The 72,089-nt window shown below is 41.5% G+C and overlaps 1 protein-coding gene across 5 annotated transcripts; it reads right to left on the bottom strand.

The window, feature by feature from the left end:
- Positions 1-11,583: 11,583 nt before the first annotated feature.
- KCNJ16 (potassium inwardly rectifying channel subfamily J member 16) lies at positions 11,584-68,075 on the bottom strand. 5 transcript variants are annotated; one of them, XM_045986592.1, is made up of 4 exons: positions 67,940-68,075; positions 59,449-59,547; positions 15,983-16,126; positions 11,584-15,172 (listed from the first exon to the last, which is right to left on the bottom strand). In XM_045986592.1, exon 4 carries the CDS (start codon positions 15,082-15,084, stop codon positions 13,825-13,827), a length of 1,260 nt encoding a protein of 419 aa, XP_045842548.1. In that variant the 5' UTR covers positions 15,085-15,172; positions 15,983-16,126; positions 59,449-59,547; positions 67,940-68,075; the 3' UTR covers positions 11,584-13,824. The 5 variants fall into 5 exon arrangements, 4 of the variants coding, with proteins under 4 accessions (XP_045842548.1, XP_045842549.1, XP_045842550.1 ...); XM_045986593.1 differs by lacking the exon at positions 15,983-16,126; XM_045986594.1 differs by lacking the exons at positions 59,449-59,547; positions 67,940-68,075 and adding an exon at positions 36,954-37,165.
- Between the last annotated feature and the right edge of the window lie 4,014 nt (positions 68,076-72,089).

The following is a 72,089-nucleotide window of genomic DNA, read 5'->3' as shown; positions in this document are numbered from 1 at the left end:
GAAATAGTATACAGACCCACGGGCCAGGATGGAGTCCCAACACACTTTACACGTTTGCTTTCGACAGTTGGTTGTAATCGAGGACCAAACAGAGACAGAGGGAGCTCGAGCATGTTGAGTCAGAGGCTTATTTTTTTCTCTTTGGTACATTTACGTGGTCAGATGTTCTTGCTGAGCCCAAATGGTCATCAAGCCACGGCTTTCTGCGTCTTCCCGGTGAATGCTTCCATGGCAGATAAAATTACTTCTCTCTTTTGTTGGGTTGTGTGAGCCTCTGTGCTACTCACAAATATGAGATGTGTTCATTTCGAAAGCTGGGGTTCTTTGGGGTTTGGGGTTCTTTGTTTTTGAAACTGTTGTTGTTGTTGTTTTAAATTGGTAAATTCTTGGGCATTCAATTTTATGTCAAGTATGATGTGACTTTCAACATGGTCACAGGCCTCCAAGGGGCTTCAGGAGTGCCTGATGGCCCCATTCTATTTTCCTGGTCCATCCACCCTCCCAGGCTCCGAGAGGGGTCCCGGAGCCGTTTCCAACTCCTCTCAATCCTGGAACATATGCCTCCCTCTCAGCGGATTCGCTTGCTTCTCATCAAGACATGGAAGCAGAGAGAAGGGTACCTCTTTCACCTCCCGGTCCCTGCACGCACCCCTGTCTTCATCCAGACCTGGTCACACTGTTCTTCCTCCGTGTCCATAGCTAGAAGGTCCCCCTCCTTCCTCTCGAAGACCGGGTGCTGTCCCTTCTCATCTATTCAAGGCCTCTTCTTTATTTATCCCCTCTCTCCTACATTGTCTATTTTTTCCTTTCTATGGGATCGTTCCCATCTGCTCATAAGCATGCTGAACTACCTCCCACTAACAAAAGAAAGAAAAATACAAAGAATTAAATTAAAAAAAAAAAGAAAGTAAAGAAAGCTTCCCTTGACCCTGTACCTTTCTCCAGCTGCTACTTCATTGATCTCCTCCCCTTTTTATCAAAACTTTTCAAAAGATGTCCCTGTCTTCTCGACCCAAATTCTCCATCCAGGCTCCTTGAGTCAGGCACCCCCCCCCACCAGGCATTCTTACATGCCCCCGCCCCCATCCGCCCCTATCAACTCTGTTTCCTCACACTTGGCCTCTAAGCACTATTTGACAGTCAATCACTTGCTCACTTTTTTTACTCTGCTAAGTAACCCCTCATCTGTCTTTTCTCCTACCTTATAGGACAACTCCTTCTTGCTTCCTTTAATGACTTTATTTGCTTCACTCTCCCCGTGTTGCAACGTCCTTGGCTCCCCCACACCCCCCCCCCCCCCGTCCCCATGTCTCCACTCAGTTCCTGGGGGATCTCATGCAAGCCTGAGCCTTTATAGACCTATGTATGCAGAGGGCTTCCAAATTTCCTTTCTCAGGTCTGACCTCCCACAGTGCCTCGGAATCCACGTATACAGTCTCGTACTGATGCTTCTACGTGGGGACATCCAGTAAGGCATTTGAAACACGGCCTGGTCCAAACTGAACTCTGAAGTTTTGCTTCTCCACCAGGCTCTCAAACTTGTTTTTTTGCTCCAAGCCCTCTGTCCTGGCTTGGAACTCTGTTTCCGCAGCTAGCCACACGGTTTGCTTTTTCTCTTCTACATTTCTGAGCAAATGTTACCTTCCCTCAGGGGCCTTCTCTTACCGTTCTGCCTAAAATGGCATCCATATCTCTCTGCACAGGTGGAGTCCTTTCCTTTATTTGTTTTTTTTTTTTTCATTCCAATTCAACTGTGCCTGGCATTAAATGATGTTTGGTTTCTTGGTTTGTTCATTTGTTTGTTTTACCTCTCCTACTAGATTGCGAGTTCCTAGAAAGATCATTTATTCTGTTTAGTTCATTAGTACTTTCACAATGTCTGTGAATGACCAGACATGATGTAGATGTCCAATATATGAATACTGGAATTAGTGAATATTAGAAAAATGAAGCTTTGCAATGGAAAATTTTTGTCTCACTGGCTGCATTAATTCTAGTCCTGGCAAATAAATATAAGATAGATAGATAGATGGATGATAGATAGATAATAAATAATAGATAGAAAGTTAGTAGAGAGATAATGATAGCTGCTAAATAAATAATAATAGATAAATAGATAAATAATGATAGATAGACAATATAGATAGATGATAGATCATTGATAATCATAGATGCTAGATAATGATAGATGATAGATAAATAGATAAATAATGATAAGTAGATGATAGACATACAATGATAGATGACAGATAATCGATAATGATAAATGCTAGATACTGATAGATAGATAGATAAACAATGATAGATAAGAACCAGGGAAAGGGAGGCAAGGAGAAAGGAAAAAAGTAAAACTAACCAAAAAAAGAAAGCCATGGTTTAGAATGAGGATTGTTGTTCATTGCAACCAACTCTGGGTAAGGATGTACAAAGAGGAGACAAGGATCATGCTTGGGTTCTGTTACTTAATTACACGACTGTAGGCAAGATGTTCTCTGATTCTTAGCATCTCACTGATAAAGTTGTGAGAAGAGGCACATGGGAGGTATTTCTGTTACAGAATTCTGTGAGCCGCATCTCTAATTGACGGTGACATCATACCTCAAAGGGAGGCAGTGCTGGAACATGTTGACATGGATCTGAGTATTAAGAATGGGTACTTTTTTCCCAGACAATAAAAATAGAGATGGGCACCACGCACTGGCCATGTACTCTGTGCTAAGTGTTGTCTTACACGCTTTTGTGTGCTGTGAGTCATTCAGTTGTCACAACAGTTGTGGGTGTTACATCCTTGTCCTCCTATGTAACACACAGGGAAACGGAGTTTGAGAACACTGTGTGCGGGCACGCCACTAGAAACCCACAGAGCTGGGACTCCAATCTAGAGCAGGAGACCTCCGGGATTTCAGTCTAAATTAAATGAGAGAGTGTAGGGTGCCTGGGTGGCTCAGTCATTAGGCATCTGCCTTCGACTCAGGTCATGATCCTGGGGTCCTGGGATCGAGGAGCTCCTCCTCGGGCTCCCTGCTCCTCGGGAAGCCTGTTCTCCCTCTCCCACTCCCCCTGCTTGTGTTCCCTCTCTTGCTGTCTGTCTCTCCCTGTCAAATAAATAAAATATTTTTTAAAAATTAAAAAAAAATCAATGAGAGAGTGTAACAGAGAAAGAGAGAAGCAGAGAGACTACCGTGTAGCCTGCCATGTAGCACGTTAGCATGGCAATGCCTTTGTGAGAATTTGTTAAACTCTCTGGTTCTCTCTCTCTCTCTCTCTCTCTTTTTCTGTCTCATTCTCTACACACACATACTACTTATAATGAGAGAGTTTTGGAACTTCATTCTTTTGTACTAGCTTCATCCTTGATAAAAGTTATAGCCTTGATCAAACAAGCCTTGATAATATACATCAGTGGCCATTAAATTTCTGAATTTGGTACAAAATATATAATTTAGTCCCAAGCTCACAAGTAACTCTGGGGGAAGGTAGACCGGTCCTGTCTTTCTCTGTTCTTTACATCAGGATGCTGACATAGTGGAATTTAGAGATTAAAAAAAAAATCATTTAAACAAATATCACGACTCTTAGAAAAGCATAAAACTTATGAGATGATAACATATTTACAAAGCAAATCTTTACTCATGATAAAAATTGTGTTTATTAAGCTATTTCTATATATGCATTAATGTGGTTATTCTAATGTAGTATTGGGGATGGATACTTAAATTCTGGTTGCTTTCTCTTACTATAGATTACTGGATTAATAGATTCTCGATGGACATGATTCAGATTTCCATGTCTATATATGGAGATCAAGAATGACAGCCTAAATGAACTTTAGTGTCTTCTTCTAAATACTTAATGCACATTGAGATAACAGAGGTAAAATCTAGTACCTGGAATCCATACCTAGACCAATGTTGTGCTAGTTTCTGATTTGAGTGGTGCCCATCATATTTTATTTATAGCCCTTATTGGCAATGTGCTTCCCAAAGTATTCTTCCAAATATCCTCCCAGAGTAGCAGGGAGAAGATAAAAATTTAATCGATTTACTTCATGGAAAAAAAACATGTGTTCCCTTGTGACCACAAGGTGGCACAATGGTGACCAAGAATATTCAACCTCCTAATAGAATAGCAATTACCAGAGGCTTTTACATAATTGTTATTATTAATACTGTGTCTTATTATCATTAGAATATTTCAAAAGATCCACATATCACCTTAGCCTTCGGGGGAAAGATAAAGTGCTTTTATTTATTTTTTATCATCTTCCTTCTGCCTGCAGAGTCATTAATATTTTGTTTTCCCCAGTCCCCCACCCCAGGAACAACAAGTAGGTGTGTAGAGCCTTGGTTTAATAATTGCCCAAAGCTTTAAACTGAAGAGTAATGTCGCAAATAATAAGTGACGTATCTGGAGAAGGATAAACAAAACTTTATATTGTTTGATGTACATGACGTTGTTTTCAATTTAGTTTTCATCATCCTATGACCATTCTAATATTTATTTGTAATATAAGAATACAGAAGCCATCCTAGAAACTTTAGTTTACAGTAAAAGTTCAAGTTTGTTATTTGCAAATTGCTCTTTTTTTGGTCCAACACCAGACATGATCTTCGGAAGAGCACCCAGGAGATTCCAATGAGCTGTCCAGTTCTTTTGTGATTGTTTGGTATTGAGATTGGACTGTCTCTCCTCATGCTCAGGGACCACTAGAGCCTGGGAAGCAAGGTGCTACAATCATAAACAGTTGTAGTTATTGGGAGAGTATAAAACAGTAGCCACTTTTTCCCAACTGGAAACATAACACAGGCAGGCCGGATACAGTTGTTCAGTTGTTCACTGCATAAATCACCAATCAAAAGAAGCACCTTTTAGTAGGAATACAAAGGGCTAGTAACATCCTTCACTGAAATTTTTTTCCTCAACTTCCATAGATCAAGTGTTCTGGCATTTCACAAAATTTAGTTTTGTATTTGGTGCCCTTTGTGAGTTTGTCGTAAATTTAGGTGGCCCTCATGAGAATTCTATATTTTTCATGCCAGTACTTGCTTCCTGCCAGTGTAATTTAAAAGTCACATTTTACCCTTAAAAAAAAATCAGGCTTGTATCATTTTTAAATTCCTTGAATGTTGTTGTTTACAATAGATCTTATCTCAGAAAAAGACTGTAGTATCAGACCTGAAAACTAAGTTCAACAAGTATTATTGTAGCTGCATTGTCGATATATTATCATGGAAAGTAAAAAGACACATCACAGTTACACATTAAAGAAGGATTTTATAGGGGCGCCTCAGTGGGTCAGTGAGTAAATGGTCCAACTCTTGATTTCAGCTTAGGTTATGATCTCAGAGTTGTGAGATTGATCCCTGCATCAGGCTCTGTGTTGGGCTCCATACTGGGCATGGAAGCTGCCTGAGATTCTCTCTCTTCCTCTCCCTCTACCCCTCCCCCCTACCAAAAAGAAGAATTTTTGTAAGAAGCAGGAAATAACATGAAATAGGCCTTTCCTATAAAATTCAGTTAGTACAGTAATCATGAGAACAGGAAGATTGTGGGAAATTACATACACTAATGAAGAAAAGCATAAAAAGTCAACAAGAAAAAGAAAGAATCAAGGAAAGAAGTAGAGGGAGGGAAAATCATCACATTTTGAGGCTGCAAAGAATTATGGGATAACATAAAACAACGTCCCAGCCATAAGTGTTCAGAAACAGTGGAACAGAAGGGTTGAGTAATTCCCCCAAATCCCACAGCTGATTAGTGGCTGTGCTGGGACTAAATCAAGTTCTCCTGGGAGCAGGCAGAGAATACATCTAGAACATTGATTTTAGACATCAAGATGAAAACATGGTTAATTAGAAAAAAAAATAATTCTGTGATAATACAGCATTATTATCCTAAAGCTGATGATGTGTTTGCTCGCAAATCCCTTTGAAAGATGCTACTACTGAAGCACCCAGCTGGCTCGGTCCGTTAAGCATCCAGCTCTTGACTTCTGCTCCGGTCATGATCTCAAGGTGGTGAGATCAAGGCCCACATCAGGCTCTGTGTTGGGTGTGGAACCTGCTTAAGATTCTCTTTCTCCCTTTGCCTCTGCCCCCTCCCTCTCTCTCAAAAAAGAAAGGAAGGAAGGAAGGGAAGGAGGAAAGGAGGAAGGGAAAGAGGGAGGGAGGCAAGGAAGGAGAGAGGGGGAAAGGAAGAAGAGAGGGAGGGAGGAAGAAAAAGAAGGAAAGGAAAGGAAAGGAAGAAAAAGGAAGAAAGATGCTATTACTGATGTATATGAAGGAAAAGAGGGAATATTAGTTTTATCGAGCAAATCCCAAGTACCAGATAGTTACATATATGCTTGTATATACATATATATGTATGTGTGTGTGTGTGTGTGTGTGTGTGAATATTCTGGTACACGCTTCACGATTGATCCACAAGGCAAATACTATTATCTGCATTTATGCTCATACAGGAACACAGGCTCAGTGACACTAAGAAATTGCTCAAGTTCACATAGCTGTCAAGGAGCACACATGGCATTTGAACCCACTTCTGTCTGATTTCAAGACCACAATCATCGTACTACCATAGGTCATACCTTAGAGAACACAGATTGTTCTTTCTTCATCCCAGATGACTTTGCCACTCATTCGGACACATGCAGTGTGACTCTCAGTCTTCTGGGTGCTTTGCAGACTCATGGGGCCCCGCACATCGCAAGCCAGCAAAGGTTTTCCAAGTTCAGTTAGCCATGGCTTGACAGGGCTATGATGGGTCGTTTCTGGATGATAAGCCTTCTTCTTCCAGAACCCCCTTAATTTGCTGTAACATGTTGAGAAGTTTGAATATGATGCGTGATATGATGACATGAAATAGTTAAACAGTTTTTGAAGGGGCTTAAAATGCAAGGCCCAGTTGGCAATTTACACAGCAGAGTATCCTATAGGATCTGCAATCTGATTTTTTTTCTTGGGTTGGTACTATTCACGAAGCCTTCTTGGTAGATGAGTAGAGTAATATTTTTATTCTCGAAGCACCATTTTACTGAGTCCTGAGCCTCAATGGAGAGGAAGTGTGGCTTACATAATCCAACGTGGTTTTGGTAAGAGGATACATATCATTTACCTTTGGATGAGAATAATTTATATCCTTCTACTAAATACTCCTTTTAATAACTTTTGTTTCCTTTTTCTTCTTTTTTTGGTTGGTGGGGGTGCTTAAATCAATGTCAAGTGTCAAGGAATGTGAACTAATTGACAAAACCCTACAAGAGATGAGGAGTTTGCCTCTGACAATAGCTTACACTTTATTAGCCCTCATTACGAGCATTTTACAAATGTTACTGCACTCTATCCCTGCAACAACTGTGAGGTGGGGGCTTTTAGTTTCCTCACTTCATAGCTGAGAAAACTGGGGCACAGAGAGATGAAGTAAATTGCCCAAAGTCACACAGCAAGAATATGGTAGAAATGAGTTCTAAACCTAGGCCATCTGGTTCTTAAGCCTGCACTCTTAACGATGGCTTACTTCAACAAGAACTCTAGGGTAGGGAACTAAGAATCAGAAATGCAACCCAGGTTGTTCAAAGTTGCACAGGTAATAAGATGACTGAATGCTGTGAGCTCAGATCTATATAAACTCTCTCAGCTGGCCCCCTTCCCTTGGAGGTCCGACCTCAAAAAACTCTGTGCCCGTTTCCTCGATGAAAAAATCCCACTCCACATCGTGTTTATTTATTCCCTAAAGGCCAGCCCAGCTAGAGGACTAAAGGTTCCTGCTTCCAAGGCAGAAAGCCCGGTGACAGTGGATTAGTACACAGCGGTATGTCCCACTGGGCATGGGCATGGCCCTGGAAAGGAGGGGAGGGGTCCTTTTTTAATACAACTATTTTTGTTTACATCTTGGAGAAGATTGTCCTCACTCATCCTGATTCTTACTGGCTGTTTATCACATTTTTTTTTTCCTTGCTTACTCTCCAGTCTCTCTAAATAATCAATGACCATATAACAGTTCAGTTCAGAAAAAAAACACTTCTAGAAAATAACGGGCCTCTATTTGACAAAGGGTCTTGGAATGATCGCTTTTTCCATTGCATGATTACAGAATGAAAATAGCCCAACCTCAGGCAGCAGCAGAACAGCTCAGTGCCCTGGGCCCTGAGAGTTTTTTCCTCGGTCGCTTCTGCATGGCTGTGTCTGTGTGGCCAGATAACCTCTCTAAAGTGGGACGTTTCTGCGTTCATAAAATAGAATCTGATTAAATGAACTAATACGTCTCTGATGTCTGAAAAGTCTTTGGTTCTGGAACTGGCAGCTGGCAGAGGCTAGCTCTGTTCTTAACATGTCCCCTATAGCTAGCCTCCCTTTCCCACGCAAACTGGTATCGAATAGAATCAACAAGTAGCAAAATACATAATTGATCTCCGATATGTGCTCCTAATTCAGATAAAGAGCCTTCCCTACCCACAGTGCACAGTGCATGTGACCGATGCATTTTATGGGCAAATTTGTAGGTTTCCGATAACTTTCTGTAAAGACGTTTTCACAGGGTCTAAACCTCTTGGGGCTCTTTCCGTCTCAAGTTCAAGTTACTTAGATAGTGATTAAGGATGTTTTATAGGCTCTTGTGGTAAATGATAGCATAGAGAAAAAGCATTCCTTGGCCGTGTAATTTAGCAAGACTTAAGCTGTTTGGGTTTTCATCCACTGGGCTTGCTGAAAACTTTAAATGATTAACCTATTTCTCTGCAGCCTGCAGAGGCTCCAACATTTGCATCAAGGGCCCGAGTTCAGTGATTACCCAGCTCAGGTTGCTTTTTTTTTTTTTTTTTTTTTAAATTTAGAGAACCCTTCATCTCAGTCCAGCTGCTTTTTCCTGGGACGACAGACTCTAGATACAGTATCCTTTTACTCTGCAGTATTTATAAAATAGTAGAAATCAATGAGACCAAACAGCAAAATCTGTTGTTTATTTAACTTAGTTTATTTGAAATTTTTCCCTGCTCCGTATTTAGCGACGAAGAGTCTATTGAACTTCGAAATGCCCGGCCGTGTCACCTGAAATCTCCAGACTCTGTGCAAAAGACCCCAAACCACAGCCTGGCCGCTCCCGGGGGAAGGAGCACCGGGTGACCTGAAGGGACAGATGCGGGCTGCCTTCAGTCAAACGTCACCCCCCAGCCACACAGTCCTAAGAGGATTGTGTTCAGTCGCTTTAGAAATGTAGGCTCTGTGCAAGAGGAACTTGGGAATCCCCCAGGTCCTACAGTTTTGTTACCGAAACAAAGCTCCAAAGCAAGGCAGACAGATGGAAGACGGTTTCCGGGCAACGTTCTGATTTTGCCTTTTCAGGAAAATGGAGGCCTTGCCTGCTCTCTCTGCCCACAGAGTCATCGGAACAGAGTCTCCACTAGGAGCTTTCATTTTCGAAGAGCTCCTATCCCGGAGAAACTCCTGAGGTGTTTGCCAAGCCCCTCCCTGGTGCTGCATCTCCCTCTGTGTCTGTGTCACCATCCGTCCTCGCCTTCTGTCTGTGGCACCCAAAGCTCTTTTTTTTTTTTTTTTTTTTTTCCTGAATGTAGGTCAGGCTGCTTATTTAAAAATGAAAGTGAGCGAGCCAGAGAGGCCACGCCAGATTTGGAATTGAGGGAGGGTTTTGTGTTTTCTAAGGTACCCCAGGGTGGATAGGGGTGGTTTCTGGGAGTCCACAGTGGCACAGTGGAAGTTTACCTGAAAAAAAAGAAAAAAAAAGAAAAGAAAGAAAGAAAAAAGAGGGGCTTATAGATAGATATGCCTTACAGAGCATTAGAACTCACAATCAATGCTTGTAATGAATGGAACTCATGAAATATTCTAAACCAAGTAGAATTTAGTGCCTCATCATTGAGGCCCAGAGAATCAATTTCACACATCTCCTGGCCAAGTCAGAAGTCATTCAGCACCAGCCTCTAAAGAGATGATCTAGAGAGGTGCCTGGGTGGCTCAGTGGTTAAGCCGCTGCCTTCCGCTCAGGGTCCTGGGATCCAGCCCCGCATCAGGCTCTCTGCTCAGCAGGGAGCCTGCTTCCTTCCCCTCTCTCTGCCTGCCTCTCTGCCTACTTGTGATCTCTCTCTGTCAAATAAATAAAAAAAAACTTAAAAAAAAAAAAAAGACGATCTAGATTTCTTGGTACATATTTAGTGTCCTTTTGAGTCCCTGGAGGCCATTGGGTCTCACTGGGGGGGCTGAACCGAGTATTAGCAGAATTTTGTTTTTCTCCCAAGCTGCGCAGTACTTGCTTGCCCGAGTCTCTGAGGGTTTGGGTCACTTGTCCTAGTGAAAGTCCTGTTGATGTAATTCCAGGGGAGGGAAAGGAAGGAGATAAAGGGCAGCCCCACAGCAGGCCTCCTCAATCTTCTTATCAGGGTCACTCAGCCGTCCGTGTCTCAGAGGGATTTCCAGGCCCAAAGTAATTCTTTCATGTTTGTTTTACAATATAGTGGCATTTCCTCAAGTCCCCAGAAAATATGTGCTTTCCACAGAGACCAGCTCCGTCCAGTACCAAGTACAAGTACGAGCTGGACCCAGCCAGCCCATCTTTTTTTTTTTCCTCCTTACCACTGCCTGTTCGGTGAGAAATCATTTCTTTTCGCTCATGCAGAAGAAGTCTGGAGATAGGCCATCCAGGGCTGCCTGCTTTCCTACTTTTCTGATGTCCCTTGTAAGGGCTGTCCTCGATTGCCTCTCTCTCTGGATGGTTGCAGGGCCTTCGACTACAGAGTGTGAGGTCTAGGGCGGAAGATGGATACAGGCAGTCAAAGGGCATATGCCCCTAACTCAGACCCAGGGAATGGGTTTTCTTAAAGGTCACACCCGGAGACCTCTGCGGTCATCTCGTGGGCCAGATCCACACCATTTAAGTCACCAGCCCCAATCCCACCTCCCACCTCCCAGACGCAAGGGAGAAGCTTAGTTATATTAGTTGGTTACACACACACACACATTTTCTTTCCTGGCACATTGTTGCCCCAGTTGGGAATTGGCTAGTTAGGAAGAAGCAAAAAATGAGATATTTGATGATATGGAAATTAAAAATATCCACCCCACTATTTTGTTGTGAGGACAAAGGGTATGTGTGCAATGCACCCAAGCGTGCTTGATGAACCAGGGTGACGTGAAATGGCATTTCCTTCTCTCTCCTGGCACTCCGTCCTCTTCGGGGGCCCTGTTCCAAGGGGAGCACTCAATGGAGAATGCCTTGATGCCACAGTGTGGTTCCCATCTAATTACATCCACTGAATAATTTCATCTTTAGGGACAAAAATAACTGCCACCAGAAAAAAAAGGAAAAAAAATCAGCCTCCCTCTCATCAAGGACTGAGCGTCTGAAACTAGAAATGGAATTTTCTGGGGAGCCTTCTTGCAGAGCTTACAGAAACAACAACTATTAATTCAGATAGAGCTGTTAAAAACCCATAAAAAATGCTTTATGATTCTGCCTACGTTCTAATTCTGTGAGGCAGCACTCTCATTTTTGGGTGCCCTGTACCTGATGCTGACCACGTCGACAAGAGTTTACACTAACCTGAAATATAGGCAAACGCACACAATTTCTGCATCACTTTAAGATCTTTATTATTAAGTAACTCATCAGGGATGTCAAAGTGTGTTATGAGTCTAAACAGAAAATTGAGATGAATGTGACAAGGGAACATGGATTTTACATTCTCTCAGGGTAAGAGGATTTAACCGGTGGAAGCGCATAGCACAGGGAAATGTAATTATTGGATATCGACAGTTCTATTCTGATACTAACAAAACGCGAATCCTGGTTTGGCAGAGTCCAGGAAGCAAAGCGAAATGAAATGAAACTAGAGGTGTGTGAAACAAACTTGGAAAGTCGGGCTGGGGGTGGGGGAGGGCCTCTGGGTTTGTCGCAGTGGCGGTAGATTTCTACTTGGTAGATGGTGGCCTTCTAATTTAGCTGAGTAATTGTTGCTACAAAATCTGAATCTACAAGGCATGTGTAATTTTAAAAATGGGTTTTGCATTTCTGAAGCAGGACAGAAAAAAAAATGCATTCTTTAGATCTCCGATATTAAGCTTCAGGACAGTTTTACAACCTGGGACCTGAACGAATCTCTTATCCATAAAACAACAGGAATAAAAGATTTGCACACATGCATTTTAAAAAGTTACTTCAGTGCTCATGGTCAAAAGAAAGAAAGAGGGAAAGGAAAGGACGATGGAAAAAGAAAAAATAGGAGAAAAACTCTTTACATACCTACATATTTTACTTTGATTGGTAATCGCAGATTCTATGATTCAGTTCAATTTACTTGTAAGCTTTCATTTAAATTGGGGGAGGGGGGCGTTTCCAGAACCAGCAAAAACAATTTATGTGTACATATATTTAAATAAAATAAGCAAAGGAAAAACTGTGGCATATGCTTATTGTCCAACTCAGCAACAGTGTAAAAAAAAAAAAAAAGAAAAAGAAAAAAGAAAGCAAGTAAAGAAACACATTAATTCTGAATGAAGATAACAACTGTTCAATTTATAAAGCTGAAAGTGAGTTAACTAATAGGGAATTGGGCTTAAAGTAATCATGATTAACATCTTTTAACACAGAAATAGAGCATACAAATTTACTTCCCCCAATTTAAGCAATTCCATAACACCTAGCTTTATCTGTTTGATAAGGTGCCTAAAAATCACCTTCATTATATTTCACAAAATCTTCCATTTAAATGATCGTTCCAAGTCAATGGGAGAGTTGCTGAAAAATCTAGAATTCAAGTCATTTATGTCTTATAGAGTGACCAAGACAGAAGACATACTTAACTGCTTCTGGGCACAAATAAATTTCTTTCCCGTTGTTGTCCCCCTGCAGGGGGCAGGTCTCCTCCTGCCCATTCCCCAAAATAATGGCTCCATCCCTTATGTAGCCAGCAAAAGCAGCTGCAGTCCTTCAGGACACAGCACAGTGGCCTGAGAATGTTTCCCACTGCCATCCCTTCACTCATCCCATCTCTGTGATCCCATCTTCGTGCTGTCTTTGGAGAAGACGGGGTTGGGCAGAGGAAGCCCCCTTGCTGGAGGAGCTGGAAATGTCACCGTTGCCTTATTTCTGCTCTTCCACATAAAGGCATCTGCTGCCGTCACTCAGGGTGTTTGAGAGAGAACTACTGTTCTGAATAATGTCAACTTTTCTTCTGCCGTACGACTTAGAAAAAAAACAAAACAGCTTCTAGCGCTCTTCAACCATGAACCTGCCGGAGTGGCAGGTGTCTCTGTCTCACAGTCACTACCTCTTTCTGCCAATACCAAGACACTATGAGGGGCAAACGCCGAGCCTGCCAGGTGATTTCAGTGAAAAATCTCAATGTTAACAATCTACTGGATGCATTTCTTGCCTATCTTGGTTAGAAAGACGTGACGTTTTTCCAGGAAACTACTATCCATGTTGATACATTTAAAAATTAGTTATTCATGCTGGCTGCCTGTCTACCTTATGCCAGCATCCTTCCTTTGTTCTCCTTTACCAAATAGGACACCTGTCACTAAAGATGCAAGTGTGTGATATAAGAAAAGGAGGTGAAATTTAAATTAATCAATGAGGCTCTGAATAGCATCCCTAATACCAAATTTGCTAACACAAAAAAAAAGTTTAAACGATGGGATACTATGTAATTTTTTGATGATCTGTCACCAGATTTAACCTGCTCTTCTTTTCCCCCTATGTCCCTCAAACGTAGCTGTACCATTCCTTAAAAGCCCTGCTTATAACTACTTGCCTTAAAGTGAAGGGCTACAGAGTAAAATGATGGAGTGGTAGCCCTGGTCATCACAATTTGAACTACATTTGGGATTCTACAGAGATTCTATTTAAAGTCAAGACAGCTTTCTGATAAGGTGCTTCCTTACACTCATCCACAGCGGAGGTGATGGTCTCCTCTGGGTTCTCACCACTGCTGACAATGGCAATGGCACTAAACGACCTTCTTCTGACCGTGGTGTCCGACGTGCCAGATCCTCGGACCGGGGGGGCTTTGTCCATGTTGTGGAGCTGCTGGTCTTTCCAGTCCAGCTGTTTGGCGCTACAAAAGGGAGCGTATACCTCAACGCTCCCCTCAAACTGTAAGCAGTTCACTTTGTAGTACTTTCTCTTAACTTCCAGGACGTCATTAAACCTATGGCCCCAGAGAATTTCTCGGGGAACGTAGGAACTTCTGGATTGGTGGGACGTGCCCGTGGAATCACCAGTATAGATAAATGTCACCAAAATCTCAAAGTTATCTTTGGCCACTGCTTTGCGGTCAAGGGCATACAGAGGGCTCTCGTGGTCAATTTCATGAACAATAGTTACCGGTGTGACAAGAATGATCTGGTCGTTGACCAACTTTAGGTCTTTGAATGCCATGGTCATTCGCCCTTCACTGTCTTCTGTGTAGCGGAGAAGTTGGGCTCTCACTGTGCCTTCTACCACATGGTTTGGCCGGAAATCACCAATGCGCCACATGAGGCAAAGCTTCCCATCCCTCATGCCTATGAGGGCAAAATAGCTAAACCGAATGGTTTGGGCTCTCTTTCGAGCGGTTGCCATTTTGGCCAAGGCGGCTCCGATGATGAAGGTGTTTATGATGCAGCTCAGGATGGATTGAAGGATCACCATGAGCACTGCCATGGAGCATTCTTCGGTGACACAGCGGTAACCGTAACCTATGGTGGTCTGGGTCTCAAGGGAGAATAAAAACGCTCCCGTAAAGGAATGGACATTGTCAACACAAGGCGTGATGTCTGGATCATTTAACAGATCGCCATGATGAAAGGCAATTAGCCAAAAGATAGAGCCAAATATCAACCAGGAGAGAATATAAGATAAAGAAAATATTACAAACATATGGCGCCACTTGGTGTCTACAAGAGTAGTGAAAATGTCAACCACATAGCTCCCCCATTCTCCAAAAATGTGCTTGAAGTACACGTTGCAGCTACCATCTTTGTGGAGCAGACGTCTTCTGGCTCTTTTCTTCTCAGCTAGGATGTGCTCTTGGGGGTACCCTGGGTATTTGGGGTCCACGTTTACAATCGGGTAGCTGCTGCTGTAATAGCTCATCCTTTCCTCTGTCCTTCCGGCATCCAGGTGGATTTTGTACAAAGAATAGTTCTGTTGCTATTTGTTGATTTAAGTTTTCAGTTAAAATCTGAAAAAAAGAAAATTAAATACGCCTTAGCTTTAGCTTTTAATTTCCATCTTTAGAGCAATTTGCCAAAGTTGAAGCAATTTCATGCCATCCGAAATGGCGAAGACTTCATTTGAACGACAGAGACACTCAGTATTGATTACTCATTTCAGCGTAGAATTCAACTCAGTCATTATAGGAGCAAAATATGCAATTAGAGAAAATAACATTTTTTATATGCAAAAGCCTTGGGCAAACACTATGATTATCCCAAATGAAGCCTCACTACCTTTCCTGACCTGACATAAACAAAAGTCTTGTTTGTTTTTTTAAGATTTTATTTATTTATTTATTTGACAAATAAATAAATTTATTTATTTATTTATAAATAAATTTTTTATTTATAAATAAATAAATATTTATAAATAAATAAATTTAGTTATTTATTTGACAAACATAAATTTAGTTATTTATTTGACAAACAGAGATCACAAGTAGGCAGACAGGCAGGCAGAGAGAGAGAGGTGGAAGCGGGCTCCCTGCTGAGCAGAGAGTTGGATGTGGGGCTCGATCCCAGGACCCTGAGATCAGGGCCTGAAGGCAGAGGCTTAACCCACTGAGCCACCCAGGCGCCCCCAAAAGTCTTGTTTTTATAGACTCTTCTGGCATGAGGGCGCTTAGAACACAAAGCAATCTTTAATGTTGAAAGGCAAAATAGAATTCAGATATTTGTCTAGCAGGGTTAGAACCCTTCTAACTGTTGAAGTCAGATGGATTTTCTAAGAAGGATGCTAGGAAGGGGTGCCACCTTCACACTGACATGTAACTTACATACTGAATGCCGCAGACCCTCCCCTTCAGCGCCGGTCGTGTCCTCTCTTTCTTCCCAGGAGGTTTCTCTTCCTCGTGTACTTCCCAGGAGAGAACAGAACTGACAGCAACACTCTCTCGGATTCAAGTCCTTTCCCCTAGCTCCTTTAGTTTTAAGAGGGCAAAAAAATGTTCTTAACCCCAGAGGAGTTTTTTTTAAAAAGCAAAAAAACCCAAAAACACACCCAGGTAAGCTTTCAATAAGGTATAAAATTGCTTTTGCTTTTGTCTCATGACAGCACCCTTTTTCTTTCGTTTTTTTTTTTTTTTTTTTTTTTTTTTTTTGGACACTGCCATCTCTTCTCTTTCCCTCTGAATAGAAGCCGAAAATTTGCCAAAGTTCTAATCTCGTTTCCCTCTTAAAGGGAGCATACTACAATTGGACCCTTCTCTCTAGCTCTGCAGTATTCCTGATGCTTTCACAGCCATCCATAGGCAAAATCTTTTTTTTTCCCCTCCAAATTCAATCTTTTAAAAGATCAAGGCAGAACATACAGTTCCTAGTGCTTTTATCATCCCTAGAATAGGTCCGGTGTTTTCCCAGCTCAAGTCTGAAAGTAAGTTTTAAAAATTCAATATTAAGTGGTCTTGAGTTATTTCTATGCAAAAAAAAAAAAAAAAAGTCACTGTAGCCCAATGGTTTAGTAATTATTAGAATATGCTTTCCACACACCCTGCCTGTGCTAGATGAGGGAAGGAAGGATAAGGGGGAGAAAAGAGGTCCCCCTAAAGGATCCAGCCCACGCTGCAGAGAAACTAGTCAGAGTCAATACTGCTGCTGACAGTGAGATCCACCCCCCTTGGAAACTGACTGAGGAAGTTAATCACAAAGCTCTTATCCCACACCTTCCCTAAAAAGGGGAGGAATGGGTTAATTTCCTTCCAGTCAATAGGAATCACTTTTCTTCTTCTCCAGGGATCAGGCCCACTTGACAATAAATACTTTGTTTGATGGACCACTGCAAGGATGAAGTCTGCTTTCAGCCAAAAATCCCGTAAGGCGTGCGCAAGTTTCTGTCTGTCCATCCGCACGCCCCCGCCACTCTGCCCACTCGACCGTTGGATTTGCTTTGAGTAGTTATATCTCTGCCTTTGTCCTCAGCCAGGTTTTGGAGGAGATGGTTGTATAGTTTCAGGATGTGACCCAGGGCTGACAAAATGCTTACCGGAATGTCGGATGTTAAATGGTTCCACAAATTTGGCCCACAACATGTATCATTCTTGTAGGTTCCTGTCCCATTTGTCATCCTATGACCCTTGACAACAACAAGAAGCGGCTCAAGGTTTCTGGGTCTTCATTCTCTCACCCGACCATTGGAGGTATGAGAATGGGACCTATTACAATCAAAGGCCCAGATGATTTCAAATTTAAAAGTAGATTTCGAGATAGAATTGTTTCCTTGTTAAATGCTCCCAACCTTGTTCCTTAAAGGGAACGGCACACACTGTGGGAGTCTGAGAATAAGAAAGTGCAGTTCATAAATCAAGAGCTACGGTGTGACTCTGCTCTTTTCTGCTGCCAGAAGAAAAAAAGAAAGGTTTTTATTTGAAATGGCATGCAGTGTCAATTCTGGTGGTGCCAACAACTGTTATAAACAAACCATTTTAAAAACACCTTCAGCGTGGGCGCCTGGGTGGCTCAGTGGGTTAAAGCCTCTGCCTTCGGCTCAGGTCATGATCCGGGGGTCCTGGGATCGAGCCCCACATCGGGCTCTCTGCTCCGCGGGGAGCCTGCTTCCTCCTCTCTCTCTGCCTGCCTCTCTGCCTAGTTGTGATTTCTCTCTGTCAAATAAATAAAATATTTTTTTAAAAAAGATATGATTGGTCCTAACACTTCATAGTTTCCTTGTTAAAAAAACAAACAAAAAACACCTTCAACGTTATGCTAATTGGGGAACCGATTTTCAATTAATACAAGCCGTAACTGAGCAAATTTGAGAATCTGGAAAGTTTATTTCTGAATAGTGTAATAGATTCAGGGATACACCTTATGGCTGTGAGAATTCTGCCCAAAACCCACCATGCCCTGTGTCCCTACCATGGCCCACCATGTTGAATTGATCATCCATTCATCTCAACTTATCCAGACAAAAGCTTTCGGATTCTGTTCCAGTGCAGACCCTTGATTGATCCTTGATTTTTTCCAACCAGGTAAATGATACACTTTTGAAAAGATGATGGTCTTTAAGCTAAATGCCCGATTTTAACCAAACTAATCATATCAAGTCTTAACCATTTCTCAGATTACCCAATGAGCAAAGAATTTTATGGACACTCTTTTGTCAAAATGACTAGACAAACTGTTTATTAATCCGTTTCATACATTGTGTTCATTTGTACACTTTCCCTTGTTTTGTTTATTTTTTTAAGATTTTATTTATTTATTTGACAGAGAGAGAGGGAGATCACAAGTAGGCAGAGGCAGGCAGGGAGAGAGGGGGAAGCAGGCTCCCTGCAGAGCAGAGAACCCGATGCAGGGCTTGATCCCATGATCCTGGGATCATGACCTGAGCCAAAGGCAGAGGCTTTAACCCACTGAGCCACCAAGGCGCCCCTTCCCCTTGTTTTCTATTAAAAGATAGAGAAGACTGGCCGATTGCATAGACATTCTGTGTGTAACATTGGTGTTACTTAGAATTAAACCCTGGCTTTCCAAGCATCTCCATGCTTTCATAATCATCTTGTCACTTCCCATTCCATCCTGAAAAAGCATTTGCAACCTTCCTGCTTCTGCATTTCTCTTTGCACGCTGTTTTCCTTACCCTCTAGAAATTAGCTATGGTTATTTCATTGAGGATAAAATTCCTTTTTTTATTAAAAATGGGAATCTGAGCACCGCAATGACAAAATCAATATAAAGTGCAGAAGGAAATGCAGAATCTGCAGTTCCCCTTTGTACCAGCGTCAAAGTATTCTGCAGGTGGTTAATGGTCAAGGCAGAAAAAAGACCGTGACTTCGTTGTCATGATAAGGAGTTCTAATATAGAGGTGGCTAGAGTGAGGGGAGAGGCAGGGTCAGCATGGTGCGTCATTTCCCGACATCTCGTTGTACTAACTTCAGACATTAAAAAATAAATAAATAAAAGCTTTTTAATCGACTTGCACTGGTGGGACCTGCTTTTAGTCCTCTAGATCTTTGTATGGATTCGAGAAGAAACCTTTCACGGATTTAGCATGTTTCCTACGGGCTACACACATGACGGAATATTTTCAGCAAAACAAGTGACCCACCTGAGTATCTGTCCTCATCTCTCAGTATGGAAAGTGTCTGAGTCAGACTCACCCATTCGGCAGCAAACCCTCTGTCATTTGCCTATATCCTCTCAAATTCAGCTCTTTATTATAAGCAGAATACTCTCGCGGGTAATTCTTCAAACGAAAACTTTTCATTAGCAGGTTGAAGGTACAACAAAATGGCTAAAACTTTGGAATCCCATGTCAACTTTAAAAATAAAATCTGGGGGCGCCTGGGTGGCTCAGTGGATTAAGCCACTGCCTTAGGCTCAGGTCATGATCTCAGGATCCTGGGATCGAGCCCCACGTCGGGCTCTCTGCTCCGCGGGGAGCCTGCTTCCTCCTCTCTCTCTGCCTGCCTCTCTGCCTACTTGTGATCTCTCTCTCTGTCAAATAAATAAAATAAAATCTTAAAAAACAAAATCTGATCTTCTCTCTAGCATCTGCTTACTATAAATATATTAATAGGGATGCGAATTGTCAGGGTAATTTGAGACACACCACAAATAATGCTCTAAATACCTCTGGTGAAACTCAATTATTCATGCCCAGGGCCTGTGATATTAACAAGTATCATCTTTATCATGTTGCTGATTTATATGAAGTCCTCGGGAATCAAGTTACTTTCCTGGCGACCGTGAGATGAGATAAATTTTAGTGGACACTTGAGAGCTGAGGAGGTAGCGTGTAGAAAGGATGGCCTAGATTCTGTGAGCAGGTCATTGTCTTTGGGGACTGGCTTGGGTGCAGTTCTGTGGTTCGTGGAGGGGCCTGAGCAGGGGGTGGCTGGTGGGTAGCAAGAGGAGATGTAGTCAGATGGCACTTGTGGGTGGGCCCTGGTTGCTAAGGAGGAAAGAAAGAGGGGTGTTAATGGGATAGGACAGAAGAACCCAAACAAGTTGGGGTTATTTTGCTCCAAACCTGTCCCACAACTTACTGCCTTGGAATTAAGCCTGAGCCTTGTGTTGTCTGAAATCGTCATAAAGAGACTCAGACACAGTTAGGTGGAGCTCTTCCTTCAGCCATCGAGCACCTGCTTGCTTCACTCAGCCCACTAGATGCTGCCAAGACGTCTCCAAATAGACCCTGTCTCCCGCATGGCAAACAGTGTTTCCTTTGTTGACATTCTAGGGTGTGCTCGTGTTTCTTCTCAGCTGCTCAGAGCAGGGCTCTGGTTAAGCTGCAGCCTTTGACATCTCTGTTCTCTTCTCCCTCCCAACCCCAGCCTCCAACTCTGGTCTAAGTCCTCAGTGACAAAGACCTTTGCCTCTTTCCTGATATAATTCTACAATTTCTCCTGAAGCAGTTTATGAAAGTTTTGTGCCGGGGCGCCTGGGTGGCTCAGTGTGGGTTAAGAGTCTGACTCTTGATTTCAGCTCAGGTCCTGATCCTCCGGTTGTGAGATCAAGCCCCACCTCCGGCTCCGAGCTGGGCGTGGAGCCTGCTTAAGATTTTCCCTCTCCCTCTCCCTCTGCCCCTCCCTCTCTCTTTCTAAAAAAAAAAAAAGAAAGAAAAAAAGTTTTGTGCCAGTTTATGATAGGGAAGGGACTCTCAACTATATTAACTGTTGAACTGAATCCAGAGGTGGGAAGGAAAAGAAGAAATCTGGTGTTACAGCATTGTGAGTAACTATCTGGAGAGCCTCTTTCTAGCTTATTTTTTTTTCTTTAGTAATATCTACATCATCCTAATCATAAATCCTGCTGCATCCCAAAAGATGCTGTGTTTTATAAAGATGTAGGAAAAATTTAGAGGCTGGGAGTATGTCTCCCCATTTTCTGGTATGTCAAGATCAGACCAAAGTAACAAGAATTATAATTCTACATTATCCTGCCTTAAAAACAAATTGCCTTCATAAGCAATTGTCTGAAATAAAATGTGTCTGGGTCTTGCAGAGAAATCAGGAATTGGGAGGCAGATTCCAGTTCCAGGGCTGTCCCCAACATCCTGAGTGGCTTAGGAAAGTAACTCTTCTCTGAACCTCAGTGTCCTCATGCCTGATACAGGGATAAGAGTACCTATGTTACTGAGTGACAGTGAGTCTGAGTGAGATAAGGAATGGGAAGCCATCTTTCACTGGGCCAAGATCATAGTAATTATTCAAGAATTGTTGCATGAATCGGAATCCTACGAGGGCTCAGTTTCCCCCTCTGTAAAATACCAGAGCATCTGCTTGAACCCTGTCAAAGAGCTCTCCACTTGCATGACACAAGTCCGAAAAAGTGTCTCCCAGTAGATATTTCTATTTAAGCTCAGGGATAGCACCGTTGTTTCCTACCACTAAGCCAGGTGGCCCATTCTCTGTCTCTCCACTAGCTCCCCAAAGCTCTAGGGACCAGATCATTTTGCTTTCCTTTTCACAACCTTCACCAAATGGGACATCCCCTATTCCTTGTTCTCAACACACACGCACGCACACACACCTCCCTCTCCCCTAACACACACACACACACACACACATACACATGCTTTCAACTCATTTTTTAAGATGTATTGCTTAAAAAGAAATTGTATAACTCTTTCCTCTGAGCAACCAAGCTAAAGGAAACAAGCCTGACAAGCTTGGCAAAGTTACCAGGTTAGAGAAATTCACAGGATGGTTATCATGTTTATTCTTTGTCTTAAGTGGTATAGGCACATTTTACGGAGATGGTTCTGAAGGTTTCTCTTGTTCTTATCATGATAATCAGCCCATCCCTGTCTTGGCTGGAGACCAGCCTGAGTTGCTCAGAACTTACTTTGAGCTGTATCTGGGTTGGTTGCAGAAGCTGGGTATCATGAGGTCTTATGTGCTTTTAAAACACAGTTTAATTTCCTCTTGGTGCAGAGGTTCCCCAGGGATCTCTAAAGCTCTCCAATGAGAATTCATTGCTAACTGTTTTCATTCTTGTTTTGTTTTGTCGTTCATTCATTTATTTTTTTTTAATTGAGCCCCTACTGTGTTCCAGAGTCATCCACTTTGGGGACTTAGTAAGAGTCCCACCTCTGTGGAACGTGTCTTTGTGGGCTGTGGAAATGAGCATTAACTCAGAGAACGGCTGGAGGGAGGAGGGAGGTTGCCTTCCGGGCAGGGTGATCAGAGAGCCTTTGGTGAAGGACTTGATCTCTAAGTGAGAGCAGGCTCTTCACTGCTCCTGCCTGTGGCCTTCGAGAAACATGTTCTCAACTCGGGCCTTGTTCTCTGTCCCATTTTGTTTGTCTGAGACGCAGTCACTATCTAGATGTTACTATCTTGCTATTTCCAGGTGTAGTCTGACGGCTGCGCCCTTTGTTCTAAGCTAATTGTAAGGCCTGGTTCTCACAAGAACCTATCATTACAGGAATTCATCTGCATTTTATCATTTGAAATCAGGCTTCCCTGATCAGGTAAAAACCTGGTTTTACCTGGTCTGCATAACACCCTTCTAACTCATCTCTTGCCACTTGCATCCAGAGCCATAATTCTGACCTGAGATGTAAATAACCCTTCCTGCTACCGTGGGTCCCATCCCAGCTCCCTATTATGGTTGGTTCTGCATTAGTGTTGTTAAAGGACAAAAATATGGGGATCGAGGACTTGGATTCTAGTCATGATTCTACCACATCTCAACTGCATCCCACAAATACCTTTCAGCTTCATTTATTTATTTTAAAACATAGGGACAGTGCTTGACCCTGTCAAAACCTTTTGTTAGGGAATAAAGGGCATAATATAAGTGAGTACCCCCGCCAGCATCTTGCAAACTGTCCTTATTTATAGCCTCTGTTTAACCCCTGTTTAACCCTTACCTTGAATACATAGTTCTCTTCTGTTTCTTGCTGTAGCTTATAATACTGGGCCTTAATCTAGTCTGGGAGAGATGGCTGTCTGAGCTACAATCTGAGAAATGAATCCAAGTTAACCAAATAAGAAGAAAGAGAAAAAGAGTTTCCCAGGCGGAGGAACAGCATTTGCAAAGGCCAGGTGACTCAAGGATGCGCAGGGCATGCTTTCCAAAGAACTGAATTTGGGCAATGGGGGGCGGGGTTGGGGTGGGTGGAGAGTGGAAGCTGGGAAGAGAGAAAGCATGAATAAGTAATCTGGGAGGAGAATTTAAGATTTGGGTCTTTTCCCCAAAAGCAATAAAAGCAATTGAAGTGCCGTCACCAAGAGCACAGCATTACATTTCCATTTTTAAAAAGACCACTCTGGGGACGCCTGGGTGGCTCAGTGGGTTAAAGCCTCTGCCTTCAGCTCAGGTCCTGATCCCAAGGTCCTGGGATCGAGCCCCGCATTGGGCTCTCTGCTCAGCGGGAAGCCAGCTTCCCCCCCGCCCCCTCTCTGCCTGCCTCTCTGGCTGTCAAATAAATAAATAAAATCTTTAAAAGAAAAAAAAAATTAAAATTAAAAAAAGAAAAAAAAAAGACCGCTCTGGCGATCCAGCGGGAAATCGGCTGGAGAAATTTAAAAGCCGACGCGGGGAGCAGCCCAGGAAGGCATTTCAATGATCAAGTAAGAAACGATGCTGGCGAGGATTAGGAAGATGCAGTGGAAGTGGGAGAAGCCACTTGGCACCGGTGTGGTTCTTCACCTGCTCCTGGAGCAGCGTCACATGACCTCGGAGGCACCAATTAGAACTTCGCAAACAAGACGGCCTCTAGCGGCAGGGATGCAGGGATGCAGGGATGCAGGGATGCAGGGATCCAGGGATGCAGGGATGCAGGGATGCCCGAGCCTGTTATTGCAGGCAGATACACGGAGTCAAGAGGCTACTGGTGTGGCAGGGCATCTATGCTGCTCCAGAGAAGGGCCCAAGTCGCAGCTCTAGGGGAGGCAGTGCCCGAGATAAGATTTCCATTTCGTCCTGCCCCCTGCTTCTGCTCATATCAGGTTTTCTCTTTTCTCCCTTCCTTTGATGTTATAAGCTACCTGTTACCTTTCCAATAATATTTTTGTCTGCTTGTGATACCCAGGGATAGTTCTCATCACTTGAAAGAGGGAAAATTCAGTTAAAATTCAGTTTCACTGGCATTCTATTTTTTATTTTTTTTAAGATTTTATTTATTTATTTGACAGACAGAGATCACAGGTAGGCAGAGAGGCAGGCAGAGAGAGACGAATGGAAGCAGGCTCCCTGCTGAGCAGAGAGTCCGATGTAGGGCTCAATCCCAGGACCCTGAGATCAGGACCTGAGCCAAAGGCAGAGGCTCTAACCCACTGTGCCACCCAGGTGCCCCTTCACTGGCATTTTAAAAACATCCCCCAGATGCAAGAGTATGATCTAGTCATCACATAACCCAGCAGCGAGTCCTGTGGGCTCACCTTCAAGGCATATCTTAAATCTGATCACGTCTCCTAGTAGTCAAAGCCTCCATGTCTTCAGTGGACCCCTAAGAGATCTTCTCTTTCTACCCTTGTTGTACTTCAATCTACCCTTTCTAAAAATAAAATCAAAACATGTCACTCTCCTGCTTAAAACCCTCCAGTGTCTTCCGAGTCTTCTCAGGGCAATTAGAGGAATTTGCATAATCTGTGTTGTATACAGAGCAGCTACCTCTGACCTCACCCACCTCTAGAAATTACCTCCTACCATTCCCCTTCCCACTCTTCACTCTCTAGAGTCACTGTGTCTCCCTCTTTCACTAACACAAAGGTCCAAAAATTATAGTCTAAGGGCCAAATCCATCTCACTGGTCACTTTCGTAAAGTTTTATTAGAACACAACATTCAGATGATGATTTATAAAATTGTCTGCAGCTACTTACTATCACAATACCACTGCAGACTTGAGTGGTAGCAACAGAAACAATGTGGTTCACAAAGCCAAAATATTTGTGATCTGACTCTTTACAGAAAAAAAAAAAAATCTGCAAAATTCCACTCTCATGAACAAGGCTTTTCCTGCCTCAGGACCTTTGTACTTCCTTTTCTGCCCCTGTGGCTTCTTACCATCCCTGAAGTCTCCTCTTCAATATCACCTTTTCAGAGACGCCATGTCTGATGAGGAGTTAAACGAAAATCCTCCCCACATCCTTATTTTCTGGGTCATAAACATGATTTTCATTTCAAAATGTTTGCCATGACTGGATGATGACTTGTTTGTTGGCTGGACGGCCCCACAGAATAGATTATAGCTTCCACGAAAAAAGAACCCCTTGCCTTCTTTGCCACTGTATCCCCAGCACCAGAGAAACACATGGATTTCAGGTACTCACTGAATAGACATTGAAGGAATGAGCTAATACATCCTTAATGAGATTTTCATCCCGGTAAAAAAATCAGTAAAAGAATTTAGCAATTCCTAGAATTGTTAAAACATCAATGCTGACAGTTCTGCAAACATCAGCTCTGGGTTCCTTCATTTACCTTGCCTCTCCCCTGTTCTAGCCACCAGTTCACACATAGTTTAAAAAAAAAAAAAACTGTTTACTTCAGGTTAGTAGCTTCCCTAGTATGATAATTCCCGTGATCGTGCTACAGAACTCTGGAAATCTAGAGTTGGGAAGGATAATGCGCTTGGCACTAAGAAGTATTTTGTCAAGTTTATTAAAGCAACAACTGAATTATGAGCAATGTGGTACTCTCAACACTGATGCATGTAATTATATCGTCATGTTAAAGATATGCTCAAATATAATATATGTTGTACTATTTAATTTGAGCTGTTTCTGGAGATAAACGGGCATGAAGTGACAATAGTCAAGGGGTTTGCTACAGCCTCTAATCCAAAAACTCCATCTGTGGCAGTTTATCCTAAAGAAATTCTCTTGGATGAGCACAGCCATTGTGACTAGTGTAGCTAATTTGTGCAACTATTTGTAGTAGCAAATTTTGGCCATGACCTTGCCCTCTAATAAATGTGGGATTGTTTCATAGGTAATGGTACAATCAGAACATTACTCGTTACTTTTAACATAGCCATTAAAAGTGCAGGAGTGGAATGAGAAACAACTTGAAACATACCGTCAGGTGGAAAAAATAAAACAGGGCTAAAACAAAACAAAACAAAAAACAGCTTGCATTATATATATATATATATATATATATATATATATATATTAATAACAGACAGAATGCTACATGACAGAATGTCAATTGTAGCCCTCTCTATTTGGTCTGATTATTTTTTGCTCTTCCTTTTTCTTCTTTTTCCTTATTTATATTTTACAGTGAGCATGCGTTGCTTTAGCAAAGAGGAAAAAAACAGGTAATTTCAGTTGGTACCAATTCTGAGTCTCCACAAAGGGAAAGCAAACCAAGAGCAATCTAAAAGCATTTATTAGGGCCTTTAAAAGGCAACTATAAATAGCCCAGAGAGGCAGACAGTCCTACAGACGTTTAAAGTCAGACATGGATGCTGTAATTTTTGCTGGAACAATTCACAGAAACAAATATAGTGACATTTAATTCATCTAAGTAAAACCAGATCTCATTTAAAACAAGGGGGGGTTGGGATGGAGAGGGAATCGGGTCAGATTTGGCCACTGGAGACCAATTGCAGAATTCATGAAAGCAGTTGGTAACAAATCAGGGATACATAAAGCAGAGTTAAAATTAAACAGGGATCAGATGCAATCCTTCTTCTCAGTGCCCCCTTTTCTCCCTTCCCCATTCCAAAACATATTAAACTGTTAATACCTTCACTTCTTGGCTGGCTGTCCCAAAGTCTGTTTTAGGCATCTTTCTTTTATCTTAATATTTTCAATAACTTTGGAAAGAAAATGTTAAAAGTTATGCTATTTTGCAACTTTTACTACTTTAAGGCCTATGTTGTTAGATTTTAAGGCCCAGGAAAATGGTCGTTTGAAATGGGTGGATTTGAGAAGGGAGGTCAGATGTTTGTGACGTAGATTTGCCTAAATAGGCGGCCATAGCCAGTTCTTAATAACTCATTTTCATGAACTCCAAAACCTCATTAAGACACCTCGCCAAGCAATATAGTACAGTAGCACTTCCTGAAGTGTTGTCTACCACCAACTGGATCAGAAAATCCTAGGGGGGCATGTTACACCTGCAACCATTGGGCTTCAACACAATCACTTTGATCCCTTCCCCCCACCCCAGCCCCAGGGGATTCCTATATATCCTCTAGATAGAGATCTACTACCTTAGAGTTTCAAGAATTGAGACACTGAGATGGAGTTCAATTTTCTGTTTAATCTTTAGTGAGACTAGGCACTGGCGCAAAAGTTACTCTAACTCTTTGAGCCACGATTTGCCCATCTGAAAACTGCAAATCATACAACTGCCGTGAAGATTAAAGGAAGCTGTGCCCCAAGTCTCCTTTCACGCTGTTGGTGCTTAATACGTATTTAATTTCCGTGCTTCTGGTTACGACTATAGTCCATTCAAGTATAGATCTAAATGTTGAGAGAGAGCCTGCCATTTTCTTTAACCATAAATTATTAGATGGGCAATTTCCCAGACTTATTTAAAAGTTCCCTTCTAGGGAATTAGATAATTGGTTATGTCCACACAATTAGATAATTGTGTGGACATAACCTTTACGGAGGCAGGCCGAGCTGCCCAGAGAAGACACAAGTATCATTAAGAATAGGAGTCATTATGGACTAGTGACCCACCTCGCTTTCTAAATGTCAGGTTACCTATGACTTACCTTTGGTAGCTCCCATATAGCTTGGTTTGGGAGCTGCTTTGGTTGAACCTAGCTGGGCATTCCAGAACAAATGTCATCTATGGAAAACGTAAGTGCCATGACTTTTGACCTTCTTCAAGTTTGGTATTTACAGTAGTCCAAAAGAAAACCCAGTCCTATCTCTGTTGGCATTTTTTCATTTTGAGTAAACTGCCTGCAAATTGTCCTCTTTGGCAGTTTACAGAGAATCTATTGATTGTCCTATTCAGTCTTCTGGGAATCACTGAACTCATACTTATGATTTGCCAGAAGACCAGGAACGCCCTGAATAGTGTCTACAAGGTCTTTACCCTTTAAATGATCGACTTTCTTTCTACCTTAAACTGTCAAAATGAAAACTCAGGGCATCTTCATTGAGGAGGAAAATAAAGCAACTGTTATTGGCTGTTTTCTCAATTTCCACTGTCCCTTGTGGATACAGATACATTGAGAAAAGGTCTTTAAAATGCAAGACAAAAGAATTCCCTGGGAAGATTCAGATAGATAGCCTATTAAGGCAGTACCTTAAGCTTGGTGTTGCCTATCACAAGAGATTAGCTTTCTATTATTCTGTGTCTTTTCAAGGGCACTTGACAAAAAAAGCATTGCCACTTACTGCAGATAATAGAAGACTTAAGTAGCTGATGGAAGTTAGAGCATTCGATAGACTCTTAAATTTCCATGTATGTCATTTTTCATATTTTCTCCACCAGTTATAGTTCTGTCTCTACTACAGTGTTATAGAAGTAGAATGAATCATCCTACCCTGAGTTGGAAGGTTTGGTTCTATTATCTGTGAATGCCTATGCAAACAGAAATGACCCACATTAGTAACAGTTCACTTAAAAAGAGAAGTGATTTTATTCCAAGTGTATTTTTCTTGATGGGCACTAGGGAGCTCAGTGTGGGGCAGATGGAGATATCTCATGCTAAGATACTTGATCCTTCATTATAAGAGACTGTTTCATTTAGCTAAACTATACTAATGCCTGTAATGAGCTAGGAAAAAAAAAATCATGGAAGCAAGTTTTGTGTATTCTTCCGTTTGATTAACATTCAACTATATCTGAGGCATTATGAGGGCTATTACAAGCATTATGAGGATGGTTCCTGCCCTGAAGGAGCCTTTATCTTGCCCAGTATACCACAGACATCTGGTCAACCCACAGGAGCGAGCGTGGAGGTATCTATGGTAGAATAACAAAGTGGCGTTATGCTGTAGATCCAAAAGAAACGTGGTTGGGTTTGAGACTTTCCCAGCCTCTAACATGCAAAGGTGCTTCTCCAGCATTTCACTTTTGTGGTTAATTTTTTACTTTCTAAGCTAATGAAGGAAGACTTGCTATAGATAAGTCACGGGAGGAAAGCAATGAGAAATCGATTTGCATTTGGCTTCGAATAAATCATATGCTTTGGAAAGAATGCCCCATTTCTGTACTTTGCAGGCTATTAAAATGATTTTTCTGAATTCAAGCTATCAGACAGGCAGGATGTAATCAAGGGGAACATTCTGGGCAGCTGAGCAAAAGGCAGTTTAGGAATTTTTATCTTTAATTTCTTCGGCTAATTCATCCAGCAGATAATCTGCCTATGGAAATTTAAGTGGTGCTTGGCTTGAACAAATAGATTTCCCACATCCAAATCCAAATTCATTCTTTGCCAAGAATGTACACAGCATAGCTATATGTAAGAAGGTTTCCAATGTGTTTTGAAAATTCAACAATTTTTAGCTACTGATTTTATCAAAAATTATTCATATAATTTTAATTGTAGCCAACATGGTCTCCTTTTATTTGAGACTGATTGGAGGAGAGTGGTGGAAATGAATGCTTTCTCTGGTAATATAATTACCTCTTGCTTCAACTTCATAAAAATGCCACTTTGCACCCGTGTCTGGTAGATAACATTTACAAAAAAACTCATTCAACAGATGAGCCTTGGCAACACTGCAGAAATTTAAAATCTTAATGGAAAGAATATGTTGTGAACTAAAATAGCTTTTTCCATTCATAGAGTTTAGGAGCAGAGGAAGAAATACTGGGTTTTTAACTGAGAAATGTAAACATCATTGGCATTTGAACTTCCAAATTTCATGTAACTTTGTAGAGAGACAGATTGGATGCCCTCATTGAAAAAAAAATTACAAACCAATCCTCAAAGGCAGATTTTCAACAACTTGTGAACAGGCTCATGCCAGCTTCCATATCCACAAACATTGAAGAAAGGAAACATAATAGGCTGAGGGAGTATTTGTCCTGTTAGTCATTCATAGTTGGCTAAATGGCACTAAAATCTCGTGAAAACCAAAGGCCCCACCCCTTCCTCTCCAGCACCACCAACGCAGAACTTCCCCTTGGGTCTTGGGTTCTTGGACCCAGGCTTGCCTTGGCAACACAAGATCTATGCCTGTGCCATCAAGCAAAACTGATCTCCACTTCCTCTTCCCAGCAGTGCCATTCATGTCCTCTATCCTGGTCATCTGAATCAGAGAACCCTCTTCGTATGGAAACAACACATTGAGATTTGTGGTCTTGCCCATCTGTAAGCATATTTCCTTCGTCCCTTTCCCCAGGGAGATTTTACGTCAGTTCAGCAGACCAGCACTAATAAAAATCTCAGCTATCTAAACAGTGATGGCCAGGAAGTCGAAGAGTGCCAAGGAGCTCAGTGTGGTGCCACCTTGAAGGTCCAGCCAATAGGCAATTTGTGATGTTAATCAAGGTTTCTCTGTGTACTTTCCACCTCTAGTTTTAATGACATCTTCCTTTCAGTCCAGCTGGATCTTTTCTTTAAGAGTCTCAAAGCTGTGTCATGCTCCATTCATCCTAACAACCATCTCAAAAAGCAAGTTTTATTATATCCTTTGTTTTGCAAATTAACAAACTAAGGCTTAGAGCAATGAAGTTATTGACTAAAGAAGTAGGCTTCAGCCCAGGGCTCCATAACTAGGTTATAAGTGGTGCATAAAGGTGAATGTCATGCTCTTGGATGTGCATGTTTATGTCTCTAAGGCTCGAGCCAGATCTTCTAGAATCGGGGAGATTGTGTGCTATTCCTGAAGGTCCAAACACCAGGGTTGTAGGGAAATATTTCAGCATCTGTGGTTGTTTTCAAGATTTCCTGAGATATATCTACCCACTCTTCAGATAAGATCAGCCCTTGATGTGCACTCCAGGATACCAAGATAATCCCCCCTCATCGAACCATTAAGAAGTGTCAGCAAGGAAAGAGACCAAAGGAAATTCAGAGCTGGAGTGGGGGGTTGTTGGGGAATGCTGTCAATGAGAGCTTATTGGGCGCTGCCTTTTCACGGAGAGGAATGTTTCCAATTGTGAGATTATGCCGTCTGTGGGTGGGCTTGTTGGCTTTGGACGCCTCTTGGAATGAAGCCAGTGTTTGAACACAAAGAGAAAAACAATCCAGTGCAGATGATGTCACAGAGCATCCTGAGGAAAGCAACAAGGATAACGCTTCCTACTGCTTGGATCCAAAGAACACAGATTAGTTCGGTATGAATTCCTTGTGCAGCCAGTAGCTTGGCTGTTATGGAGGGATCCGTCCTAATCATAAAGACTCAGCGCTGGAGAGGAGGGTATGTGGGTGTCAGTCTGGTTCCTGATCTGTGAGTTAGAAAATCAGTTCTCCACCACGCTTTTGATAGTTTACGAATCCCTCTAAGAAGGAAAAGGCCATTTCTACTGGGGAAGACAGGACATGGGCTTACTCTCCTCAAGGAGATTTTCCAACTCTGATCAGAGATCTGCCTTCTCATATAATAATGGTGATTATTAGATATGGGAGGATGGGTGTAGGGAAGAGGGACCCAAAACAAAAGGGACTTTTTGTCAGTGGCAGACTGGCAACAGTAAAATAAAGAGACATTCATGCCCTAACCAATGACTGAGGACAGTCTATTTGTCATGTCAAATCAGAGATGAAAGAATATCTATGTATTGTAAATATTTTTACATTGTCTGTGTATTTTTGATATCTTATCTTAAAAAGAAAACCAAACCAGACCAAAGCTACACAACATTCTGGCTGGGGAGAGATTGCCCCTCCCAGGGCTAGGGAATTCTTAGAGCTAACAAAAGACCCAGCCTGGAACATGCTTCTGATTACAAAAACCAACTGATGTAGAACCCTATCTCCTCCATCTGGCCTGTCCATTCAAGGAGGCAATATTCTTCTGTCTTCATCATCCCAGGGCCAGGTATCAAGCTGCTAAGGCCAAACTCTCATAGCCCCAAGCCCACCAAAATTATTTAAACTAGACAAGCCTAAACTATGCATCCTATCCTGCCTTGCCTTTCCCGCACAAATCCCTATAAAGGTCATGGCTTCGACACTCACCCCACTCCTGTCCTCTATCTTCTGAACCACCCTGACGTCTTTCCCTTGTGGTCCCATGCTATGAGTTGAGCCTCCTGTCTTGAGGGCCTGTGAGAAGAATGTATTGCCCATTATAGGCCAGAGTGTTTAGGTAGAAGTAGCACCTTCCACTATGGAGAGGTATCTTGTAACATTGTAGGTGAATGATAGCATATCCTGAGTCTTCTGTGTTGAGGGTGTTGGCCAAGGTTGACCAAGCAGCTGGTGGTAGAGTACAGCTGTCATAGTTTCTTGCTCTCAGTATGTGGGTCTAGGAGGTTACAATGGTCACCTTGAATGGCTGTGAGCACTAGCTTAGGGAGAAGATGGCAGGACCCTTCCAAGTATCAAATCAGATATATGCAGATCTAGGTAATACGATGGCCAGACTATTAAGGTCAAAGCTAAGGACTTAGGATTGCCACTGGAGTGGGGCATGGGCTGTGCTTAGCGGCAAGTCCAGGTCCGCAACTGCAGAAGGACACAGCTTCGGCTGAGCTGCTGGAGGAGAGTAAAGAGAGAAAAGAATTACAGTTAATCACTTAACAGCCACCCACGGAGGGGCCAAGGGACAATAAGGAAGGGAATACACAGTGGTGGGGAATTTAAGAGAAGTGAGACAAGCCAGCATGTATGGACTCCAGCAGGCAAGCATGACACATTAAAGAGGGATAGCCCAAAGTCACTGGGCTCTAGGTGGGGAGCTGGGGTTCCGGGTCTGGGCTCCAGACTGAGAAAGGATGAGGGTCGGATGCAACCCTCAGCCTGAAAAGAAAGACATCTTAAGTGCCAGGCACTCTATGTCCATGTATCTGTTTTACTTTTTCCCCAAATTCTGACAACCAGTTATCAGCATCATCCCCATGTGAAGGATGCAGAGTTGAAGCTGAACTAGTTCAGTATCTCCATCCAGGGTCACACAGAGAATAAATGTTGGTGGGGGGGGGGGAGACTACAATGGATTCATCACATTCTACTACTCAAGTTTGAAACCTTAATGAGAAGAGGAGCTATTAGAAACAGAATCAGGATGAAAGTGGATCTTTGGACCTGATCTCAGGGGAAAAAGAGGAAATTCAGTCACTACGACTGGGCACAAGTCCAGAGCAGAGCTAACTGTAAGAAATACTGGCTACGTCCAATAAGGTGTGTTCCAGAACCCCTTAGGTGTTCTATGGATTGACCCATCTCAAAACCCGGAGCAGAGGGACCCGCATGTAGGGTCAATGCCCTTAGCTCTAGGGACCAGAGTAATTCACAGCAGGGAAATATAGGCAAATGATTTCCTTCAAAGCTGATCTGTCTCAAGCCCAGAAGGCCAGCAGAGGTGATCAGTAGGAAAGATTAAATGAGCTTAAAAACGTATCTCTCCCAGAAAATCAAGACAAAGATGCAATGAAAATATTTTCATCCACACAGAATTTCTAGGGAAAGTGGTCAAAGTTCCTTCCACTGGAGAAAATTCATATCTGAAATGTGATGTTTGACTCTGGATATCTTCCTCTTTAGAAGTCACTATCACGGTAAGATGTGGAGCATAGCAGGAAGTGGAGAAGAAGAAAGCGTCGAAGAAAATATAGAGTCAGGTGTTCAAAACCTTTGCGGAGTACCAACTCTATTCCTTGTACTGTGAACTAATTGTACTGAGGTCATCACATGACTCTGATCCAAGAAGCTCATAGGCTTGAATTTCAGAGATGGGACATCTCTATTCATCAGGAGAGAAAGGCATTTGCTGTGTGATGCCACAGAACGTGGGGTGGGGGTCTGGGTGTGGGATGGACAGGGAAGCAAATTTAATACCTGCATCGAGAAGAATATTTTTATTGTTAAAATACCTAATAATTGAGTGAAGATTAGGACTCTCAGGGTGCCTGGGTGGCTCAGTGGGTTAAAGCCTCTGCCTTCGGGTCAGGTCATGATCTCAGGGTCCTGGGATCAAGCCCCGTATCGGGCTCTCTGCTCAGCAGGGAACCTGCTTCTCCCTCTCTCTCTGCCTGCCTCTGCTTATTTGTGATCTCTCTCTCTGCCAAATAAATAAATAAAATCTTAAAAAAAAAAAAGATTAGGACTCTCTACTCAGAATTTGGATGATCAGCTTAAAGAATAGACAGACATTTCCTGAACTTGTTAGGAGGTTTCAACTACGTACTCTGAAGGTGTCTTGTTCAAAGATTTAAGGATTTTTGTGTTGTGTTTCATTAACTAGTAAATAGCATCTACTCCAAATCTGTAAGATGAATCGTGGTGAAAGACTGCCCAAAAGGATTAAAAATAAAGTGTCTGAAAGACCTCATTGTCTCATTAAAGTAAAAACACTTGAGTCATCTGATTTTTTTAAAGTCTTATAAGCCATATTGTCATAGAAATAGGAAAGATCATACTGAGATTTTTTGTTCATTGCACTTTTTTTTTTAATTTTCGCTGATCTGTTTTTATTTTCATTTTGTATTTCTGTGCATGCCCTAAACTAAACACACACACACACACATACACACACACACACCCTCAGCCTGAATCATGGGATTTTTCTTAGCAAAAAAATTAGAGAAACCCAGAGTAATGGTTGACAGGGAAGTTTCCAAGGGCAGGAGATGCCTCTGGATCAGTTCACTCTTGTGTTCCAAGATGCCCCTGAGTCCTACTGTGAGGTTGGGCAGACCGTCTCTTGTGGGTGAAACAAATTCAGGTTCTGATGGTCTGGTCTCAGAAGGGCCTTACCAGGTTCCTATCACGACCTATCATTCCAGATACATTATTTATATAATGGAAACAAAGTGGCCCCTTTGCCTTAATCTGTTAGATTTGATTTCTGGAGTCAGACTGATTTCTCTTTGCATTCATTTCTACCACGTACTAGCTGATTTCAGAGTAGTTATTTTCCGTCTTTGATCCCCATCCTTTTAAAAAGAGTAATTCAGAGAATTAAATCAGATAGCATTGCCAACGAGTAAGTGTCCCATAATGTCAGGAGTTTTCACCTGAAACTTAGCACTTGGACAAACTAGGAACTTTGCCTCGGCTGATTTGAAGCAGCTACTGTGACCGTGAGAGAGACAGAAGTTTTGATTGCAAGAGTTCAAAATGTGAAGTGACTGATTTGCCTTCATTAAACTAGGTCTACACAAAAGTGCATCCTGGGTCCTCACTCTCTCGTTGACTTTCATCACCCACCATGCCGGCCCAACACATCTTCCCTGACCTGCCCTGCATCCCTGGGCTTGCAGAGACTTGCTCATCAAAGAGGTGAGGCCCAGGACTAGAATTCGGATGTCTGAATATTCAATACTCCTGGTCAGAAAACCAAGTCAGAAGCAGGTGAAGGCTGGTATACGTTTGACAATGCAACAGTAGCCTACCTTCCTTATGACAAAACTGCAATTGGCTGGCCTTCTCTCAAGCCTAACAACTGGAGGATATGCTCCTTGGAGTGAGGTCATTTGAGATATAACTGTGAGCTTAGCTTTTAACCTGCTATCACGTCTACATCAGTTTCCCTCCTCTCTAAGACGGAGCCAGTAACCACTGTCTCCGCCTAGCATGTGCTCACGAGGTGCCAGATACCCTATCGAATGAGATTCAGTGATAGCTCAGAGACAGACCTTATTACAGGCATTTGAAAAGGAGGCAGAGAAAAGCTAGCTAACTCGGGAAGGTCGTGCTTCTGATAAGCAGCCAATTTGGGCTCTACCTGCAGGATTATGGGCTTTCAGAACCCCTGGGGATATTATCCCTAGCTCCTAAACTCTCAGCATTATGTCAAGGCTCATAAAAATCAAAGAAAGAGCAGGGGAAGGGGCTTTTTAAAGAAAAGCTTCAGGAGTTTCATCAATAAGGCATATTGATGTGCCAAGGCCATGCACCCCTGCAATCTTGGAATTTCCAGGTAGATGACCTGTATTATCTCAGCCTCTGTTCCTTCTCTGGCCAAATGGGTCACTGAAGGCATGGAATGGAACAGATGCTCTTTACTGCATAGCAATGGTACAGATTGCAAATCGAAAGACAATATACAGATCGCAAATCGAAAGACAGCAAGGAGTCGAAGAAAACCTTAAAAAGTTAGAAGGCTCAGGGCTTTTGTACCTCATCAGACTTTACAGCTTGAGAAGCTTATCATGTACTGGAGTTAACTTTTAGCAGTTTGGGGTTTTTTTGGTTTGTTTGTTTGTTTGTTTTTCCCTAGCACGACTTTCCAGTATTTCTGTCTCTATTTTTAGCGGTAAGGACGCAATGAATTACAAATCAAAGACAGCATGTTTTAACACGGCCTTTCAAATTCTCGATGCCACTTAGTTGTCACTTTGGAACAGTGGAAGAGTGACAGAGACCTTCAAAAAATAGGGCTTTATGAATGATTATTTCCACCGGAGGTTAAAGACTCATCCTTTTCCATGTCACCCCCCACCCCCCACCCCCAACCCCCGGCAATAAGTAATGTGCTGCTGGCTAAGTCACCATGCTTTTAGTCTCTCTCTCTCCGAATGTTACTTCCCTTCACTGATCTATAAATGGCACTCACATTCTTAATCTGTTTGGTTCAGTGCTCCCCAGAGATTATATGAGAGAAAGAAAGACTATTCCCTGCCATAGATGATAGGGCATTAAAGAGCCAAAGGAAGCACCCTTCAGGTGCCTATTAGCAGGCATACATGCAAGCAAGAACGAGCTCAAGATCAGACAAGCAATTCACTGAGGCTTGGATCACTCTGTAACCCGCTAAATGGTCTTACCTTAGTTCCAGATAATGAAGTTCAGACCCAAACCCGGTGTCCTTTTCATCTCCTCAGAACGCTGCAACTACACATCTCAGGCTCCTTTCTCTTTGCTCCTTCCTGCTCCCTCTGAAGCTGTCAGCACCTACCACCATGGAGATGAGAAACCCCACAGGAGAATCTCGTCCTTCTTTGCTTTTCCGGACACATTCACCACACACAAAGGCCAGTGAGTTCTCAGCTTCACTCTAGTGAATCAACACTTTCTTTAACTGGTTCCCATGCCTACACGTAGTAGACAGTCTTGCCAATGGTGGCTTACAGAAAACAAGCATCAAGAAGGAATAGCCTTCCTCCTTTCCCATCTACATCTTTGTCCTGTGATCAGACCATTGTGAGCTTATTCAACAACAAGGATCTCCCCAAATCACAAAGTGGCCAGAAATGGCCCCTAAACTTCTTACTGTTCCAGAAGGCTGGATTTTCTCTTACTCACACCTCCTGGACTCGTACAACTTCTTCCAAGTGTGTTCTTCTTGCTGTAGGTGCTCTGTGGTCGCTGTAAAGATTTTTCTGTGCAAACACACACCCTGTCTATGTAATCCTATACCTAAGGCAAACAGTATCTTGCCCAACATCATTTCATTTGGGTTCCAGGAAAATGTGTGCCCCTAGATGACCACTAACAACCTCAGTAGTGGTTCAAAAGCTAGAGCTTAAAATTTTTTCTGAGAAACTGGTTTTGTTTTCTGGCTTGTTTGCTTGCTTCTTCTAAGTCTGGGATCAAGGAGGGAACACATTTCTTACTCGATGCCCATTTTTATCTATTGAGAAGTCTTAAAATTTGGAATGAACTGGTCATAAAAATGTGGACATATATAAGTAATTAAGCAAATGCGGGTGCCATTTACTGAGATAATGGAACTGGGAGAGAAGGGATTTGAAGTTGAGGTATTCTTGTGGTAACTGGATATTCTCTCTGGCAACCCAGTGAAAATGTCAGGTAGACAATACATTACTCTGGAGTTGAGGGGAGAGGTCTAGAAGTAGAGGTTGTTGGTACATATATAGTATGTATTTATTCATAAAACTATGAACACAGGTGAGACCAGACAGGCAGTGAGAATAGTTAGAAAAGAAAGGAATGTCTGTGATCAAGCTCTAGGGCAACCCAAGCTGAGGTTGGGAAGATGAGGAAGATCCTACAAAGAGAACCAAGAAGGTGAACTGTTTGAAGTTGAAAGAAAACCTCCAGATGGAGTATGAAGTGAAGGAAGTAGGATAAGAAAAAGAAAAGAAAAATCTGTGTCACAGATTAATGATGGGTCAGGAAGAGAAGGAAGAGTCGACGACTGGTTGTGGCAACATGATATCACTGGTGACTGATGAAAGATGTCTCAATAGCGTCCTAGAATCAGATGCTTGATGAGACCAGGAACAGGTGGGAACAGGGTGGGAAGGCATGGAAACCATACATATCCCATTTGTAGGGAGCCCTGCTGTCAAATGGAATAGAAAAATGCTTGAAGGATGGGAGGAGATATAGGGAGCAGCAAGGATTTATTTTTCAGAGAAAGAGTTTCTGCTTTCTTTTATTTTAATATGGGAGATGTTATAATCTGTCACTTAAGATGTCGCCAACTTATTGATTGTTTTAATAAAGTAACTGTCCTACAATTAGCTCTGTGTGTTGTTTCCTTTACAAATAAGTACTTAGGGAAGATGTGAAGAAGGTGTCCTGTTTGACCTCATGGTTTCATTACAGAATCATAGGGAGAGAATGGAATACTATTATTGGATCAGCAACTAGGCCTGCCCTGTGCATGATGTAATACTAAACGCCAGTTTCAACTAACTGGGTGAAAAGTGAATCATCAACTCTTTTCTCTCAATATTTTTCTCTCCTATTTCTCTCCTACATTATGTAAAATACCTCACTTAATTTCAACTTAAATAAAACTGTTTTTATAATTGTGTAACATGATATAATCTCCAGGAAATATAAAACCCACATTAATAACCTAACATTGATCTACAACTTAATCACAGCTCCATCCTCAACTACTCGCTCACCTAGACCATTACTTGATATAGAGTTTATGCTTAATACTTGTTTCTTAAAAAAATTTGAACAGGGACACCTGCGTGCCTCAGTCAGTTAATCGTCTGCCTTTGGCTTGAGTCATGATGGACTCAAGCCTGGGGTCCTGGAATGGAGTCCTGCATTGGGCTCCTGGCTCAGCAGGGAGCCTGCTTTTCCCTCAGCCTGTCCCTCTCCCCTACTTGTGCACGTGTGCTCTCTCTCTTTCTCTCTGTCAAATAAATAAATAAATAAATAAAATCTTAAATAATTAAAACATTCTTCTAAGAAGAAGTGAGATATAAACACTATGGAATATTACTCAGCCATAAAAAAGAATGAGGCTTTGCCATTTGCAATGATGTGGATGGAGCTGGAGAGTATAATGCTAAGCAAAATAAGTATATGATATATGAAAATACCATATGATTCCACTCATATGTGGAATTTAAGAAACAAAACCAAAGAACAAAGTGGATTTAAAAAAAGAAAGAGAGACACAAACCAAGAAACACTCTCTTAAATCTGAGAACAGACTGGTAGTTACCAGAGGCGGGGGTGTGGGGGAATGGGGGAAATAGGTGATGGGGATGAAGGAGGGGACTGGCTGGGATGAGCACCAGGTATTCTAGGCACGTGTTCAATCACTGTATTGTCCACCTGAAGCTAATATTGGACTGTACATTAACTAACTGGAATTTAAGTAAAAACTTTAAAAAATGAATGGAATTCATTGCTATTATAACCATTTTCTGTAAGAGTCACATTTAAGACTAAATTATGAATCTGTGTCCTTTATAAACCATTCAGCTTTCTGAGAGAATAAAATATGAGACATATAAATTGAATCTACTTAATCTGACAGACTGATGTATTAATAATGATAGATTTAATTTTATATGCATATAGTTTTTATAACTTTTTTTAAATTATAACTTTTATAGTACTACTGAGGAGAAACATAAAACATTCTCAACAGAATCATTTTAAATGTACAGAGTACCCTAGACCTGGGTTTCTCAGTCTTCACATTTGAGCCAGATAATTCTTTGTTATGGGAGGATGTTCTGTGCCTACAGGGTGTTTGGCAACATCCCTAAATTTTGTCCACTAGATGCCAATATGACTCCAACCCCTGATGTGACAGTCAAAAATGTGTCCACTGTCAGATGTCCCTTGGGGGGAGAAAATCACCTCACCTCCAGGTTGAGCATCACTGCTCTAGACTCAAAGAACTCAGTAGACAAGTTTTGCTCTTCATTAATGGAATCCATAGTAGAATAATGGACTCAAAAATTGGGGATGTAATTTCTATCATAAGGTATAACAAATGTGAATTCCTTAAGGAGAAGGTCCATAGGTAAAAATGTGTGTAAAAACCAGGTGGTGGGTAATAGGGAGGGCACGTACTGCATGGAGCACTGGGTGTGATGCCAAAACAATGAACACTGTTATGCTGTAAATAAACAAATAAAAATAAATAAATTTAAAAAAATGTGTGTAAAAGAATATATTGTTTTGAACATCAACTTTCACAGAACCTGTGCATATGCAGGTTCATAAGAAGAAAGGTGGGCTTCAGAAGAATGGGTAGGGATAAAACACATTTCCATGGAAGGATGACTGCCAACCTTGGGTTTCAGAGAATCATATTAAGATTGACTTAGTTCTTATCTTTACAATAAGAGATGACATCCTAAGAGCTGAGATTTATAACCCTGTTGATGAGAAGCTATCTCTAGCTACTTTATTAGGCTCTCTGTCCCTCAGTTCTCTCATCTATAAAAGATAATGGAAGCATCTTTCATGTAGCTCTCAGCAGGTATAAACGAATGAGTATTGGTGAGGCACTTAAAAAATATCAGGCAGTAATATTTGCCATCTCTGTGCTGTTATGTAACAGTCCAATTGGTAGACTGTGAAGAGAGACGCATGTGGTTTGGTAGATCAGAGTACAGGTTTCTTGTTGGCAAGAAGTCACACAAAATACAGAAAGCATTGGAGGAAACTGTATCACTGAAGGGATGGGCTTCTAGAACCATTTGTGGTAAGCTTAGAGGTGTGTGCCTTGGACTAGGAGAAAACCCCCACAAACGATTCTTACGATAATCCATATGATAATCTACCTGACTAATTCAGGGAAGTCATCATCTGAAAGACAGGGAAAAAACCAGTCTGACTTCTATGTGGTACAGTATAGTAGGTACAATAGAGTAGGTAAGGGACAGAATTGTTTATTTTAACCTGGTTTTCCATACCCACTGGACAATTTTATGTTGTTTTCTGCAACCTCAGCCCCTGATAAAACCATGCCTTCAGAGACACCCAAACAACCTTCACAGGTGCCATTTTTGCTGGCCTAAGGCTTCCTGTTACCCTGACCCTGGCTACCATAGGGTACAGAGAAAGTGCCCGAAGTCCCTGCTACTCACCAGTGTGTTCCTCTCCCACTGCTTATGGCAGGCTCTCCCACTATTTCTGATACTAAAATTATTTGAAACTCATTGACTTATTTTCTCCTCTTTGGTCAAACTGTGCTGAAGTAGAGTATCCTAGTAGAGTTTTGGAATCAGAAATAAATCTGTGTGGGGTGCCTGGGTGGCTCAGTGGGTTAAAGCCTCTGCCTTCGGCTCAGGTCATGATCCCAGGGTCTTGGGATGGAGCCCCGCGTCAGGCTCCCTGCTCAGCGGGGAGCCTGTTTCCTCCTCTCTCTCTGCCTGCCTCTCTGCCTACTTGTGATCTCTGTCTGTCAAATAAATAAATAAATAAAATCTTTAAAAAAAAAAATCTGTGTAAGATGGTGAATATGTATATCCTCTCAAATTAGTGATAATTATTTAATTTTCCAACTGAACATGAGGTTTCATAAGCTTTCTGTTTGGGGTTTAAAAAAAAATTTTTTTTTTTAATTTGAAGGAATTATTTACCCAGCTGGTTGTTGTACCAATTACAAAACACACATGTTACCAAGCAAAGACCCCCTTGGAAATTGCCAAAATGTCTGAGTCAAATGCCATCAGAGGAGGATTCCACTCAAAATATGAATCCTCAAGAGGGCATTAATGCAACAAGAGATCTTTTCTTGAGTCTTTTTACCAGATCCCCTGGAGCTGGTCCTGTGTCTCTGAGTATTGTCATTGACAAGGAGCTCACTGAGCCCTCATGTGTTCTGTTCCTGTTTTAGGATGAGTCAAAGCCACCAATGAGGAAGTCCTTCCCTAAACTCAGATAAAATGTCTCCCCTTAGCTTTCACAAGGCTTCTCTGTCCTCCTGCTGTGCCTCTGAAAAACAAGTCTTGCACTACTTCCAACAGCAAGTTCTTCAGACAACGTCAGATAGAAATCTTTCAGTGTCTTCTTCCTACCTCGGTCTTCGCTTTTTCCAGTGAAAAATCTCCAAAGCCTCCAACTATTTCTGGTCCGCATGGTGTGTATTTAATTTGTCACTTCTGAAAGCGTAAAAGCCAGGGACAAGCACTAAAATGACGAGTCGCTAAGACAACAGGGGTCAACCAGGACTGCGGAGATATTTAGTCAACTTATTTATAAGCAATGATGGGCTGGCAAATTTTAATAGGGCTCTCTGAGGAAAACAAAGGACTGCCCGGTAGAGTTTACCAACTTCTGCAGTGTAAATGCTCTAACCGTGGTTGATTTCAAGTGACCAATGTGATGTCTCAGAAGGTGAGGTTGATAAGAGGTTCCTGGGTCTCCTGGACTGGTAGGAACTGCTCACCCAGAGTGCTGTAGGATAAGCTAGGCTTTTGCATCTGCTCAATGTTCTGGTTGTTCTCCTCTGACAGTCTCTTTTCACATGTGAAATATTTTTAATTCATAATTACCGAGGTGGTGTTTGACCAGCCCAGAGTCAGTCCAGATTCCACTCGAAACTCTACTTTAAAGACCCAATTCCCTCAAAATTCCACATCAAACTGTCAATGAATGGGGGAAGTATACCACGTCACAGTGAAACCCTCTAGCTTCTAGTATTAGGGTCAGAAAAGAAAAACTGTTATCTCCACCGGAAATAAAGTCCTGGAAATAAAATCAACTGTAAAATTGATATATTAGGGGTACTTTCTCATTAAATTATACACACCACTAAGCAATTATTATACACCACTAAGCTTAAGTATAGGTACCACTATACTTAATGTGTGCGTGTGTGTTTAATGGAATGGAAAACTGGATTAAAAATAACTGCAGTAGGGATATTGCAAAACAGGATTTAAAGTTTTTAATGTTTCCATATAATTCAGCAAGCATGTATCAAGTCCTTATTGTGCATTAAGGAAACTATAAATATTCAACTTAAAATTCCACAATGAGGGGCTCTTGGTTGGCTCCACAAGGTAAGCATCTGACTCTTGATTTTGGCTCAGGTCATGCTCTCAGGGCCGTGAGATTGAGCCCCACATCAGGCTCTTTGCTGGGCCTGGAGCCTGCTTAACATTCTCTCTCTCCCTTTGCCACTCCCTAGCCTCTAAAAAAATCCAAAACAACAATAAACAAACAAAACAAAACAAAACCCAAAAAATTCCACAGTGAATACATTTGTTTTCTTGTTTAGCCTTTTTCACTCTTGGATAGGCTCCTACTTCCTTTAAAGCCGCAGATATGTTTGTTTTTGTTCTCTAGTGAATCCGCTCTGCAGTAGGGACTCCTGAGCCCCATTTCCCCAAGGGTGTCATTTACACCCTTACTCTATTCATACCGCATGCAACTGGTTGAGGCAAACTGTGTTAGCACTGAATAAGCATTCGCAGGAAAAATTAAAATGCTTATTTGGCTCCATCCTGGGATCTAGGATGGCGAGACGTATGAGAAAGACAGAGCTGGGGTGGTGAGTAGTACCTGGTAAGTCAGGTTAAGGAAGGTTGCTTGTTCTAAGGAAGAATTAAAGACTTCTGATTAAGGGAGTAAGCCAATCTGATTAGCATTTCAGAGAAGATATTCTGGTGGTGGTGGTGGGAATGGATTGGCCAGACATCTGAGAGTCGGGAGGCAGGAAGAGAGGTATTGCGTAACCTAGGGGAATAAAGCAAAGGGAACAGATCAGAGAGATCCTTGGGAGTCTGAATCTACAAGGATCAGAAATCCATGAGGGGACAAAAAGGGAAAGAAAGAACGGCATCGTGGAGGGATGGGAACAGTCAGGGACGAGCCCAAGGAAAAAATGCGTATGCAGTTGGGATCAAGCCTCCAGGCTGGGTTGCCACAGGTTTGTGACTTTATTCTCTGGTTAGATAAAGAGAAGGTGGGGCGAGGAGACAGAATTAAGAGATTTAAGGAGAATGGAAAACATTTGGAAAAGCCACAGTAGAGAAGTTGAGAAACAGGTGATGTGGGCTGCACCAAGGGCCCCTTCCTTAGTGACATTTCATCAAGGATCTACGAGCATACCTGTACTGTGACAAAGTGTTCCAGATGTCCCCAATAGGTCATCCCACTTCCCTCTAATGACCTGGCCTCTAATTTCTTACCCCCCCCCCTTTTTAAGATTTTACTTAGTCACTTATTTGACAGACAGAGACACTGTGAGAGAGGAAACATAAACAGTGGGGGTGGGAGAGGGAGAAGAAGGCTTCCAGCTGAGCAGAGAGCCCACTGCAGGACTTGATCCCAGGACCCTGAGATGATGACCTGAGCTGAAGGCAGACACTTCACAACTGAGCCACCCAGGCACCCCCTGTTCCTCTAATTTCTAATGAAACCCACCATACATAACAAAAGGTTCATTATCGAAGAATTTTACCAAGGTAAGTCATTCCAGTCTTTATTTCCAGATTGACTACTAAATGGCTTTTGTGACAAAAACAGTGAAATTCCCACAAGTATTTGCTCTGAAAACGTTTGCTGGAGAACCCCCGACCTCCACCCCAAACAAATCCCGGACATCAGCAAGGAGGCAGGAACACCGAGGCAACACAATCCATGCTGTCCTTCTGAGGAACTCCGAAATTCAGTCAAGGACCAAACCCCAGTGAGGTCATGCCTCGTTTGGGATTAAATGGCTAACTCTGATTCTGTGATTATATTCAGAAAAATGCACACAAAATGCCCAGGAGTTCTTCCTTTGTTTGATTCAGAAATTAAACGTGCTCATGTCGTGTCTGTAAAATGAACATTTCAGTGTCAGTTGTTTTCTTTGACTGTAATAGGATTTAGATGAGAAGAGAGGATGAGCTACCTTCGGCAAGCTGTGCCGAGTGCCTTACAGCACCTCCAGACTTAACCAATTTTATTTAATTTTAATTTTATTTATTTATTTATTTGACACACTGAGAGAGATCACAAGGAGACAGAGAGGCAGGTGGGGGGGAGGGGTGGGTGAGGGGGAGGGGTGGGGAGGAGCAGGTTCCTTGCTGAGCAGAGAGCCCGATGCTGGCCCGATCCCAGGACCCTGGGATCATGACCTGAGCCTAAGGCAGAGGCTTCAACCCACTGAGCCACCCAGGTGCCCCAAGAGTTAATCAATTTTAAATGTAGTTTAGTTTCTTACACTAGTAGTGTAGTTTCTTACACTCTAAGAAACAAAGTTGATACCCAAAAATCTTAATCAACTTACTAGCTGTTGCTTGCTCAACCAGCAGAGGCCATTGAGAAGGCAAAGGTCAAAACATCCCTGATTGCCTCAGGCCAAGTCAGCCCAGCTCTGACAGGCTTGGTTTTTAATGCAGCCGAAGGTGTACATCAGCTGAATTATGAAGATGACTGCCTTCACTCTCCATATGAGGTCATGCATATATTGTCTTGTAACAGTGCTTATCTGATACGTAATACAATTGGAAAGCTGAGCAAGTCTAAATCTTGGCTTGAAATAGTCCATGTTGGGGCCCCTGGGTGGCTCAGTCAATTAAGTGTCCAACACTTGATTTCAGCTCAGGTCATGATCTCAGGGTCCTGGGATTGAGCCCCACATCAGGCTTCCTGCTCTGGGGGGGGAGTCCAGTCATCTCCCTCTCCCTTGGGCACACTCCCACCTCACACTTGTGCTCCCCCTCTAAAAGAAATACCTCTTAAAAAAAGTAATAAATGTTCTATGTTGTCACATAAGATGTAAAGAAGATTGTTCATTGGAACTATGGACATCTATTTTGATAGAATAATAATGGCTATCATTTATTACTACATATTACATATTGGGATTTTGGTAACTGTTTTACAGAAATTCTGTTTTAATTCTTGTGCAACCCATAGGATATAGGTGCTAAAATCATTAGCAATTCTTAAATAAACCAACAGAGACTTTAGTATGTTAAAAGACTCTCCTCAAAGTCACATGATGAATGAAATTTATTGGCAGGATTAGAATTGAAATCTTGTAATATCAAAGATCACATGCTTTTCAGCTAATCAAGGCAAAAATCGACCTTCTCAAAGACAGAGGGCCAATTTGATCCCACCACAGGAAGTGTCCATTACACCTGACCCGTTCCACAGAGAAAAGAACCACAGGAACCAAACTGTATGCAAGAATCTCACAAGCAGTGAGATGTTTGCTATAATGACTTAGAAGTAAGAGTGAATAATACAAATGCCAGATCATCACAGATCGGAGCTAGGTTGAAGGAATCTTGATCCAAGCGTGAACCAATTCTAATCATTTTTCTGGTTTTCCGATTATTGGCACTATACTCAATATCCAGTGGCCTTAAATGGTTTTCTAGACTTGGGTATAGCTCATCTTGCCATTTAAAGGCTTCTATATAGAAATTATAATAAATATTGTAGAAAAAAACCAAAGACTACCCAAATGAGAATCAAGCAGGGGGTACCATTCAGGGTCTGCTATAGCAAGGGAGTCAGCCATCATTTCTTGTGTTTGACAGAGACTCAAGGAGAGGCAAAAGATCAGGGGAGCTTTATGGTGAAAATGGGAAAAAGATACAATCAGAGGCTACTGACGTGGGAAGCTAGAACCAGGTTAACTAGAAGCAAGACATTGTCTGTGATTAGTTTGGGAAGATGTTTTGTTTTCTCTGGTTTGGTTCTAAGTCAGAAGCAGGGGGAGGGATAGAGATGTTGGAAATCAATGACCAAGTCTAGACCATTTGGGGCTCACTGCTCCAGAGATTGTGGCTTGTCACCTGGCTATTTGTTACAAAGGCTATGGGTCAGAGCTGTATTATCCTACATGGTCTTGGCCATTGTCCATTTGTATAGCCAGCCTCCCAAAACAAGTACCACAACATGGTGGTAAAGGAAAGGTAGGACAAGCTACTTTAACCAAAATATAGTTTCTTGAAACTCTAGCCTCCACACCAATACTTGTAAATCGGTTCATTTCTGATTAAAATACCCAAAATCAAGTATTCAAACTCCTCCATTATAGGACTCAAAAAAAATGCATTTGATCACTTTTTAAAAAATTTTTTATTTATTTTTTTTTTTTAGGACAGCTTGGCATTCTTAGAAATCTAATTATCAATTGGCTAAATATTAATGGGTTGATTTAATTATAATTAAATCTCCTCCATCTTAATGAAAACTATTGTAACAAATACCCAATAATGATGTTTTTTCTGTGGAGAAATTGCATGACCTTGTAGTGTAGAATCTTGAGAACAACACCTCCTGCCATCTCTCAGGACTGGTAAACTCTAGCATGTTAGATACATCATGTTCTTAGACACATGGTATTTTACCCACTATGTTTTACTTTAAAGTGGGACACTAGGGGTGTCTGGGTGGCTCAGTCGTTAAGTGTCTGCCTTTGGCTCAGGTCATGATCCCAAGGTACTTGGATCAAGCATCACATCGGGCTCCCTGCTCAGTGGGAAGCCTGCTTCTCCCTCTCCCGCTCCCCCTGCTTGTGTTCCCTCTCTCCCTGTGTCTCTCCCTGTCAAATAAATAAATAAAATCTTTTTTAAAAAAAAGTGACTCTATTTTAACAGTCCAAAATTATTTTAAATCTTGGTGGTAGAGGGGGGACAGTGTATAATAAATTTCAGCCTTGGTAATTCAACCGAATCAAATTTGTTTTAGCCACAAAAAGGAAGGTAGACGTATTTTACCACTTTCCCCACCTTTTCTCTGGGCTTTTTTTCTGTGGCCCCTTACATCGTTGGGTAATAGAGTGTACTGGATGGGTGTGGTGACTTGACCATTTTGCCAGCCCATTCTTTCAATCTAGATGGTGACTGCTCATACAGTCAGTACACACTTTTCCTAATTGTTAGCCATGCGAGTTTTTTTGATTTTTGCAACTCTCTCAAAGTCACAAATGCCAACACTCACCCATCAGCAGTCTTTGCAGCTTGTTGATGCTTTCTCTCACAGAAGGATTTATTTTATATTCTCACCCCCCCCAACCCTCCACTGTTTGAGCAATACTTCAATTGCTCCCCTGAAAATAAAGACCAAAAGGCAGGCTCGGCCAAAAGAGCTGAGTCCGTTATTCCATGCAGACATGACTTGAAGGTTACTTTTATTTTCACTTTGATTTTTCCGAAGCCTTAAGTAAATGCAAATGTGACTATTGTTATTTCTCTTTAGGCTAGAAAATCTGGAAAATATAGAGGAAGCTTCAGAACATACGGCCGTCTGGGGCGCAAGAGAAATGATGGGAGAAAATCTGAGTCATGAGTTCTTGCGTCAATACCCAAATCCTTATTTTTCTCCATGTTTATAGGGCAACTATTTCTGAGAATCCTTCATGTCTTTCACCTTTCCTCAATCTACAGTGGATTGTTCCTTTTATTTTCCCTCTTCATTTGGCCTTTCCTTTCCTCTCTATGAGATACCTTTTGCCATTTTGTTCATCACCAGCATTAAGGTGGCCTGCTTACTGACAAAAAGTCAGATTCTGATCGTCATAACAAATTACAAAAGAGCAGTCGGGCTCTGCCCCTTCAAGACATGAAAGGTTCAAGACAATAAGTAGAAAAATAAATGTTTCCATCTAACATTCTCTAACCATTTTATAATGGCCGACAGAAACAAAAGGCACGTTAACAGAAAGAATGGCAAGAGAAGGAAAGGAAAGTCATCCTTCATGTCAGTGTGTTTCCAGCGTGTTTCTGAGGAAAGCGTGGAGTCTCTCATTTTTCTGCCATCCTTGTCCGGTATGGGTTGGACTGTGTCCTCCCAGAAAGACATTTTGAAGTCCTTACTTCTGGCACCTGGGACTGTGACCTTATTTGGAAATAGGGTCTTCACAGATGTAATCAAGTTAAAAGGAGGTCATTAGTTTAGGTCCTCATCCAGTATGACTGGTGTCCTTCTGAGAAGGAACGTCCCCCCAGAGAGAAGAGTAACAGATGAAGACAGAGGTAGCGGTTGGAGTGCCGTTGCCACAAGCAAGGAGCCTTGGGCTACCAGAAGATGAAGAGGGAAACAGGATCCTCCTCCAGAGGCTGCAGTGGGAGAGTAAGCTCGATTTCAGACTGTGGGCTTCACAAACTGTGAGAGAAGACCTTTCTGTTTTAAACCACCCATTTACAGCAGCCTGAGGAAACTAACACAACACCCAAATTTGCATTTGAAAGGTGATTTTACACCTTCTAGAATTTTCTCCCACCTGCTCCGTTGTCTCTGAGGGATCTTCTATACCTTTGCATCCATGGACAAGTAAATAGTTCCGTTATTTCCAGCCATAAACCACCTGCCCCACAGAAAGCCAAGGTCCCAGTTTGTTCAGATACTGAGCTCACTCTCTGGTTGTGACATATCACATTCCCCAGAGGAGATGGAAATCTTTAAAAGTTGCTCTTCCACGTTACCTGCCATCAAGAGATCGCTGGATGTCTATTTCCCGGGGTGGGGAGGCGGGGTTGAGTCTGCTTATACAGTTTATTTCATAATTTTGGGCAGACAGGCTAAAGGGAGCAAGCACATTTTGGGAAGACATTATTTCAGCAATTTTTATTCTATATGAAAACGGAGACTCATAAAACAATAAAAACTAAATCCAGAATAGGGGTAGTCTGCTCGGCTTCACCTAAGTGTGCTTTTAAATAGCTACATTAGCATTCTGTTATTTATGAGGCAGACCAAACTTTAGATTTTTAGTATTGTAGAACGCCTGTTTTCCTGGCCTCTGAATGAGGCTCTGCTTAAACAGTGCAAGTGACCCCTCCTCCCCCAATGGGCTCAGATGAACCCTCGCCCAAGCCCCCAGAGTATTTTACACATTAACATTACTCATTGTACAGGTCTGTGCACCCAGATCTGTACAAATTAAATGTAAATATTATATAAGAAAGTAAAAGAAGAGAGTAGTGTCTCTTCATGGGATAGATCAGGATGATTTGAGAGTATAGGCTAAAATCAAGCAAAAAGGCCCTTCTGTGTCTTACAAAGAAAGCCCTGTGTGGGCAACAGCAAGAAAATGAAAACCCACCTGGAGTGATATAACAAAGAAACAAGCCAGCAACCAATAGAACAGATAAAATCAGAACATCAAAAAGAGGGATGTGTGTGCATGTGGGTTGGGGGGATAGAGTGAGGTGCCTCGGGGAAGGAAGGTTCCAAATAAAATAACTAACTTAGGGACGCCTGGGTGGCTCAGTTGGTTAAGCAGATGCCTTCGGCTCAGGTCATGATCCCAGTGTCCTGGGATCGAGTCCCACATCGGGCTCCTTGCTCGGCAGGGAGCCTGCTTCTCCCTCTGCCTCTGCCTGTCCGGCTCCTTGCTCGGCAGGGAGCCTGCTTCTCCCTCTGCCTCTGCCTGCCTCTCTGTCTACCTGTGCTCGCCTTCGGCTCAGGTCATGATCCCAGTGTCCTGGGATCAAGTCCCACATCGGGCTCCTTGCTCAGCAGGGAGCCTGCTTCTCCCTCTGCCTCTGCCTGCCTCTCTGTCTACCTGTGCTCGCTGCTCGGCAGGGAGCCTGCTTCTCCCTCTGCCTCTGCCTGCCTCTCTGTCTACCTGTGCTTGCTCGCTCTCTCCCCCTCTCTCTCTGACAAATAAATAAATAAAATCTTAAAAAAAAAAAACTAACTTAATATAACTTGTTTACAGTGTATCCTATCAAGGAGCAAATTCTATTCTGTCTCCCGTCTAAGCCTAACTTTTCTCTTCTTTGCCTCAATGAGTAAGTGCTATTTGCTAGGCCTTTTCTTGCTTCCTCGATTCAAAGTAAGTAACAGGTTGTTTGCCAATGTATGACTTCTAAGGCATCATGCCTGGCTACAAGAATTTCGTAAGCTATTTAGAAGACAAGATGCAAGAAACAGAAAATCACGACTTGAATCGTAGTCTCATTTCAGTCTTGCTTTGGTTGACCGTCCGATGAGTGGGAAAGGGTCATGGATGAAGGTCAAGTGAGTAGATGAGGAAACAGTCAAAGGAGGACCGGCTCCTGGCTGGTTCAATTCAAATTCATGTGGAAGGTGTCATGCAAAATTTGGACTTGTCTAAAACTTTGAAAGACATGCCGGGATAAGAAAGAGTTAAATAGGAGAGGATTTAAGTTCTCCAGGTGGGAGCACAGAACACAGCATTTTTGTAAAGCGAGAAACCTGGATTCAGAAAAGAGAAGTGGTCACTGAGAACAGAAAAACATTGTGTCGGGCCCCCAATGGCAAAGTTTTAATCTGCTCGGATAAGGACTTTGAATGTTTTTTTTTTTCTTTTTATAGTAGCCATATATCTCTTAAAGAACATTTCTGAGGGTGCCTGAGTGGCTCAGTGGTTAAGCATCTGACTCTTGATTTTGGTTCAAGTCATGATCTCAGGGTCATGGGATGGAGCCCCGTGTCAGGCTCTGTGATCACCAGGGAGTCAGCCTGGGATTCTCTCTCCCTTTCCCTCTGCCCCTCCCCACACCTGCTTCTGCACGTTCTCTCTTTCTCTAGAAAAAAATATTTCTGAACAAGGTTTTGGTCATGTTTCTGGCAATGCAGGCAATGAGGAATGGATGACCCTTCCATTATTCAGGTGTTGTGTTTGACCAACTTTGCAAAATTATACCATACACATTCTTGGTCGCCTAAGTGGATGAATCACAGCTTATTGGAGAGAGATTATAGATAATCTCTCTATAGATATTTTAGATATTATAGATATTTAGAAATTATAGATAATTGATATAGATATCAATTTGATAATTCAAAATGACAGCCACAGACCTTTAAGTGTCTTTAAGCTTATGAATATGCTAAATGCTCCCAATGAATTTAACTCGATCTCTAAGTAGGACTGCATACCTAAATTAGGTCCATAATTCAGCCCAGAAAAGGAAAGGACCTGGGAAAATAACGTCCGAGTGTTTTCATTAACCTCAATTGCCCATATAATGTGTGCATTTTGAACCAGCCAAAGTGTAACAAAGGTGATCTGTTCTCTCCCAGCAAAGGGTCGGTGAGAAGGCACACAGTGTTTTTAGGTAGACTTTCCCCCTTATCTTAGAGCTCTCAAGCCTCAGAATTTTCTTTCAAGGGAAACACACAAAAAAAAACTGGAACAGTGACTCCATTCAACTACAAAAAACTTGTGATCAGCCTTTCCACAGCTGACCCTTCGGACAGGAGCAGAGACAGCAGGTTCTGCCTGGATTGTGTGGCCCCATTTTACCAGCACAAATGCTTGGGCAGGGAAATACCTAAGTGATTAAATCCAAGGAGGAGTCCAAAAACATAAATGCTGAGCAAATGACTGGGTAGATTTTTTTTTTTTTTTAATTTTAATTTGAAGGGCAAGGGGACAGCTGAGGCCGAACAGACGTGGCCACCACCGGTTTCCCTCTGAGATGTCCTTGTGCAAGTACCAGCACATCAGGGCTCGACCCAGCGATGGGAGCAGTTACCGTGAGGACAGGGAAGGCTGGCAGAGCGTTTCAGGGTGATGTAACTGGAGATTCTGAGCAGAGTTAGTCAGAGCCCCGTGTTCTCTGTAAATACTGGAGTAACTAGCTTTTAATCTTTTTATCGACACTCAGCATTGGTAAACAGAGATAGGGAAAACCTTCTGAAATAATGTTACCTGCACTTGTAAAGTCTAGTTTATACCTAAATATTTCCCCTTCTTGCCAGTGAGGTAAGCTACTTTATTAGCTGTGCGCTCGGATTACAGACTGCCGCAGTGATGGAAACCCTGTAGTGTTATGCTTTAGGAACAGAAAGGCTTTTAAGGTTTTGGGGGGTTTTGTTTTTCTCACTGCCTGCCCCCCCCACCCCGCCCAAGTTAGGAATCGCACCTTTGGGAACTATGGAGAAAAAGAAGTGACCAAAAAAACCATGGCTTCCGGTGGTTGTTTCTCTTCAAACTTCAGGAACTTAAGTTGAAAGCAGGTAACTCCTGCCCCCTTCCTGGTAGTGAAGACCCACGTACAAATTTTGGGAGGCTCTTAATTCCATCTAAAACCAAGACCTTGGGCAGCCAGTTGATGTGGCTTGAACACCACAATTTCAAGAACACCTCCTACCTGGCTTCCCCACAAGTCGCGAGCATACAGCACAGTACCTGGAACATGGGAGGTATTTAACGTGTGTTCTCTACTTTAAAAGGTCCAGGAAGAGGACAAACAGGGGAATCAAAGAGAAATTGACTGAATTTACTGGCCCATATCTACATACTCCAGAAGCCTACCTAAGACCAACTTTCATATATTTGGGTGAACATAGGCTAAAAAATGTTTTCATTGAGTTTCAAAATTAAATTTATAGATTTTTTTAAACTAAGAGTTTTTAAATTATGGATATATATATATATATATATATATATATATATATATATATATAAAACAGGACAAGGGAGCATGAGCTGAATTGCGGGAAGGGAAGAGAGAGAATCCCAAGGAGACTCCCCAACAAATGGAGAGTGCGGGGTGCGATCTCACAACCCTGAGATCATGACCTGAGCCATAGTCAAGAGTCAGACGCTTAATTGCCTGAACCACCCAGGTGCCCCCAGATGTATGAATTTGAAGTAATTCAAACCACACATTTGGCCATTGGACAAAGCTATCATGAACAATTGCCAGAATCACATAAACAAAAATCAAATAAAATGACAGTGACAAAGAGAGGCCCTGCCCTTCCCTGATTTTTAACTAAAAATCACTTTACTTCCTTTGAATTCCTTTCAATGGCAGCTACTATCTACTTTGGACATAGCCAAGGTATACTATCGTTTACCCACAAGTTAGAAATAGTTAAGGCGACTCTTTGTCTAAACTCCAGGTTTGGAGAAAGTGCTACATTCAAGAAGGGTGATCACTTCACTTCTGTTCCTACATTTATGGAATGAGCTGTAATTAACTCTTGCAATAAAATTCAGTTACTTGGGAATGTCAACATTTCTCAAGTGTCTGTCTACCATGGGCTGTGTGACATTTATAAGAGCTACCGTGGACCCAGCTGGAAGACAAGACAGAACTTCTGCCATGGTGATATGCCTTGGTCTAGACCCCTGGTTTTCAAACCTCCGTATTAATCAGAGTCACTTGGAGGGATGGTGAGGAAGAGAGATGCTGGACTCCAGCCCCAGAGCTGCTAATTTGCTGGGTCGGAGGTGGAGCCTGAGCATCTGCATTTTGTATAAGTTCCCAGGCAATTCTGATGCTGCTAAGTCCCAGACCACACTTGGAGGACCACACTTGGAGAACCACTACAGGTCACATGTGGCAGAGTTTAGATTAAACCCCAGGTCGGTCTGATACGGCAATGCAAACTGATATCCGACAAGACACTTGCTGTCCTCCTAAGATTTCTCCAGCGCAGAGATGGAAGAGGTGAGGAGGCATGGGTGCATGAAAGAGAAATGGGTCTGGAGGCAACCCCCGGAGGCTGAGTTCCCCTGCTGGCCCTGCACGGGCCCACTGCTTAATTTGCCTGATTTCCATCACTATGCGAAGAATTCTCCAGTATTCCCAATACTCTTGCCAGGGTGTTCTGAAGCCAAAGCATGATCTTTGCTGTCAAAGCATTTTCTAAGCGACCACAAGTGTTGTTTTATGATATTCATTAGGAATAAAAAAATAAATAAATAAAGGAGGGGGGGAATAAAGGTGAACCAAACAAGAAAAACAAAAACATGCCCGTGAATGATCTGGTCTTTAGTTTAAAAGCTGAGACTACGTAAAAGGAAATGCCAAACACAACAGAAAATTTTATTGGAAGCTTCAGGAGCTCAGTGATCTTAAGGATGAATGCACTAACAGCTTTAAGGGTAGGACAATTGCCAATTTTTTTCCAATATTTTCTTTTTAACTTAAAAAGTAAACATCGTTATTTATTTAAGAGATGGCTTTATGATGAATACTGAAAAATGATTAATAATCATGTAATTATTAATTATTTGATTATTGTGTTTATATAGTAAATATTTATATAAAAATTTTAGTAAATCTATATAAATTATAAATATAGTTATATAAATAATTGAGTCTTATTATCTGATGTAACTATTTTTGAAGAGCAAAAATTTATGTTAGCAGCTTTCTTAGGAAGTATAGTTAGCAGCTTTCTTAGGAAGTATAGTTTTCTTTATTTCATAGAATACTGAAAATATTTGGGGCACCTAGGTGGCTCAGGCATTAAGCATCTGCCTTTGGCTCAGGTATGATCCCAGAGTCCTGGGATCAAGTCCCACATGGGGCTCCCTGCTCAGTGGGAAGCCTGCTTCTCCCTCTCCACTCCCCCTGCTTGTGTTCCCTCTTTCACTGTCTCTCTGTCAAATAAGTAAACAAAAACCTTAACAACAACAAAAGACTCCTGAAAATATTTTATTTAAAAAATACAATTTTATGGGGTGCCTCGGTGACTCAGTGGGTTAAAGCCTCTGCCTTCAGGTCAGGTCATGATCCCAGGGTCCTGGGATCCAGCCCACCATCGGGCTCTCTGCTCAGCAGGGAGCCTGCTTCCTCCTCTCTCTTTGACTGCCTCTCTGCCTAATTGTGATCTCTGTCAAATAAACAAATAAAATATTTAAAGAAAAATACAATTTTACTATGTTGATGGTTGGCTTTTGTCTGATGCTTTTTCTGAAAATATGCATTTGACTTCATTTGTAACACATGGCCAAATCAATGAAACACGGGATTTGCTCCCAATAAATGATTTCATCACTGTTAATCTTCACTGAGTGTTAATGCAAGGGTAAAAACTAAGACTTCTTCTTCCTACTCCATGAAAATTCTCATCGTAAATATTTGCATATCAAGAGCAATAATTTCTGGGGCGCCTGGGTGGCTCAGTGGGTTAAAGCCTCTGCCTTTCGCTCAGGTCATGATCCCAGGGTTCTGGGATCAAGCCCCACATCAGGCTCTCTGCTTGGCGGGGAGCCTGCTTCCTCCTCTCTCTCTCTCTGCCTGCCTCTCTCCCTACTTGAGATCTCTATCTGTCAAATAAATAAATAAAATGTTTAAAAAAAAAAAAGAGCAATAATTTCTAGCAAAATTAATATTTACTAGCACAAAGAAAAAGGGCTATTTATATTAGATTAATAAAGGAGAGAATTTGCTCTAAAACTAAGAAATCTCTCAAGACCCTTTAGGCTCTGCTTTTGTCTCCGTCTTTTCCCTCAAACAAATGGCTTATTTGATCTTAGTTCAATATTTGATATTAAAACCAACAGACTTTAATATGTCATTGGACCACGAAGAATGATTGCATTTTCCCCCATCAATGAGATATTGCTTTCCTTAGACTATATGTTATCTTTGCTCAATGGAGTGAAATTCTTATTGATTTATGGTGTTAAAGTTCTGTTTGTGTTTACTCACTTTTGATGAAAATGACAAAGCCCTGTATTGGTGTGGCCAGGGTTCTGCCCTTAAATAGAGTGCAGATGTCTTCTTTTCTGTCTCTGATTGGCTTGTTTTTATCTTTTAAGTGGCTTGACAGAGGACGAACAATTTAATGCCTAGCATGCAAGCTAGAATACTTTAAAGAAATCAGTAATTACAGAGCAGAGAGCAGGGTCCCACTAGTACGGTTTCACTCTATTTTATCATTTCAATGCCTGTGCATTTCTCATGCTTTCCCTTTGTGTTGTGTACAAACGTTTCTTGAATGCTGGGTATATACTCCAACTTATGTGTGAATGCCATTTAGCATTCTTAATAATCACGCAGCTATGATGTACAGAAACACTGAGCTTCCATAGAGGGCACACATTAGTTGTTCAAATCAGATACTAGGGACAAAGATGGGTCCAAAATCAGCTGTGCCCTTTACAAGCTGTGTGATCTTCGAAACATTGCATGGCCACTTTGTGCCTGATTCCTCATCCGTAAAAATGAAATTCGTTGTGAGAATGGAAGGGTTAATATCTGTGAAGCATGTCCCTTGGGGCAAGCATGTCGTTGTTAAGCAAAACTTGATCAGTAAATTGAAAATATTATTTCTGCAGTCAAACGACACATGTTCCTTTGTTACTGGTAAGGGAAACATCTCAGAAGTTTCACCATGTGGTGTCCTATCATTCATAGAAGACAGAGCAAAAATACCTTCTATTAATGACTTCAGTAACACAACGTTTAGGTTGTGGACATAGTGAGGCTATGTCATCATTGTGATACTATCCCTGAGATACAGAGAAAATGCAAAGTCTCTGAAAGACGCAAAATCTGCCTACCAAGACAGCTTCCAAGGGACAGAAAACAAGACAGAGGGCTGAGTTGAAAGGGTGACTCAAGCATGGCCTAATAAAGAGAGAGTAGGGATAAGCTATGCAAGACTACGCTGCTTAAAAAGGAGTTTTCCAGGGTACTTGGGTGGCTCAGTGGGTTAAAGCCTCTGCCTTCGGCTCAGGTCATGATCTCAGAGTCCTGGGATCGAGCCCCAAATCGGGCTCTCTGCTCAGCAGGGAACCTGCTTCCCCTTCCCTCTCTGCCTGCCTCTCTACCTACTTGTGATCTCTCTCTGTCAAATAAATAAACAAAATGGAAAAAAAAAGAGAGAGAGAGAGAGAGAGAGAGAGAAGGAGTCTTCCCAGAACAGATCTAGCACAATATTTTTGAGGCTATTTCTAATCTTCAATTTTTATTTTTTTTTTAATTAACGGTGGAGGAACTTCGCTATAGGTTTAACGTGTCCCATTTTCTCTGCTTAAAAGAGGGCTTAAGTTATGCTGAGTCAGGACAAATGTGTCTCTGTGGGAAAATGGCTGGTGACTTCAATGAACAGGTACCATCTCATGAAAGAAAGGATTTGGGTGAATACAGAAGTTTGGTTGCTATCCATTCAGCACCACCACACCACTATAAGACGAAGACGAGGGGCTCTAAACTTACTAAAATACCTAGAATGACTTCATTCCCAGTGTTCACTTTTAAGTGTAGAGGTAATCACACAACCAAAGGGAGACTCTGAAAAGACATTAAACCTCCAAAGCGCTTTCATGTGCATGAGTCTCACTTTTTGCTTATAAAAGAGACAAATCAGTGCTATTACAACATATACCAGAGTGAATTAAGACTCTCTTCCGCCACAGGGATGGCCCTTTGGAGGTAGGAACTATGTCTCAATCATTTGTTTTATATTCTGAATGACAGATGTCAGGAGTGGCAGATCTGGACTGTATGAATTTAGCTCACCTGGGACCACGTGTTCCAGAATTCTATTCCTTTCATAGTTCCAGATTGACCTGGACCCCCTGGGAGATGTTTTAGATGAGATTTGTAAGATGAAAGGGAAGCAAGAGTCATATTCTTTTTTACAGCAGAAGGTTGGCATAGGGCATGAGGCTCTGTGGTCATTCACAGAGGTTGCCACTGATCTGCTGCCTTGTGTGATTGGCACGGACAGCAGGTCACCCCACGGCTTCTGTAGCTCTCTTTGTTCAGCTTCTATGGCTCCTGTTTACATGGTGGCAGGTACCAGCTTCTCCTGCTGGCTACCCTCATTATCTAATGGGAGACCTAAGCATCTCATCTCAAGGTGAGGGATGGACATGAGCTCCGTTCTATCCTGGTGGCTTCCAGCTCATTTTCACTGGTTCTCATCTGTCATCTTCCCTCACTTCACATGCATCTGTTGCCCTGAAAATTCTATGTGTCAACCACTTGGAGCTTCTCACATTCCTCCGAACATGTCAGGTTCTTCATAAATCAGGAAGACATTTCTTCTTTCTTTCAGGTTCCCTCAATTCCCCAGACACAGCTGGTTTTTCTGCCTGTGTCTTCCTTTGATAAGTTTTGACTTTCTCAATGGTCAGCAACTGATAAATTTATCTTTATATACCTAGTGCCCAGTGACAGGAGCATTGTTCACTGAGTTAGAAGAATGGAGTTGCCATTTGTTCAATTCAAAAAATGAAAGTGTAAAGGATGACAGTGTTCTGCCCATTGGCTAGCAATGGGGTTACCAAATGCTATGATTGGGATGCCTACAAAAACCATGTCCACAATACCGTACTAATGGTATAGTGATTACCATAATAATTCACTTGTATATAATTAGTATCGTCCCTTACTTTCCACACAAAAAGAAACGTGGTGACTCTAAACAGCTCTTGTCTACAGGACACAACGCTGGACTTCTACTCACCTCTTGGCTCTGCTCAGTCCGTACTCCCGTGCTTCTGTTTCACAAGCTGTTGCAGCAGATCAATACCAAATTCCATGCCAAATGGAGAAGTCGTGTCCACTGTTTACAACAAGAACAGGAATGATTTGATGCAGTCATGCAGAAGAAACACACAAAATATTCTGCCTATAGCAATATAATGCATGGAAACCTTGTCCTGGTTTCTCCACCATGTTTAACTTCTGTGAGTGTAAAGCACGGTACATTCTGTTTCTGTTGGGTTTCCTTCAGGTCTGCTGGTTTGTGATTTTGCTCTCCTTAGTTTTATTTCTCCAAATGTTTCTTTAGCTTTTCAGCCCTGATGCCAATGGGGCAATCTTATCATCGGCTCAATATTGTTACCGAACACAGCTAAATAAAACTTTAGTCATAAGGAAATGGAACTGCTTTCTATTCCCACAAAGCCTAAATTTAGATATGTGTAACTTTGCTCAAATTAGTCACACTACTTACTCCTTGAGTGTTATCTAACCACCCACAAGTTGGCTCAATTCTGACCCAAATAAAAGGCAAGCTAAACACACAATAGGAACAGGCTTCTTGCTCCGATGATCCTGGCGTATGGCTCATAGTCTTTAATGTCCAGGCACCTTCTCAATTTTATTTGCAAGTCCATGGAAAGATTTTACTCTACGATCTATAAATAGAACTCAACAGTACATTACCAGAACACTAGAAGGCCAGTTAAGAACTTAATAGCTCATCAAAGATGGCTGGGTGTGTCTTTCAGGTAAGTACTAGTTGGACAGAGCTATTTTGCTCATGCTCAGCAGACTCGATGGGCTGGCTTCCTGCTAGGGGTGCCCCGAATCAGAGATCGACTGCAGAATTTTTGTGGTCCAGGCTTTGTGCTAGGTGCCTTGTTTTGTGAAGTTACTTTTGGATTATTTTCCCAAAGTAGAGACAGAATGTCCTGAATTACCCATTGTTTGGAAAAGTCTCACATGAGATGTGAAGAGTACATAGCCATGAAAAGACTGGCCAAGTTTGTGGGTGAGTAGATATTTTTCTGGGGCAGAGCCAACTAACTAATCAAGTAGTAACCTAACCCAAGAATTTAGTCTCACAAAAATTATCTTTTAATAGCACTTCTCAAAATTTTCCATTAAAAGAAATACCTAGAAGATCTGAGAATATAACACAAAGAATTGGGTGAAGCTCAAAATATTCTGGTCTTAGGATTTTTTTTTAACTCTGTGTCCATTTTTAATTCTGGTTATTTACCTCAAAACACCTGAACTACAAAAATAATTCTTCAAACGGCTTATCAGTTAAATTATTTAATTTTTCTTATTTTCAATCCTAAATCTGGAATTAAATTAATGCTTCTGAAATGCACACCACATTTATCTTCTGGCTTCTCATCGATCCTGGCACAGTGTTACTCCCATGAACAGAGTCATTTGGAAACAGGACTCCTACACATGAAAGATAAACTGCAGGCAAATATAGGACAGAATATATAGTAGACGAAAAATATGGTGTGGCATGTGAAGTTAATGAAAGAGGAGACAATGCGTTAGAAGGACGGACCACGGATGTCTTTTAAAGTAACCCATTCTTTGTCTTAATTAAAGAAATGACTTTCTCTTTGGCCAAACTGCATGGTAAAAAGCTGTAACCATGAGAATGCTGTATTAAATTAATGGCTACTTCTCTACCCAAATGATCACATTTTTAGGCATATCTCTTTTGTGGAATTAAAAATGTCATTAACTATTAAAGAGTGGTTCTTAAGTTCTTTTCTAGAAACTGGAGCTTCAAACTTAGAATGTCTGTATGACAAAACACAAGCAGGGTGAAAATGCCCTGTGTCGCTGTGATGGTTAATTTTTGTATCAACGTGACGTGACTGGGTTGTGATGTCCAATTGTCTGGCCAGTCATCATTCTGGATGTTTTGTGAAGATATTTGATAGATGTGATTAACACTTACAATGTGTCCACTTTCAGCAAAGCAAATGATCCTCCAAAATGCATGTGGCCCGCATCCAAGCAGTTGAAAGTTTTAAGAGCAAACTGAACTTTCCCAAAGGAGAAGCAATTCTACCTCAAGATTGCAACATAAGAAACTCTGCCTAAGTTTTCTGCCTGCTGGTCTAACTAGCCAATTTTGGACTCAAGACTACAATATTGGGGCATTTGGGGGGTTGATTAAGCAGCCACTCTTGATTTCAGCTTGGGTCATGGGTCATGATCTCACGGTACTGGGATCCAGTCCCCTGTCTGGCTCTGCACTCAACAGGGAGTCTTCCTGAGGATTCTCTCTCTCCCTCTCCTTCTGCCCCTGCTCCCATTTGCATCCACTCTCGGTCTCTTTATAAAACAAATAAATCTTAAAAAAAAAAAAAAAGACTACAATATCAACTCTTACCTTAATTTCCAATCTTCCTCCTAACCTACAGATTTCAGAATTGCCTTCCCTGAGAATCACATGACCGATTCTTTAGAATAAATCTTTCTCTGTCTTTCCTTCTCTGTATATCCTATTGGTTCTGGTTCTTTGGAGAACCCTGAATAATTATCAAATGAAGGGAAGAAGATAGCCAACATCTTGTTTTAAAACAATTCATAGTAAAAACAGTATCTCGGGGCACCTGAGTGGCTCAGTTGGTTGAGAGTCTGACTCTTAGTTTTGGCTCAGGTCATGATCTCATTGGGATCTAATCTTGGGTTTTGATTCTGCTTGAAGATTCTCTCCCTCTGACCCTCCATTCCCTCTCACACACAGGAGTGTTCTCACTCTCTATCTCAAATAATCACAAAAAAACCCCACAATATCTCAGTGTTTAAACATTCTGAATTCTAAAAGCAAACACTGAACAACACCCACAGGTCCCAAAGAAGGCCATCCCCCTATTGCTTTCCTGAAAAAAGTTCAGTGGGCTGGTGTGCTATTCCTATCTTATTTTATCACGGTCTTAGGCCACTGAATTGCCCTTAATGACGTCCAGACCTGTCTTTTTCTGCCAGACTGAGGGCAGGGACCAAGTTTTGTTATCTTTATATCCAGATTGAATAAAAGATTATTGATTGCCTGGGAACATGGTTCTAATTTAAAATGGGATATAATGAAAAATTGAAATTCCTCATAATAAAAAATGCTTTTGGTCATGTTTCTTCAAACGTACTTTTTTCTTTAAAAAAATTGAAATAGCTGAATGTTCGCTTTAAGTCAAAAGAACAAATCATATGCAATATAATCTGAAGCCATGTAACCATCTGAAGTCTTTCAAACTATACATATGTAAGTAAAATAAAAGTAAGAATTGAGGTGATACTTCAGGACCATATTTAAGGTGAAAATCCTCTTTATTTGGAATTCTCAAGTAAATCTACTTTAGGGCTATTTTTTACTCAGTTTGACTTTTCCCCCAATTTCCTCTGCATCTGTGGGCAGTTTCAGGTCTATTTTGGAGAGAAAGTGAATGTGGGGCCAAAATAATGGGAAAAGTTGTATTTAATAATGAAAAGCCTCTTTAAAATGTGATGTACATTTTGCATCTGAATTTTTGGTTTCAGAGTACAAAACCTTGAAAATTGATCCCATCATTTTCATGCAAGAGCAGCTTTATAAAAAATAAAGTCATCCACTCCTTATTTTAAAAACCACAAAGTTCAGGGCACATAAGGCTTAAAGGATGAAGATGAGATTTCTTCTCCAAGTCCTCTGAGGCTGGCCAGCTGAGAAAGAAGGATACAATGTCTTTACATAGGAATCCTTCAATGCAATGCATTTCAGAGTGTAGACAAGCCATTATTTCCACCCCCAAAAAACTAGTTCTTGGACCTAGAACCTCAACCAAAAACAACCTGAGTTTATTTCAAAGCTTAACAAATGTTTGTGTCCTCCCAAAATTCACACATTGAGTCTTAATTCCTAATGCAATGTTTCTAGGAGGTGGGGCTTTGGGAAAGGTGATTAGGTCATAAGGGTGAAGCCCTTGTGAATGGGATTGGTGCCTTTATTAAAAAAAAAAAAAAAAAAAAAAAAGACCCCAGAGAGCTCTCTTGCTTCTTCTTCCATGTGAGGATCCAGTGAAAAAGTGTTCCTCTGTGAACCAGAAAATGGGTCTCACTAAACACTAAATACACTGGTATCCTAATGTTGAACTTCCAGGACTATGAGAAATAAATGTTTGTTGTTTAAGCCACCTATAGTATTTTTGATACAGAAGGCTGAATGCAGTAAGACAAAATGCATCTCAGAAGTACTATTTGTTTAGAGCTATTAATCTCATGGTTTTCAACAAAGGGAGCATTTGAAGGATGACCTGCTGGTCATTATTTGCTAAAAGCTGAGAGAAGAGCACATACAACTCAGCAGAGATGCATTTGGAGAAAGCCTCTTAGAAAGCCTTCTAATACTGTTTACTGCCCAAGAAAACTAGTTTTGCTTTGTAGTCCTTGTCTGTTAGAAACAGCTGACATGGCCCAAAGAAGGCTTGGTTTCTATGGTGATATGTGTGTTCTCCTTACAAGTCTCATTTGGTGAGCAGGTCATTGGCCTCAGCATAGTCTTGATATTAAGATACCTCTTTATTATTCCATTGGTCAAACTAGAGGAGCCATGTCTTCATTCACCCTCATCCCCTCTTCTGTATTTTCTTCATCCACATAACCTGCCTACCATCTACAATGCTCTTCCTCCCTCTCTTTCTACCTATTCAAATTGATACCTCCTTGTGGTCCTTTATAACTTCCCAAAAAAAAAAAAACCATCTCTGACACATTCAGCTTGCAGAATCCTCTCCATTCTGGAAAATATCCTGGCATATCCACATGATCTCATCTACAACTGCTCTTCCCTTTGCAACTTTGCTTCAGTCACACGGATCCCCTCGCCATCTCTCAAACATGCCCGGAACACTCAGAGCCTTGTCTTAGCTATTCTATCTACCTGAACCACGCTTCTCCAAGGTATCCATACTGCTCACTCCTGACTCACCACCTCTAGGTCTTCCATCAAATATCGACTGCTTCGTGAGCTCCCTTTGACAATCCTATTTAAAAATGTAGAGCTATGATAGGCAGCTTGGAAGATGGCTCCCTAAGATCCCTGTTTCCTGGTGTTCATGCTCTTGTGAAATCCCTCCCCTTGAGTGCTGGCTGGAATAAGTGACTCATTTCTAATGAATAGAATTTGGCCAAACTGAGGGGACATCACTTTCAAGATTAGGTTTGAAAAAGACTCTGTCTCTGTCTTGTTTACTTGCTGCTTGCTCTAATGGAAACCAGCTGCCATGTTTTGAGATATTTTATGGACAGGCCCACATGGCAAGGAACTGCGGAAGGACTCTCGCCAACAACGAGTGGGGAACTGAGCCCGCCCCCCCCCAACTGCCCCAAAGGAACCAATCCTGCCAAGCACCATGTGATAGAGCTTGGAAGAGAATCCTCCCCCATGCAAGTCTTTAGTCCCAGTGGACACTTTGACTGCAACATGTGATCCAGAGGATCCAGACAGCCTGGATTCCTGACCCAGAAAACTGGAAATGACAAACGATTGCTGCTCTCAAACACAGTTTTGGGGAAATTTGTTACACAGCAATAGATAACAGATACAATACTCTCACTCCTCCAGCCCCCACCTCCAGTAACTCCTCCCTCCATCATGTTTTCCACTATACTGCTTATCACTGCTAACATGCTTTTAATTTTATTTCTTGATAGACTCCTCCAACATCTACTAGAAAATGCACGATTCATAAAACCAGGAATTTTTGCCTTTTTCTTTTCACTAATATGTCCTTTTCATCAGTATATGTCCAATCAATGCCTGGCACAGAGTAGTCAGTCAAATAAATATTTGTTGAATACATGCTATATTATGCATTCACAAATCATCTGTTTTTCCTCCTTCAGTAGTCTCAAATTCCCAAAGAAAGTGGTTTCACCCATTAAACAATCTCCCACTCAACCCTTAGGCTTTAGGACTTGTCACAATAAATATTTGCTGAGAGAATCAATCAATGAATAAATTAGAAAAAAAGTTTCTTGCTAAGTTCAGGACCAGCTAAATCAGGGAAATGACAGGATGATCCATTATCTCTATGTCAGTGTCTTATAGGGGTTAAGGAGCTGAGACTATGATGGTAAAAACAAAATAAAACAAAAACCATATGAATTAGTAAAGGAAAAAGAGAGAGAGAATTCTGGAATTTGCTTTTCCACAAACAAAATGTTGGTCATTGTCTTCCTACAAAAATGAACTTCTTTCCCATTATCCAAAAAAAAAAAAAAAAAAAAAAAAAAAAAAAATTTGTTAGTGGCAAAAACAAATGGAATTTCCTCTATGCTGGAGAAATTGTTTTTACTAATGCAACATATGTAATTGTAGAAGAGCAATGCCAGCCTTCCCTTAGTAAAAAGAATCAAGGTAGATTCTTGAGGACTAAGGCTTCAGTCATGTTGAGTTATAGAGCGGTGACGATTGGTTCCAGGTATGCTAATAACAATATCCATGAACAAGACATCACTCATAGGTTCATAGGAAGAGGGTACTGGTGACCTACATGTTCTCAGACACATCCATGCACAAAGACCACACATGAGAGATCTTTGGGGGGCATTTCCTCTTCGCCCTTTATATCAAGCCTATTTATATCAAGCACGCACATTTTATTCCTAAAATTAGGTTCAAGGCCACTGTTCCTAGAATAGGGAGATAACATAGGAGACTTGAGGATAAATTCATATGGGAAAAAAGCTGGGGAGTTTGTTCAGATGATGGGTTTTATAAATTTGAAAAAAAGATTTACCTAAATATATGAGTTGCTTTGGTATCAAATATTTGCTCTAAATATTCTTTATATGTCTACCTTCTTTCCTAAAACTATACTTTTTGCTGATTTTTAATTTTCAACTAACTCATATCCAAGCCTTCACTTGGACTCACCACTAATATAAATATAAAATGGAAGAAACATAGTTTTCCAAAATCCTTGAAAACTCTTGTTCTCTTGCAAGTCAAAATATACTTATTTAGGAAAGTGATTTCAAATAGCATGCTAATCAAGTCTTTTCTTCCAATGTCAAATGTGGTCATGGTCTTGTTTTGAATGAGACTAATGTCTTGGATTTATGACAGTTCTCATGTTCTAAAAATAATTGTAAGCAGGAGTTACATCTACCAGTTACCTCCGGTTCCTCACTGTGTCTTCCTCCTTCTTTGTCTTTGTCTCTGTCTGTATCACTCTCTCTCCCTCTGCTATTTGAAGGGACATGAACTCTGGACCCTGTTCACTTTTAAACTTCTTTTTAGCTTTATTTCAAAAACTCCTTAAATGGCATTCTGCAAAACAGCTGTAGGTTAGGCTCCTCATGTCACTTTACTGGTTAAGATCTGACATAGAGCGTAGTTGGCCTACAGTTCCCAAAGTAAAGTGGCAAAGATACATTAATCTAATGTTTCTTCCTGAGGCTCCGACTCTTGCCCAATTCTAACATTAATGCTCAGCAGAAATACTCCTCAACTATTTTCCTAAGGACCTTACAGGTTAGTAAGATCATCTAAGAGCTTAATACACCTGATCAAAATCCACCTGGTTTGTAGAAAAGTTCTTGTTTACCAACCACACCCATGGCCAACAGAAATAATTCAATTAGAAAAGACAGAGAAATCGTAGTTTCCAGAAGGCAAAGATAACATGTCCACGCTTGTCTCAATAAATACCCAAGAACAAAATTTCTAAGACTTTAAAGCACGAGGCGAAAAAAAAAAAAAAAAAAAAAGAACAAAACTGTAGAGAATTTAAAGTGAACAAAGCAGAGTGAAATTCTCTACTTCTAATTTATGATAGAATTAACTAGAACTGGGGACCTGGCTGGTCCAGTCAGCTGAGCACGCTACTCTTGATCTCTGGGTTGTGAGTTCAAGGGGCATAGAGCTCACTTGAAAATAAAAAAAGGCCTCACAAAGGAGACTGGAAAAAAAGAGAAGGAGATTAAAATATGTCTAGAGATGTGCATATTTTTATTTCCTCTCATATCATTATTCACAATTCTCAGGGAAAATTCACCTATTTTTCTCGAAGTTTTTTGAGGGGGTGTGTAAAAGCACACTTCCATGCTTAAAGCTATATATCCGTACATGTGTAGACACTTAAACAGGATGCAATAATTTGCTTTCAGAAGAAATTACAGAATATTCCATATGGTATTGAATATGGAATACAATAGAGTCACTTTTAGATATTTACATATATCGTGTCATGTAAAAGTTATTTAATAAACTCTGTAAAGACCAATTTGAGAATACTTTGGACCAACGTTTCAAAAGAACTCAAGGAATATGACACTCTACTTACAGCACTTACATAGGAAATTTAATTATCTCATTTGTCTTTAACTCAACATTGACATTGACATTGATGCCCCTTAGACAGAAACTAGCGTGAACAAAGCATAGGCTGAATGACTTTGTATAATAACAAAAATAGAGCAATGCTTACCTTTATTCACTCTCCCTGCAGAGGATCTATGAGCTGGGTGCTCCCAACTGAGCAGTGGTAAAAATGTTCTTTAGTTAATAATAAAGGAAAGAAAAACTCCAGACACCAAGAACCTGAGTTAACCATTGACACAGGTTTGTTCCTACAGTTCCACCTGAGAATCTACATAGGCAGCCCTTGGCATCTTATAAAGCAGGCGATAGCTGGTCAGCTGAGACAGAGGTTACCTCACCGCCCCGTCCCTCTGGAGGAGGTACAGCATGAAGGGCATTCAGGCATATCCTGCCTAAGTTTTCACCAGGCCAGGGATAAAAAGGAGGAAGAGTTCCTGGGCCAGAAATATGTTCAAAAAATATTGATAAACAGGGTTTTTGAGAGGTGACCTATGGAAGTGCTCCTACCCAATGCAAAGAAATCCTTCTTACCAGAACTCTTTGTCTACCTCTCAGCCAGTGAGGGCTGAGATCCAATGCCAATGAAAACTGAGACAGGACAGCTAGAAACAACTAAGCATCCATTCATTCCTTTATTTGCCATGCCTCTAATGATTAGTTACCCTGTGCAACACAGTTCCGAAGAACTAGCCTAGCATCTTTGAATAAACCCTGATAAATGGAAGGCAGAGATTGAGGCTGGAGGCTCCTCCCTCCCTGAACCCCGAGGATCAGAGCTTAGAATAAAAATGATTAATAAAAAGCACGGGGTGTGGTTCTCACCCAGGATACGCAGTCTGAACGCTACTCTGCCCCAGCAACAGGTCCTAAGAGAGAACATGAAATGGTGAGTGGTCGCGTGGTCCAGCTAGTGGACCAGAAGTCAGAAAATCGAATAAGCGAAGAGGTGGCTTTAAAATGGTAGAGTCAAGAGAAAGGTCCAGAAGAATATGAAAGGCAGCCACAAGAAATGAAAGAAATAATAATCCAAGCTCAGAACCTGGGGGAGCTGTACCCAGAAGAGCTCAATAGGAAGACTGGAAGGCAAGGGTTTCATAATTTCTTTACTCCCAAGAGCACGGGTAGCCAGGAGATCTAGGAGCCTCCATCCAGTTTGGTAAGCCCTACAAATTTAGCCCTACAAATTTTCTGGGTTCTGACCACAGTTGCCATTTTGGGGTTTTGGGGTTTTGTTTCCATTTTTAAAAGCGTGAACACTTGAAGAAGCACGAAAATGATTTTCATTTAGTGCTGTCACTAAGTTTGTGATATGGGGAGCTATGCACGCTGTCGGCATCCCAGTTGCCTCATCTGTAAATGAGGAGGATAATAATAAATACGACCTACCTTAGGAAGATAATTAGTGCCTCCAACCTGCCAGCTATCATTGAGGATTTGACATTCTGATGGGAGCACGGATTTTCAGCCTGCTATGGAGTACCAGGCAGAAGAGTCTGAATTCTCTAAGGGAGCTATCTTTTCCGTTACCAGTAAATGTTAGGAAGGTGATGGACACAGAGCTGCCTCTTCTGCAAAGAAGTCTGAATACCAGGAAAATAGGACATGTGCATACTAATCCAGGCAAGTTACGCTGTGGTTTATCCATAATAAGTCTGACTGGGTCGTTTAGTGAGTATTTTATCACTTACTCTGCTTGATTGCTTCCTTGTTTGAAAGCTGAGCTCCCTTTGTTAGCATTCCATCCGAAAGAACTTTTACAAGAACACCGCCGCACACGTAACACCCTCCGCTCTGGGAGGACCATTTCAGGAAAGGTAGCTTTGTTTGGGTGAGTGTTTGGATTGATCTGAGAAGATGAGACATCTAAACACAGCCTAAAAAAGACTGCAGAGAAGAAGAGGACAGAAGGCAAGATAGAGAAATTGGATGGTTTCCCAACTCCCACTGAGTCAGAAAATCACAGCGTGGCTTCATTCCTTTGTTTGAAGTAAATTCCCAGAACATCAGACACACCCATACTCACATGTAAGTAGAAAAACACTTTCTAAAGCCAGATGAAAATGATATCTGGGTTGGCTTTCCTGTTGCATGTCTATGCCTCCTAAATCCACCTTAACTGAGAATTAACTTTACTGAAGGTCAACTTTGGTGAACTACGATCCTCCCCAAAACAGAGAGAAACACCAAGGCAAGTCGAAGGGGCAAGTTTGTGTTACAATTTGTCATGCAACAAGATGATGAAAGAATTCATAATAAAGTATAAAAACTTTGTGATAAATAATTCTCTTTCAATAATTTGTACTTGATGGCTGTTCAATGATTTCTGTAATAGCCTAAAGGAGATAGATTACACAAAAAGACTATTTATTATGCAGAAGTGTGGAATAATCACTCTAGCTCTGTCTCTGGAAAATTTTTTTTTCTTTGTTCAGTCTGACTCCTGTTTTTGGAAGCCCTTCAAGCTAAAAATAGTTTTTACATGTTTAAATGGTGGGGGCACAATTTAAAAAAGGAAGAAGATTCTGTGACATTTGGAAATTATATGATATTCAAATTTCCGGGTTCTACAAATAAAGTTTTATTGGAATACACCCACACTTGTCTGCTCGCATATTGTCAATGGCTGCTTTCACTCTACAATAGTAGATGCCAGTGCCCTCAGAGCCTCAAGAGAGACTATGTAGTCCTCAAAGTCTAAAATATTTAGTATCTGGCACTTTACAGAAAAATGTTTGCTAATCTCCGCATTAGCTAACCCATAAGATTCACTATTCTCCAATGACAAAGTTCTTCTTTCTGATTAATGATTAATACATGGTTAACTCATAAATCAACTCTATAATCTAAAATCTTATCTCTCTATCATATAATCCAGCTATCATGCTCCTTGGTCTTTACCCAAAAGAGTTAAAAACTTTGCCCACACAAAAACCTACACATTGGCATTGACAGCAGCTCTATTCACAGTTGCCAAAACTTGGAACCAACCAAGATGTTCTTCAGTTGGTGAATGGATAAGTAAGCTGTGGTTAAAGCACGGAGGAATCTTAAATGCATATTACTAAGTGAAAGAAACCAATCTGAGAAGGCTCCATACTGGAAGATTCCAAGTATATGATATTCTGGAAAAGGCAAAACTACAGAGACAGTGAAAAGATTTGAGGGAGGGTAGCATGGACAAAGGAATAGGCAGAACACAGAGAAATTTTGCAGCCATGAAAATACTCTGTATGGTTTTACAACAAAGGATACACGTCATTATGCATTTATCCAAACTCATAGAATATACAAAACCAGGAATGAACCCTAAGTTAAGCTGTGGATATGGGGTGATTATGATGTGTCCATGTAGGTTCCTTCTTGATTAAAATAAACAATGCACCATTCTGGTGAGTGATGTTAGTAATGGAGGAAGCTATGCTTGAGTAGGGGCAGGGACTAGATGGGAAATTCTACCGTCCCTCAATTTTACTGTAAACCTACAACTGCTATAAAGAGATAAACATCTTTTTTTTTTTTTTAATATTTATTTGACAGAGAGAAATCACAACTAGGCAGAGAGGCAGGCAGAGAGAGAGGAGGAAGCAGGCTCCCTGCGGAGCAGAGAGCCCGATGTGGGGCTCGATCCCAGGACCCTGGAATCATGATCTGAGCCGAAGGCAGAGGCTTTAACCCACCGAGCCACCCAGGCACCCCGATAAACATCTTTTTAAAAATCCTATCTTTCCTTCAAGTTTTCTTTTACTAACTCCTTCTCTGCCTACTATAAACTTCAACTTGTACTTTATTTAAAAAATAATTTTAAGAACAAACGTTTTAAACACACTGTCCCTTTCAATTTATATATTACAGTTCTCTGTTGTACATCTCATTTCATTTGCTGAATTTTATTCACTTATTTTAAGATTTTCCTTTTTTTATTTGGGAGAGACCACAAGAACATGAGCAGGGGGTAGGGACAGAGGGAGAGGGAGAAGCAGGCTCCTTGGCTGTGCAGGGAGCCCAACAGGGGGCTCCATCCTTCAGCTAGGATCATGACCTGAGCTGAAGGCATATGCTTAACCTACTGAGCCACCCAGGAGCCCTTCATTTACTGAATTTTAAATACTAGTGGATAAGGATTGACTAAGTCTTACAAATCTTTGAATTCAACAAAGCACCTAGCAGATAGATGTGACATGCTTTTCTTAAACAATTATGCCATAATTGCAGGAGTCAAAACACTTATTATTATTTTCTTTAACTCCTCTGGACTC

Source organism: Meles meles, chromosome 18, assembly GCF_922984935.1.
Source record: "Meles meles chromosome 18, mMelMel3.1 paternal haplotype, whole genome shotgun sequence".
NCBI classification, from domain to species: Eukaryota; Metazoa; Chordata; class Mammalia; order Carnivora; family Mustelidae; genus Meles; species Meles meles.
Note: the sequence above shows the minus strand (reverse complement) of the source record. Positions and strands in the feature narration are given on the sequence as shown.

What these genes read in the sequence shown, in the direction of transcription:
- KCNJ16 (XM_045986592.1), bottom strand. Translation starts at nt 15,084, where the DNA reads ATGAGCTATTACAGCAGCAGCTACCCGATTGTAAACGTGGACCCCAAA.